The 72,089-nt window shown below is 41.2% G+C and overlaps 1 protein-coding gene across 1 annotated transcript; it reads right to left on the bottom strand.

Moving 5' to 3' along the window:
- Nucleotides 1-30,277: 30,277 nt before the first annotated feature.
- Nucleotides 30,278-32,464, bottom strand: pou4f4 (POU class 4 homeobox 4; the record flags this gene model as incomplete). Its single annotated transcript, XM_080041429.1, has 2 exons — nt 30,278-31,207; nt 32,345-32,464. The coding sequence occupies 2 exons, from the start codon at nt 32,462-32,464 to the stop codon at nt 30,278-30,280; spliced, it is 1,050 nt and encodes a 349-aa protein (XP_079897555.1).
- Between the last annotated feature and the right edge of the window lie 39,625 nt (nt 32,465-72,089).

Here is a 72,089-nt window from a genome sequence, read left to right as displayed (position 1 = left end):
CTTTACTTTTTTCACTCTAACACTTCCCCATTCCCTCTCTCCTCTTCACCCTCACCTCATCTTTCATCCCTCACCTACTTCCTCTCCTCCCATCCATCGCATGAACTCTCTCTCTTTCCTGTCACCACCCCATTTTTCACTCTCCTCTTTCCCCATCTTGTGTAGCCTCCCTACATCCTCCTCCTTTCCTCTCCTCCTTTCACCCATCCATCCTTTTTCGTTCCATCCCCTCCCTCCCTCTGTTGCTCTTTCACCCTCTCCACACTTGTCGTTCCGATTATGCAGATGAGTGTTTGTGGCGGGGCCCTAAAAAGCAGATTAGGGCCAGGGAGCCTCTTGATTGTGACATGGCTATTCCACAGAGGCCAGCAGGAGGGCGGCATTAGCTCATGCATGTGCGTGCGTGACTGTGTGTATGACTGTGTGTGTGTGTGTGTGTGTGTGTGTGTGTGTGTGTGTGTGAGTGTGTGTGTGTGTGTGTGTGTGTGTGTGTGTGTGTGTGTGTGTGTGTGTGTGTGAGTGTGTGTGTGTGTGTGTGTGTGTGTGTGTGTGTGTGTGTGTGTGTGTGTGTGTGTGTGTGTGTGTGTGTGTGTGTGTGTTTCAGTGTAGTTGCCCATTTTCCTCATCCCTTGTGTTTTGCCTCATTCCTGACATGTTGCCGGTGGTGTCTACATGGGAGAGTGTGTGTTGCATTCATGTGTTGCGTGTGTGTGTGTGTAAAATCAAATGTGCGTGTGTGTGTGTGTGTGTGTGTGTCGATGTGGGAGTGTGTCTAAGCATGTGAAAGGGCAGCAGGAGTCGGAGAGTGCAAGATGGCAGGCCACTTACTGAAGGCCCATGTGTGTGTGTGTGTGTGTGTGTGTGTGTGTGTGTGTGTGTGTGTGTGTGTCCAGTGTCCCGGGACAGGTCTTAATGGGGAGACGTATAGCAGTTGGACACTGCACGGGATGAAAGTGGCACTACCGCAAGGTATGGGATGCACACACACACACACACACACACACACACACACTGTATAATCCATAGAGTACAGTCTCCTGCCAGCCACTTTTAATGTTATACACTTCAGCCATTCATAATATTGAGCATAAAATGTGACACTGCTGTGGGGTCTTGTGGATTAAAAAGGAATAATGAATTCATTGTTTGTTTTTACAACCTTTATGGTCCGTCTTTATGGACTGTTAAGACAATATTCAACAGATATTATGAGCGTTATGTGCTGGACTATTTTCAGTAGTGCTTAGTCTTCACTGGTTGCATGACGAGCATTAGCAAATTATTAAAAAAATATTTTTTTAGATATGTATCTCTTTGTAATTTTAATTACCATATATGGGCGTCCCAGACAGACACCACTGGTCCGTCTGTCTGAGTCTGTGCATCTTTCTGTTTGTTTTGCCAGCCTCTCTCTCTCTCTCTGTGTTTCACCCCGTGATATTTTTCAACCCCTCTCTCTCTCTCTCTTTCTCTCCGCCAGCTGTAGTGCTGCCCTACTTTCAGACGTCTGCCGTCTTTGCATTTGACAGCATGTTTAAAGAAAATTAATATTTCAGCTGGCGAAGAAACGCAGGCTTCCATCTGATGTGTTTATCTCTGCATCGTCAGACGGGTCAGAGTGGGGAAGTGAGCACTGTAGAAATACATAAACGCACCTTTATTCTGAAAATCCAAGTTGTTTTTTTATTTTTTTTTATTTGAACAAATCTCTGCAAAGGAGCAAAAAAAAGAAAAATCCGAATTTGTCTGTTGAAAGATTAGAGGGGCATTCACACTGGCAATGATACAGCCGAACAAAGCTTTATTTATTTTTTAAAAGGACTCGACCCATTAAATTTGCAAGTGCCCGTCTCATTTTGCAGACAATGTTTAAATATTGTAGCCGTTTGAATTCAGAAGCCCTGACCAATTCTGTGCCATCCACGATCGTGTTCTTTAAGAAAGGACAAGTGGAGGAGATAGGCAGTTTAGTCTTTAGTCTTTCCTCTGTGAATACGACTCGAATGAATGTCTGTCCTACTGATGGCTGCTGGTTCTGTAGACAAGATGAAGACCATTATATCGTATGCCATCTGCTGTGACTTAAGAGTCTACCAGGACAGTTTAAATGTTTATGAAACATTCTCAACAGACTACAATTTTTCCTCTGGTGATTATAAATAACCTATACCAGCACATGAGACAGTGACAGTGAAAACAAGGCTATTTTTATATTATTATAAATGTCTTTCCCCGGGTCCGATTTCCCTGTAACTTAGACAAAAACTATTTAAGGCAGGCAGACGGGAATATCCTGTTTTCCGAACAGTACTAAATGCAAGTTCACTTTGCTTCACCATCGTCATATAACCACTTTTAATCTTCATATATAAATACTTTACCTCATCGCAATGCATCCTGCTGTCTCTCTTTCACTGGCTTTCAAAAACAAATGCATGCGCCGCCCAGAACGCGCTAGCAAAGATCTATAGGACAGCAGACGCTGGTTGTCGTAAAAACACTACCGCTTTTGTTTAAAGGCGGTTGATCAGCATGTCACAAAAATAAGTAAAATATGTTTTTATTTCATATCATTAAGGAAACAACATTTTTGAGGCAGGATGACAATGCGGCTTATTGTTCGTCAAAGATGTGTGAGCTTGCTATACTCATACATTGTATATTGTAGCCCAGATGCACATATGAGAAGAGAAATGAGCCCAGTAGATGTGGGTGTGAGGTACTGCCTGTGGTTTTGGCTGCAGTATGACTTTTTAATACGATTACTCTCAGTGCACACTTGCGGCAAGGACGTGCAAAGTCTTTAAAGATGTTCTCCAACCATTTAGTGTTATACTCCCATAACGTTTGGGGACTTTCAAGAGACCGCAGCAGTGACTAAGATATCACAAATCTTTGTCCCTGGAGCTCCATGTATCCAACTTTAAAATCACTCGATACTACATTTCCCACAATGCAACATGGTATGTGCCCATGTTTGTCAAGGCCTTCCAATTTTGGTTTTATAGTTTTACAAATACACAAACCTACACATACCCACACACACAGGTTGTCTCATTTAGGCATCATGCATCACACGAGAGTTGACATTTATTGTGCCCACAAATATACCACACATAAAAACATACTCCTGTGTACACTCTGAACTTCAAAGGTCTCTGGCTTTCCACAATAGAAAATAAAGTATTCCACACACAATACAACACTGTCTTTCTTCTCCTCAGACCTCCCACTACACACCTGAGCTGCCTCCCTAAACATGTTCAATGTGTGTGTATGTGTGTGTGTGTGTGTGTGTGTGTGTGTGTGTGTGTGTGTGTGTGTGTGTGTGTGTGTGTGTGTGTGTGTTCTCCCATCACTCCGCATTGCAGGTTTTCCCTCAGATTAAAGATTAATCCTGACCCTTCCAGTCAGACTCCTCAAAGAAACCAACATCTGATTTACTTGAACCTGGATTAGCAGCAGTTAGCAGTTAGCATCATCAGAGGTCAAATAATTCAATCTGACTGGATGAGAGACTCTTACCTAGAATAAACAAAGCAAAACTATTTTTCTCAGCTCTTATTACCTGTGGGCTATAAACCTTTGCCCATAATACCATGTTCTTGGAAAGGCCAGACCAGCACCGCTGCTGTACATGTATTTAAGTTTATATTGTAGAATGCAGATTTTTTGTTTTTACCTGTTGGCTGGTGGGAATGTTCATCAGATTGGAACACTCGTAGTCAATGTGCTACAACCAAATATTCACCAACACCAGACGTCAACCGATTGTTCCAGCATCCTATTGTACACGGCATCTCAATTACCCTGGTCATTACAGAAGGTCAGAGCAAGTATGGGGTGTGGGTCTTTGGGTAAGACAGGGGCAAGTATATAGGGCTGATATAAAGTAGTATGATAATGAATGGTAACAACAGTAAAGCAGATAGGATGGCCCCGCAGACCGCAGCCTCAGACCCGCGCACTGACCCTAATTAAACCCTATTAACCCCTCGGTCGTTCTCTCTCACCTTCCTCTTCTGTCCATTAGCTCAATGCCTTTGCTGAAACGAAACGTGCGGTGGCACCCGGTGTGTGCTAGGAATAGCGATTAGCGGCTACGTCGAGCTATACCGTCTACCTTCTACCTTCTTGTCCCGTTTTAATTAACCGGTGTCCGATGTCGAGGTGAGGACAGGGGGAGGAGGAAGAGGAGAATCTTAAATTCTGACTGAAATGAATAAAAAAAGGTAGAATATGAGGAAGTAAGAGGGAGAGAGAGAGAGAGAGAGAGGGGCTAGCGAGGTCGTCCTCCCTGCTAATTTGCTGACATGGGGGCATCGGGGAGGGCTGGCCTCTTAATAAGATTGTTTCTTGAAGGAGCAGGGCGAGCTGTGAAGGGAACAAAAGTAACTGTGCCCCGCGATTCCTGTAGTCAATTAGTCCGTATCAATAATTAAAAGGCATTGTCTGTGCAAGGGGCAAGATTGAGTTTCCCTCCACCAGGCTAGATTGTTATGACAAGCGCTGCCTACATAATGATATTAGACATTAATAATTCACCGTCTCTGCAGGTGACAGGAGAGGCCCGCGATGCCATCAAGTCAGCTGGCTCGCCCAATTATCAGAGGTCAGGAATCAGAAATGGAAATTGAAAAATTGTTCGGGATGTGCTGTGCTGTGTGTGTGTGTGTGTGTGTGTGTGTGTTTGGGGGTGTGTTTTGAATGTTAAGTGGTGAATGGGATAGAGTGGTGGACGGGCAGGTAGATATTATGATATTCATCATTTGTTTAAGATAAGATTGTACCCACCAAAGTAATTTCTAATAGCTGGGACCCAATTACATTATAATCCACTTACAATCTTTGGTGTTCAAATTCTTTCACAGGAGCCCCTTTAACAAAACTGTGTTTGAAAAACCCACATCTACACGCTTGTTCTGGTCATTTGACAATGTATGTCCTAACCAGTCTATCACCTGAGCAAAGCTGCCTCAATGTGGCAGCAACCAAAAAAAATAAAGAAAACAAAGGTTAGAGGCACTACACTATTTTGGCCAGATTATCCGAAGTATGAATGATAAAAGTAGTAGAAGAAGTAAAACTGTGATCAACATTTAACAGCAGATGGAAATGATCGGTAATCATTTGCCTCACTCCAACACTCTATTCCGCTCCCTTCTCTATCACTAAATCTCTAGTGTGTGTGTGTGTGTGTGTGTGTGTGTGTGTGTGTGTGTGTGTGTGTGGCCTCTCAAGATGTGGGTTGAGATGATTGACAGGGAAGTTGCAGCCTCTCTGGCCTCTTCACAACTGCAGCATCTGTGCTGGTGAGGAGGGCAGAACAAAGAAGATGCTGAGTGGTACACAGTGTTTGTGTGTGTGTGTGTGTGTGTGTGTGTTTTGTGTGTGTGTGTGTGTGTGTGTGTGTGTGTGCGTGTGTGTGTGTGTGTGTGCGTGTGTGTGTGTGTGTGTGTGTGTGTGCGCCTATGTGTGTGTGTTTGAGAGTAGGGTATTTGGTGGAGTAGAGAAGAAGACAGATGCGCTGTCCATGTGTTCCAAACCACCACACACACAGACTCACACACACACACACACACACACACACACACACACACACACACACACACACACACACACACACACACACACACACACACACACACACACACACACATGCCTGTCTTGGTCTAGTGTCCCAGCAGACCTTGCTGAAGGCTGACAGACTGGACAGTACCTGCTGATCAGTTCCCTCTAGTGGGTCCTGTGGGCGAGCTGCGCGTCCAGGCCCCCTGTCACTGTATGACGGGGTCTCTGAGGTCCCTCTGGAGGAGCTGCACATCTGGGCTGGATGGTGGATGTTTTTCTCACTGTCCGTCATATTTCTTTTTTCTTTTTAAGATAATTTTTCACTATAGACAAAAACATAAATGTGCAAGTAAATAAAGGTATACGTAAATGAAAGAAGACATTGTTTTGCCTGTCCTGCTTGTCTGTCACACTCGTTTTTGCCACCTGTCTCCATTCAATTATTTGACTTAATGTCCTCCACCACCTTAGAAATATAACAAGTAGAGATGAAACATGGACATCATAGAACAGACTGATCCAACTGCGCAGCTTCAACCAATCAAAGGGGACAACAGGCGGCCAGGCCATCGTCCCATTGAGATTTTCGTGGTAGACTTCTGGTGACGAAACAAGTAGCCTCTGCTGCCAAAATCAAATACCCAACACTCGCCTATTCACTTTAAAGTCCCCTCCAAGGCCCTGGCTAATCGGGATTGACCTCGGCATCTCCCGAAAAGCAGTCCAACACAACTTAGCATAACAGTTAATAATACATAGAGCCATTACGGGGGGGAAATTGTATTCTTTCTGCCGGCGTGAAGGAATGAATAACTCCCACTGAAGTGTGACTCAGATCATGTGATTGACATTTAACCCTGTCGTCTCTGAGCGCTGAGGAGGTGATCAATAAATCAGTGACACACCATCAGATCTGTGTGTGTGTTTAACTGGCTGAACTGTGCATTATTTATCCATCTGAAAGCAGACGGACTCCAGCCGTTTATTACCGAGCTAAAGGGCTGATCAGAGTGAATGGGAGATCGGACTCTCTGGAGCGCCGTAGCTAGATTAGAGCAGCTGCATGCAGACAGTGAGGATACAGGAATGAAGTTAACATGTTTTGCTGTTATCCTTTTTGACTTTGTGACAGCTTCCTTGAAAATGTCCCAGAGAAACCAAAATTCATGCAGATCTTTGAAGGCATTTTGACACCTTGATTATTTCAAAAATTATTTGCAAACTCTTTGCATAATAATGCGAGTAGTCGGTCATTCAGCACAAGTACTCCAACCTGGATGAGTTGTTGACAGTTGTGTGTTGTGAAAATTTTACTTATGGTGCTGCACCCATTTAAAAGCAACATCGGCCTCTGCAACTGTTGGCCTGTTTAACAGATGATGAATCAGCCAAGTGGGCCGAGCAGTGGAGTGTTTTTCAATGTAAGCGTATTCATGGCAGAGCAGTCAGCAAGGCTAAACACCACTTTATCTATCTCTTGTTACCACTCCAGCCCAGTTGGTGGCAGTAATGCACCTATGTTGATTTGCCAACAGCCAATAAACCCTGAAGAAGAAGGAGAAAACAAACAAATGTTAGCACCTTTAGCATCAAAACTCAGGATAATACATGATTGATTATAGATTATATATGGACATAAAGAGCACCAGAATTGGACCTGCGACTGGATTTATTGCACACAAGTTAAAGAAGCACAAGTTCCGGGCTGCACTGGAGACATCATGGCACAGGTGTTGGCTTTCCGAAGACGAACAAAGGTAAGATGCTCCTATTTACAGATCAAAAGTTATTATATCATTAATCAAGCGACGCAGTTTGTTGTCATACGCGATGAGCTCGGGCTCAGAGGGCTTTGTATTGAAAGGAAACTGACAGAAAATTGCTTTTAGTTAGTGAGTGGCTCAAACAACATAAAAGGAACATAAGACTCGCATCAAATCACACACACTTTCAGAGGCATGCTGTTCTTGTGGTCCTACTGTACGTGCAAACCTTTTTTAGGTGGGAAACCTGCAGGGTCTAAGATTTAAACTTCTGGAACTAGTGTCTGTGTGCTACACAAAAAGAGAGAAACATTTTCATAATTTTGTCATAATCTTTGAACAAGTTTTGGTGTGCGTGGAGACACACTGTTCACTCCAGGTCTGCAGTGCTGTCTCCCAAGGTGCCGCCCTGCAAAGTGATGCAAACAGAGGCTGTGACTTGCTTAAAGAGCCTTCCGAGTATAAAGTATAAATAATGGAACTTGGAAGGAGAAAGACAGGGTATTTTACACCGACCATCTTCACTCAGTATACTCACTCTTACAACCTCATCTCCTTAGGTACAGGTGTGTCCTGCATTCACCACCATACCAGCCCCCTATAGAAATTCTCCATAAGCCCCTCCCCTTGTCGCCGTCTGTAATGTTTGCACAAGTTTAGATATCTTTGCTTTTGGCCGTGATTTGCCTTTCCCATTAAATAAGAATAAGGGCTTATGACATATTCAAAGAGGGCATGTCTGGAGTATAAAGTCTAGGGAGGCTATGATTCATTAATGGAGCCATGAATAGATAACTCACTGTTGTATGATATCCTAACTCACTTCTGAATTCACGGTGACATTCACATATTTCCCTATTCAAAGAATCAGGATACCATTACAAACACTATATGAAAGAATTATATGAGATTTTTTAAACAATTTATAAGCACACAGCGGCGGCGCTATTACGGTTGTGTGTGGTTTTTTCGTATGTTATGATTCTGTTTCAAGGTTTTACTTTAAATAATTGAGACACTGATTACAAAGATTTTACTGTTAAATGGTTGGAACAAGCTTTGTCCTTTATTCATTGCCTTAAATGTATCTATTGATTCATTATAGTCTACATATTAGCTATTTATAGGCAGTTTAGATAACATCAGGCCTTCCCTCGTCTAACATACTTTATTGTATGTTATTTTTCCATCCATTGGAATGGACGAAGAAACTAAAAAGGAGACAAATCGCAATAGATATTCTTAAGAGACCCTTTTTTTAAACAAATACATGTTTTTTTTTTTTCAAGGATGATCCGATATCAATTAACAAAGTGGTGGTCTCAAGCAGATGACATTCTTTTTGTGTGTTAAGCCCAGTTCAGACCAAAGATTCGCCTTGCAACTGCTTGCGACTAGACGGTTTTAGAACGTCGCGGGGGATAAATCGCAGCAGTGTGAACTGCTCGTTGCAGTGCGTTGCAAGCTGTTGCAAGGCGTCGCAGAAGATTCAACGTGTCAAATCGCAAGGTCCAGTTTTAGAACGTTTTGGCGGTCTCGTCGCAAGGAGTTGCAGTTGCAAGCAGTTGCAAGGCGAATCTTTGGTCTGAACTGGGCTTTATTCTAACAAAAGAAAACACAATTATAGATAAAAAAATGTATTTAAAAAAAAACATGTGGTCGGCCAGTAAAACTTGTTGAAGTTGTTAAAGGTCCACACATTTTCACTTTTGTGTGTAATGCTGGGACCTAATTGCAACCTCTCCTCTGTCTTGCTACTCTTTAGTCTAAGTATCCTAGAAAAGTTATTTCCATTGGAACGGTGTGAACGGTGGGATCAGAACGGATTAAAATGTTGAAATGTTTGTGTGTGTGTTTCTGTTGTTCGGTAAGTTTTATGAAATCAACCAAGCGTTTTCTTACACGCTTTCGGCTGAGAAAAAAAAAAAAAATGAAAAAGCCGCACACACTGTTCTCTTCTTGGAAGTTGCATAAGCCTTGTTATGAAATGAGCAGAGGGAGCTGACTATGACTTCAAGCTCATCTCACCAACACAAAGAACTCTTTCATGTGGGACGTTTTCAAAGCAGCGGAAACAAACACTATAAGATGTCAGTCGACCAGCGCGTGGCCTTTATCTTCAGCTAATAACGCAGATAAAACTATTTCCTGTTGTTGTTATTGCTTTGGTGTGATTCCCTCTGTGTCGCTCGGCTCAGTTCTACTTTAATAAGTTCACTTTGGTTCAGTATTTTGGCTTTGCTGTGCTATTTTTATTTTATTTTGCTACTCTTTTCTTTTCTATTCTATTCTGTTTCTCTTTCTGTCTCTGTGCAGTCAACAACTGGACTGTTCTCAGCGGATCCCGACCGGCACAACAGCCCTCACCTAATTGCTGTGGACTCTCTCCTCACCAGCCTGCTTCTTGTGTTGTAAAAAAAAAGAAAAAAAAAAAAAAAGCCTATGTTTGTAGCTGGCTGTTCAGCTTTTATCTATATTTTAAGCCACACACAAGGTGTAGAGTCGGCCTGGAGCTTGTTACAGGGGCCCGCGGCTGCATAATTCATGAGAGAAGGAGCCGCTCGCTGCAACGGCTAAATAAAAGATCTGCCAGCGCTGGATGGCAGGACACAGGAGCTGTACACTGACTGTACCTGCCCCACTGCCACCTGTGTGTGTAAGTTTGTATGTGTTGTGTGTGTGTGGGCATCCCAACCCCTGAGTTGAGATCAATGCAGGTGTGTATGACATACACAGAAGCATAGCCTACTACACAACTCATGCGCACTCACTGACAGCCCTCTGTGCACTGTGGGGGAGTGATGTTGGGTGATCCGTCCATTAAAGCTCATGTTGTGTTTTAACAGAGAGGAGACACTCAGGTCCAGGATGAGATGTGGTCCCATAATGCCTTGTCTTCTCTTTCTTCTACTTCTTCTTCTCCTTCAGATAAATAGTAGTTCTATGATGTAATTGTGATATACCAAAGTAAAATGAGGTATTCTTCCAAGAAAAGAAAAGGGTCAAACATGTAAGTCAACATTTTCAGCGTGAAAAATACAGCAATTAACTACTGGGAGTGGCTTGGCTCCCTCATGCAACAAGGCATCGCGTAGCAGTTGGGTCGAATCGAGTCCGATCACGTTCTCAACACAAACAGACCGCACCAGACACTGTTTGAATGTATACGGAGACCTCCTCTTCAACAAGGTCTCAGTACGCCTGTTTGCTCCGCTTTTAGTTCGATTGCTGTGTCCTCACCTGCCCAAACGGACCTCTGCAAACCAGAGTTCAATTCAATCAAACCAAACAAGGCGGGTGTGAAATTGCCTTAGAGACATCTAAACTATCATGAGCGCTGTCCAGGGTGCTGATCTCAGAGCTGCCCCAGGCTAACCAAACATTCCCAGGGAGAGAGGGCCAGTGAATTGCCTTGACTGATCAGACTCATTGCCTCTCTTTCCTGCCATGTTAAACTCACTTCATATAACTATATATGTTTGTGTCTGTTGTGCTTCTGACACTATTCCATGTTACTTTTCATTGTTTAGGGAATGATTCAGTTTAGTTGCTCACTATACTTCAGTGGCAATTTTCAATCAATTACTTCTGTCCACTCTGGTAGTATAGCTCTGTTTGTGTGTCACCACTGAAGTCAGAAATGATGTGTGTCTTGTGTTCAGTGCACTATGGCTCTATTCAGCCATTTTATAATAAGCCTTAAATATATTTTGTCCAAAATCCATAGTCAGCTGGATTCAATATCTCGCTCAATTAAAAAGAAAAAGAAAACATCTTCTAACAAGCTCCAACTAACTTCACAAAAGCATAAGCGGAAAGGAATATTGATTTTTTGAAGCTCAGGTCTTATGTGTTGTGCCTTATGTTCAGTTGTTTGATGAAAAAGCTTCATCCCTATCTAAGTCAATCAACCATTGTCTATGAGTAAAATAATCTGACTTTTACTTTTGGAAACAGGTTAGCCTTATTCTATATTAATATGTTTTATTTGTTCACTTCAATAACACAATACATAATTGATAAAGTTTGTATTTTTTGCATTATTCAAGCAGAGTGCGCTCGGGATCTCAATTAATAAGGGTACGTTTTTGACATTTAGCTGAAATTGTAAACAAATCAAAAATGTGTATATTTACAACCTCAAATGAGCATAGAGGTCAAATCTGAACCTTTTTTAAATGCTTGATTTAGTACAGTTTTTGAGCAAAATAAGTAGTTTAATTCCAACTGAGTGCTTACTGTTCACATAGTGGTAGCAGATCAGTGCTTATTGTAAGAGATTAAATAGTAAAAATGTCAGGAGACGAGGCTTCCAGTGAGCGGCGAGGGGGCTTGAAACCGCATATGGAAGATGGCAACTGTGTAAATTGTACGGTGGAGACAGTGGAGTGTAGCAGCCGTACAAAATGCATGAACCCACCACAGCAGAAGGGCTTTGTGTTGTTGTTTAGTTTTTTCAGACTTCCTTCACGTTTTTAGTCCTCTTCTTCTCAGAACAGCACAAAATTCACTAAATATGTTTGTCTTCATCTCTTATGATTACCCTCTACTCTAAACTGGGGAATGGAGCACCTCAGGAGGCTATACAGTAGATTGCTCAGGCCCTGATTGGCCCGGTAACTTTTTCACTGGCTCCTCCCCACGGACATTTGAGAAAATCCAGACTAATCTGCGGGAGAGAAAAAAAAATGTAAAGCTTGCACACGATAAGGCTGGTCTCACCTAGGTCCCATAACCAGGAAGTATCCGCTTCAAACTGCACCATATGCCACTGAGCAGCATTCCATAGAAATGTATATACGACGCCATTTTTCAATTTGTCCGTTTTATAACACATCCATGGGAGGGCCCGGAAGGCGGTTTGGAAGCCTACCCATACTAGGGCTGCTGATGTAGGGCCAGGAGGGAGATGAGAAGGCACGTGGAGGCGCGTGGAGCAGTGGGCGGCCTGATGTCTGGGATGCAGATGGGGAGAGAGGAGGAGGAGGAGGTGGTGGTGGTGGTGTGTGGGGCTTGATCCCTCTAAAAGCTTCTTTGCTTCTTTGCACCAGGCTCAAATTATTACCAGCGTGCGAGGAACAAGGGCTGCGCTCGGGGGTGAGCCACCCAGGAGAGTGCCTAGCCCGGGGGCGATTTTTCAGAAGAAAGTTACACGAGAGAAAAATAATATGAGGATGAGGAGGGAGGGGCGGAGCGAGGGAGGGAGCGGTGGGGTCGAGGGTTTTTCGGAGCTGTTGTTGAGAAAGTTAAGGGGGGATTTTTATTCTTTCTGTTATCCCATCTCGCTGAACGCCTGCCTCCCTGCCTAACTCCCCGGCTCTGCACTCGTTCTCCGAGGCCTTTCACACTTTCTGCTATGCTCTGTTCCCCAATTGCACCTCTCTCTCTCCCTCTCTCCCTCTCCCTCTCTTCTTTCCATCAATTCTCATATGCTCGGCCCTGTGTTGTTTTTCTATCAGCCAAGGCCATCTGGAGACGTCAGTTAATATTGTTACAAAGCTCTTTAGGCAGACAGATCATTCCTTGGACTGTTGAAGGGCCTCCCTCCATCCTCAAGGCACCTTATTTCATTTCACCTATACCCCTCCTTCGCTCTCTCTCTCTGCCTCCGTACATACTGTATATTCATGATTGATCAAGCTCCACAGGCCAGCCAAGTTTACTAGTGTTGAGATCTCTCTATCTGCCTCATTCTTTCTCTATCTATTCTGTAAACTGTCACTTTTTTTTCTCCAGAATTGTACGTTTCTCCCTGTGGGTACCTTGACATTACACACCCATATCTGGTTCACTACCATCTTGTTCCAAAACCATGGCCATTAATATGCTGATATAACAGCCAGGGGTGTAGTACAAGATTCTGGGCCTCATACATATACAGTAGTCTCTGTGGGGCTCCATTTCTCCCTTGATCCATGTCACAAATGTTTTTAACTTTACTATTACAAGCAATTGAGCATACAACATGAACCTGCTCCAGGTCTCCAAGCCAAGACCAAATTTACCAAAAAAAAAAGATGTGGACCGTGTCACCATTTCACATGGTAACATTTTTAATTGTTTACATTTGTGATTGTATGCAGATGACATTTTCCTGAGTCCTGTAAGCCGTCCTTGCTCCTCTTTCATCCCCCCCCCCCCCCTTATCTATGTCCCACCTTTTTCCTCGCAAACACCACACATGGTCCTCTAACCCCTAACCTCAACCCTCTTACAACCTTTTTATATTTTCCTAAGACAGACCTCCTTCTTGCAACCATAACCTGTACACCCATCAGCCCTAACACTAAACTCACCCTGCTGGGAGAAGTGACAACCTGCTGAACCCCTCCACGCTCCACAGAAACGTACTCATTCTAAAGAGATACAACTCAACCCAGGACACACACTCACTGACGCACTTACCACTCAGTCTTACCCACACACACCCTCTCTCTCCCCCTTTCTCTCAATCTCTCTCTCTCTCTCTCTCTCTCTCTCTCTCTCTCTCTCTCTCTCTCTCTCTCTCTCTCCCCCACCACGGGCCACGGCGCTCGGTGACTGATATGCGCTCTGACAAGTCAAACGGGGTAGCGGTGCGGCGCTGCCCGTGGCAACCAGGAGAAACATGCTAATAGCGAGGTGCATTAGTGCACTCATAGACGGCAGCGCTAATCAGAGAGGACACGCCGCGCACTCTTGACTCTACAGCAGTGAGAGTGGCTCCTCCGTCAACTCTCACCACCATACCACCCATCCACTATCAGCAGCTTTACAGTTCTCCCACACACACACACACACACACACACACACACACACACACATACTTACCTCAAACGTCTGCACCTTTAAGCCTCGCCCAAACCCACAAGGAGCTTCCATGATTTATGCCAGAGGAAGCAGTAATTACAAAGTAGCTTCCTCCAAGGAAGGAATTTGGTATAGATACTTATGCCACTTCTTTAATGCAGCTAGGGCCTACTTTTATTCAATGTTGTTTTGGTATTTTTCTTTGTTTTTTATATGATATAGCCTACCATTGACCTATTACGTTGATATGGCTAACGTCCTAAACATTTGCCTATTCAAACATCCATGAGAAGAAAAAGCAACATTAGCATCAGTTTTGGACAGATGAATGTAAGCCCAAAAATATCTCTCCTTTCACTGCTGTATGAGAAAGCTGTGGCCAACAGTTTAAAAATAGATAGTTTTGCTGGGGAGTTGCAGTAGAGTAGGCTATGTGAATGTGAGGCATAATATTTCTGCAAATTCAATAATGCACCATCAGCAAATGTTCCCTGGATAAAACAAAAATATTAGAAGAAGATCCAATCTACTGTTTTTGCTACACTGCAAAAAATAAATCATGTGAGGTTATCATCAGCATAATCTTTAAGAAAATATAAAATAAATTCCTCCTTTGTTCTTTTTGGGGATCTCTTAATGTTTCATAAACTGGGGTTAGATCAGCTGGTAAAATGAGAAACTCCACTCATGCTGTAATTACTCCTTTAAGTGGACTTGGCCCGCTTCATTCCATTAGGTGACCAGCATCATGAATATGCTAGCATGTATTACGCTAATAAATGCTATCAATATTAAATATGTCCTAATATACACGCCCTCCGTACTTAATGTGAACTCTCTGCCAGCCTGTCATAGAGTTGCTGTATTATAGAGAATTTTAAAATGGCCGATACGACTGATTGCAGTTGTAAATATAAAAAATATATATATATATCACAGATTATTGTTAAATAATTAAGTATACTTGTGTGAAATTCATTGACATACCTTTAAAATACTGGAAACCCACATACTTCCACATCATCATTGTTGGGGTTAAAGGTTAAATACCACCATATCCATTATCACCAATACCAATCAAAATATATGTATAAATATACAGTATATAGATCAATTGTAGGATATCAAAAGGCATCATTAGTGTTCAAGATCATAAATCAACAGAAAGGATGGCAATGAAGACAAGCAAAAGCCAAGAGTTATATTTCTTTTAGTTGTTATACCGACATTACCCTTTCAAATCATCTTCCAAAAGCCGTGAATTCATTTGAAACCTTTTCCGTTCATATTGTGTGATCTAAATCAGTAATGCCTTGAACTCTTCTCCATCTCCCAGCCCTCAACACTGTTCACACACAGCTGCACCACATGTGGAGCTGGATGAGATCTTTGTGATCACACTAATTCAAAAGCTCCTGGATTAGGAGGAAGAAGATATATTATTTTTTTTTACCAAAGGAACGAGTCAAATGGAGGCCTTTTGCTCTGTTACACACACACACACACACACACACACACACACACACACACACACACGGGTTTGAAGTGCAGGACATAAATCAAAGACTCATCATTCTATTTGATTTCCTCCGTCAACCATGGGGATATTATTATGAGCTATCAAAGAGCTCCAATTGAAACCTTTTTGCTCCATGAGAAATGCGTAACCTTCTTCCCCGCCATCCGTTCAGTCCTACTTAGGGGAATTATATATATATAAAAAAAATAAAGAATTTCATTAGAAAATGAAGGAGGGGGGATGAATATTATCAACACCAAAAAGGGTCTTATTAAACTTTAATCGCAAGCCAACCATCTTCAGGCTCTCACGAAACAGTGTCCTCAACAGGCCTTAATCTCCAGTGGCGGACCAAAGCAAATACCTTGATTAAAAAGAAATCTCATAGGTAGTATCCATGAGAAAAAAATTATTGACTTTTTTCCATACCCCGCCCCTTTTCTTCTTCTTCGCGGAATCAAAAGCCCACTGACTTTTATTTGGAATCAATAGGTCTCCACATCTTTTTGTTGTTTTGGGATGGTGTGTTGACTCAATTGGGTGATTATTACAGTGCGAGTGCCCGTCAGCTGCTTTACAGTCAGTGTGTGCTCATTAGGGCTCGTCCCAGTGTTAATGTTCTCATCAGAACTCATCAATCCATTATTTATGCCTCAAAAGGAATACAAAGTAGCGAGGCACTTCTTGATTCTCAGGCTTCCAGATCAATGGAGACTGCTGCTGTGCCTCCATGTCGACTTCCACTTCTGCACCCCCCTTTTCCTTCTTTTTCTTAGTTTTTTTTCCCCTTTTTTTCCAGAATTTCCTGTCCTCCCATTCACCCCTCCATTTCATCCAACATCTTCCTTTTCCCTCCTGTCCTCCCTTTCTTCCTTTTACCTTCACCCTTTCATTCCATCCACTTTTCCATTACATTGTACCAGTTTCTACTCTACTCTACTCTACTCTACTCTACTCTACTCTACTCTACTCTACTCTACTCTACTCTACTCTACTCTACTCTACTCTACTCTACTCTACTCTACTCTACTCTACTCTACTCTACTCTACTCTACTCTACTCTACTCTACTCGCCTTTGTTATCAGGTACTTTTCTGGAGGGAATTTTTCATTACAAAATAGTACCGATGATAGCACCGCCTACGACGTGTGGCTGGTTAATGGTTAATACTTAATGCCATTGATGACGTGACAATCTCTGACCAATCCTAGGGTAGTACCTGGTACCTACTTTTTTGGAACCTGGAAGGAGTAGGTACCAAAAAAGTGGGTTCCAGGTACTTTAGTGAGAAACCAAAATAAGGTGACTAGAGTAGAGCCAGTAGCATATAGTGTAGTGAAAAAGCCCCCTTTTCCTTCCTTTCCAGCTTCATCATCACTTCCTCTCCTATTTCTTATTTATCTCAAGGACCTATTTGTTAATAAACTTTTCAAGATCTTCCTCCATCTTAATCACCATCTGTATCCTCCATCCCTCCACCGTTCACTTCCCTTTTCTCTTCACCATCAAAACACATGTTTTTCCCTCCTCTGCTCCACCTCCTCCATCTTCTCTTCACTTCATCCCTTCTTTCTCTAGCTCCTCTTCTTCGTATATGTTGTTGGACCCTTTCTTCGTCTTCCTAGTTTTCCGAAACACACACCTTCACCAGCAGCAGCAGGACTGAAACCAGCACACGAATTGGAGGATGAACAGAATTTGAATTCATTGAGGGCTTTATGGGCTGCGAGGCCTGTACGGTAATTCTGTTAACAAAAGGTATCCTTAGATGGAATTAAATATTTATCCGCTCTATGAATAACAATTGGCGAGGGAGCGGAGAAGCAGTGTTTACTTTTTCGGAGGCTGGTGGGGAGGAGGACTGATTCCGTTCTGCATCCCGCCTCGGTGAGCTGATTACAGGGAAGGGGATAGGGGGATGGGGGGGTAAGGGAGGGAGAGGGGTTTGACAGGACAACCCAGGACCACAGGCGGTCATAATGCACGGTACGGAGCCTTGTTCCTGCTCTAATCCTCGACCAGAAAGGAAAAGCCAAGCTGCCCGGGACTCGGCGTGACGTCCGACCCGCCGTTCAGGCTCCTGCTGCTTGTTTGTGAAGCAGGATCTGTGGGGGAGCTGACCTCACCCTGCTCCCTGTAATGGCATCTGCTTGATCCACATGTAGGGAAGGGGGCTGTCCCATACGGTTGAATCAGATCTGTAAGCTTAATACAGAGATTTGGCTTTTCACAAAATACTATTTGGTATTCGGAGAAGTGCATTGGAGTAAGATATTTGGCCTTCTGCCAACACAAAACAGTGGAAAACAGTTTTGGATCACTGAAAACTAAGCTTTTGGAGAAAGCCCTTCAGGGTGGAGCTCTTTGAAATCTCAGTTTTGTCTGTATTCCTGTTTGCAAGTGAAAAGGAAAACAGTGCGAGTGGCAATTGTTATTTACATACTGAGCACACACCATGAACCCATGGAAAACACACCCTGAAGGCTTCAAGGACCACATTTACACAGTTTTGGGGTGGATTTGATCGCTATTGGATATAAAAAAAAGCAAAGTGTAGATGCATTGGGGGATGGACTAGAATCTGATAAATCCCCTCAGGGGGTGGAAGGTAGCAGTCGTTCTCTGCCTCGTTTAACAACTGGATGAAGAGGCCCTAGCTCAACATACAGTCACACAGAAGCCAGGCCAAGCTGTTAGAGCTTCTCTGATCAGTTCAAACACTGAATGATCTCTGCTGGTGAGAGTACCAACCTGTGAGGGTGAGCAGCAGCCTGTGAAGAACATGAGACTATTCCTGTTTCAATCATATGTTTGATCCATGTGGTTGTGGTGTGGATTTATGGATAGTTGATAGCCCAGCAAAACATTTATCTTCGCAACTTAACCACTAAACAGCTGCTCCTGTTTGAAGTGCTTCAGTGCCCTTTTTTAAGTCATCGTTTTAAACCAGTGTATTTCACCTGTCGGCTAATGGGACTCCCACACTTGCCCTTAGGTCATACATGGGGCACTTCAGAAGCTTAAGTGGCCCTTTGGTGCGACATTAGGGCTAACATGTTGGTTTGTTTTCTACCATAGGGGCACCTGTAGCAAATGCGCCTCTCAAATTTCACCTTGAATAGACACCCTGATGGGTCCCTTCCACACTCTGATTTAGCCCTAGGGTCCTTCGTTCAAATGGATACGTTGCCTTTTTAATTGTTTTGACCCTGTCCCATAGAGAATCTGTGCACATCACTGGTTCTTCTGGTGTTTTTGGCATATATACGTGGCTGATTGTAAATACGTTTGTATAACTTCTGGATATCATCAGGATATAAGACACTTGTGACAAGAGTACATTTGAGGCAAAGTTCAGCACCTCATAGTGGCTTCAGGTACAATGAGGCGTAGTGTCTTTTACATGAGGAACGTTGACTGACCACATGTATTGGTGTTGGTGTGAGGACTTTCCCTACTCCTCCAGATATAGATATTTTCTCTAATTACCAGAGGCCACTGCAGCTGCCTCCTATACTGAGTGGAGCTGGCAGGGGCTGGAAACACTGGTTAAGCAAATTGGTATTTAACTGGAAACTTGCTGGCCTCCGAGCGCTGCATTATTCATCACCTAGACAAGAAAGTAGCGCTTCATACATCCCTTCAGCAGCAGCAGCAGCAGCAGCAGCAGCCTCCTGAGCAGAGAGAGAGAGAGAGAGAGAGAGAGAGAGAGATATGGAGAGAGAAGGCGAACAGATATATAGGGCAGAGAAATAAAGCAACTCAGTCCACAAGGAGCGAATCCCCATACACAAGCCCCAACCAACCCATACGTACACACACACACCCTTATATCCACACATCCATCCATCTATCCATCCATCCATCCATCAAGCCTCCTAACACCAGTTATTGGTTTCTCTGTCAGTTTGTTTCTGCCAATGTGTTGCATTTGAAAGGGACTTCTGGGAAGATGAGTTTTGTGTTTCAATCACAGTGGCCCAGCATTTTTCTCCAGTGTATTGGTGTGCGGTGTTTATGCTCAAAGTGCACAAGTCCAGTGGTCTTCAGGAGTGGTGAAGATGTATTAAAACAACCACCAATAAGCATGAATAAACAACTTTACATGTTTGGTTCCTGCATGTGTATACCATTAATTCTTGCATCAATGTAAGCAACATGCTACTGCATACATGTACCTGTGGTATGTTAAGTCCATCTGTCAATGGTGCTGTGAAATGAATAGAGGCCTCATTTGAATTTCTGGACACACGTTTGAATGTTGTCAAGATGGAGATCATCAAAATCATTGATTTGATTTGTTTAGTTGCTCAATTAATTATAGTAAATTGATTTGAACTCCCTATGAGCTGTCAACTTTATCTGATGCCCTTCTCCCCATGAGAATGATAAAATCCTGAAGCTAATGTATTATGAACGTCAGGTTAGATTAGAAAATAAACAAGGCAATTGAGGGTTAGAGTGATTTAATTTAGGCCCGAATCCATTTACAGCACGCGGGCTTTTAATCCATCTGAAACCAGAACCCTCCTCTGCCGTCAATACATTTAATTTCATTAAAATTGTACCGCAACTAAACGCTGGAGTTTAGCCGGTGTCCGTCCGAGAAACGGGGCTTCATGTTGCAGCCGCGCTACGTTTCGGGCATCCTGTCAGTTTTTAAAATGCATTATTGATGAGACATGATTAGAGGAGCCCATATACCACTGCGTCTCTTTGAACATATTTCTCTGAATTATGGAAGTTCGTATTTATATATCTTTTTTTCTTCCAGTTGCTTTTCCAAATAGCGTTCTACTGCTGGATGATTTTGGAAACTCACGCAGGCGGTTGGAGAAGGAAAATATATATATATATATTGTATCTTATTTACACCACGTTTAGACTCGTTGCCTCAAGGTGAGCAGCCACTGAATGGATGCAACTGAAATGTTGTTTGGTTTAGTTCAAGAAGAATCAATACTTCTCTGAAAAACTGATTTCACCAATGATGAGATGAAATCACACTGCCTTCAGAAAGCCATGGGCCAGGCATCATCACCTGCATAATATGTTTCCCGGTAAACGTAACAGCCCAATCTGAAGCTGTTTACTGTTTACTCGCATGACGTATGATGCTTCCGCAGCCTGCAGGCCCGCGCGCTCTGTGATTAACTTCCACTGTATATTCCTGTTTAGTTTATTGATGCGGTGAAGTTAAGTAGCCTATCCAGCATTGACTGGTGAAAGGGCTGATCTATGAATAATTCCGGCGTTTGCACGTGCGCACACGTAGGCAATACGGCTGTGCGTGCACCTGCGAATGAGAGGGAGAAGTATACGGAAATATATCGTTGTCCAAGGTGCTGAATTGTTTTGCAGAATTGCATTATGTTGGAGATGAAAAAATAATTATCATGTCATTTCCAAGGAAACCACAAATATGTAGCCTATTAAGAATTATAATAGATGATATTTATATTTCTCATATTATCTTTTTTTAACTTAAACATGACAATTTGCATTTCCTTTTATTTTAGGCCTAAAGTAGCTTAATTTACAGCTGGTTTCATCACTTGTATCAAATTAACTGGGACTTCAATGTTCTACTTTTTTATTTTAAGTAATTATCCAATCCTTACAAAAGTATTCTTCGTAATGATATGTCATGATTTTTTTTTTAAATATCCACAAAGTAGAAACATAGAAAAATAAATTAGGAAAAACGCAGCAGGCCTCAATCACTCAATACACAAATCACACACAGACTTAATAGCACAATCCACGCTCCAATGCTGCAATATGTAGCAACATTTGTTTTGAAACCCCCTCTTCATGCTTTCGAATTTATCCTTTTTGCGCTTGCGTGTGGTTTAGCCTAGCCTATAAATGATATGCAACACAGCACATGCATTGGCTTGCACACGCATAGCGAAGGCCCTCGTCTCTCGCGCACATTAAATAAATATGCCGTTACAGGTTGGGAGAGGAACAGATGTAACGTCTGTAGAGGGGCAGATATTTTTCGTCTTTGTATTTATTTTTTATTATAACGGAGATTATGACTCATGTTAACTTTACGCAGCAAATACAGAAGGCCTACTACTGTCTGTATGAACCGAGTGTAAACGGGAAATGAATATTTAAATGGCGGGCGCGTGCTACATTATTGATACGAATTGAAATCGCATATTTAACGTGAAGCTTGACACAAACGAGACAGAGGGGCTGACGGGGGAGTGGGGCCGAAAAAGCCCATAATAACAGGAGTTAAAGTTGAATTTCTTATTGAATGATCAGTCTCATGGTTCAGTGACAGACATACCTCTGGCAAACGATTCTCATAGTCAATAAATAACATAAACGTGACTGGGGCTTACACCGTTTTGATTTATTTATTCGTATGATGATGATCATTAGCCTATTATTTATTAATTTGATCTGGACCTTGCAAACAGAACGGGCCTGTTTCCACGACTTATAAACCTATCAAACTATTCTTTTTCTTCCTCCTCCGCGGACCGGGGAAGGGTTTCCCAAGATCTGGGATTCCTGTTTGTGTAAATATTGATATCGCTGCTACGATATTGTTGTGGTTTTCATAATTCATGTGCCATTGCATTTTTCATTGCGTCTGGAATAAATTCAGTAGATCCTTTAACGGTTTCGTTTAGGCTAAATATATGATCACAATATAGACTTCATTTTAATCAAAATTATTATTTGTATTAATATTATTAACAATATTAATAATAATTAAAACAATGTATCTCTGGCTTCTCCAATTAATATTTCACCACAAAAATGTCCCCCATATTTCTTTCCAGTAATAACCTGGATTGGATAACTCCCCCTTCCCAGATTTGTCTTTCTCATTATTGTCTTAACAATAAAACCTAATGATGGTGGTTGGTTGCGTGAGTGAACCGAGGGACTGTCATTCTGCTATCCGCCCATTAAGCCTCATAACTCGGCCGTTTGATCAGCGCCTTGCCCGCCCCCGATGCTCGTTAGGCCTGATTAGTTATACAATGTTCCTAATTACGACCGCCATGTTTTAATTAGCGCCTCATATGCATAATGTCGTCGACTATTCACCCTCTCCCTTTCCCTCACCTCAACCACACACACACACACACACACACACCAACCCACATCCATCATCATTCACTCAGCCAAACGAAATATCTAATGCATTTTTATATTTTTATAGCCTGTTTTTCTTGTGGTTAAACACCTTTTCTGTCCACCTGCTTTGTGTAAGTCCGACCTTTGACCTCCCTGAGGTACATATTTAGTTTTGTGTTTTATTTATACCTTGTATCATCGATTCAGCTTTAATCTAATAAGCAAAGACCTGTACCACGGGGAATTAATAGTAGCTTCCAAACATGTTATTAAAGTGTGTGTGTGTGTGTGTGTGTGTGTGTGTGTGTGTGTGTGTGTGTGTGTGTGTGTGTGTGTGTGTGTGTGTGTGTGTGTGTGTGTGTGTGTGTGTGTGTGAACACTCCTTCAGACGGCTGAAATGCAGGATTTAACGTCATTGATAAATATTGCATTGAAAGAATTGAACACTTCCACTGTGTGTCAGCAGCTTGTGTGTGTGCGTATGTGTGTGTGTGTGTGTGTGTGTGTGTGTGTGTGTGTGTGTGTGTGTGTGTGCATTATGTTTGAATGTGGCTGCCAGCATAAACTTGATTTTTATCTCCATAACGGAACACTAACGGGGGTCAATACCCCTCAAGATACAAAAAATAACTGGCCAAAAAAAAAACTAATTAGTGTTCCACTGCCTCTCTCGACACGCACACACACAGACACACACACACACACACACACACACACACACACACACACACAGACACACACACACACCACACCCTCCCTTCAGTCTGGTCCCGTTCCAGCCATGCTGTCAATATGCACCAATGCAACAGAGCTGTGCATGTGTGTGTGTTTGTGTGTGTGTGTGGTGGTGGGGGGGGGGGGTTATGTTTGCATTAGTGTTTGTTTGAGAGAGGGAGATAGAGAGAGATGGAGAGAGAGCGAGAGAGAGAGAGGGAGAGACAGAAAGCTATAGTAATGTAACAGAGGGGCTGATTCTCCAAGGCCCCGGCGCTGCACTCAAGACTTGGAGCTTCATTAAAATTTCATCGCCGCAGCGCTCGGCCAAGGTCTATTTATGAAAATGCGCTTCCTCGCTTCATGGAAAAAACACACAAGCCGGAGAGAGGAGTGGATGGAGTTATCTGAAAGAGGGTGGAATTAACTGCATCTACTGCCTATTCCTATAGGTTTTGGTCCCCGCTGGGTGGCGTGCTATTGGTCTACCGTGCTCTGGTGAGGGGACCAAATACTGGAGAGATCACTTCCTAAGTTGACTTGATGTTTATTATATCTTCCCTTGGTGCTGAATTAGACTGAGTTGCATGTTGTCTAAACAGAATGGTTTTGTGCACATGGGGATGGAAAAGGATCTGGAGTGTTGCATTGAGGCACATTTTATAGCCTGAGCTCTACATTTCTGTATTCGTCCCTGGTAAGATTTTTTTTTACCACAAATACACCCTTTGAGCATCATACAGTGAAGTTCTCCAGTCCGCCCTTATACAGATACCAAATACAGGAATATGTGAACAACAAAAGACAGATTCAAACAGGAAAGCATGACAAACTATATATTGAACAGCAGTCAGCGAATGCTTCATGCAGACACAACTTCTACATTTTCAGGTTTGGAGAGTCGTGGGTATACTAATATTACAGCATTTCAAGGAAGTTCCTTTGTTTATATTAGGGGTTTTGGGGGTCTCTTGCACCTACAATACATTAACATTTGCTGCCACTTGGGGTCATCACATTGCAATGTCACCAACTGCACATAACATATCAGCATTTTTTTTGACATGATTGCATATCAGTAAGTTAGTAAAACCCTGGATCATTAGTAAAACACAGTAGCAGATTCAAACATTCAGCAATCTATGTGTAGGTTATCCATGAGAAGTGGTCTCTTGTGGTTATGTGAATGATGACTGTTGTCTCAGCTGTGCTCAGAGTGGATGTATGGAGACAGGGTTGGAGTACTAATACTGTGATGAAAAACTTGATGACTCAGCTAGGACTCGACACAGACTTTGACTCGGACTAAAACACTGGGGTCTGGAGAATTGGTGACTGGTGTGTGTGTGAATAAGTGTCTGACTTGGAGAACTGATAACACAGGTAGTATTTCATCTCCTGCCAACAGTTAACCATGCTTTAATAAACCCTTAAAAAAAAGTGCTAAAGGTCATTTTGGATACATCAGTCACATACTTGGTTAAGTCTATAGGAATACCTCTCTACTTAACAAAAAACAATGTATTAAATGTAGCTGATGCCAGACCGGATAATGGCTCTCTACTTGTTTGAGCTGAAGTAAAGCTGCGGTCTGATTCACTCTCATTTGGATCAGGAAAACACAGCGGAGGAAAATGAGGCCTTTCCGTTTCTTAATTATTTAAATCAAACAATTAACTACGGCCGTCCTGGGAAAAGCTCTTTTAATCTGCTCATCAACAACAACAACAACTATGCCACTGCCATGGGTGGAGTGTTGAGGAGGAAGGATCACATGGTAAACAGCAACCAATAGAGGAATACACAGTCACTTGTTTGGTTGTAGCTTTTAATTATTAAATCGACTATTTCAGGCTATACAGGTGTTGAGCAGCATACAGGCTAAGACAAGGCTAAGTGCAATTATATATCAAATACATGTTGAATAAGCTTAAGTGCACTATTTATAAAAATATGTATAGTTAGTTTGAGGTAAAATACCATGAAGGCGGACTGAAATAAAAGGCTACGAAAGCTGATATATATTTTGATGTGTGTATAATTTGCATCCCGTCACTTTGTTCCGGGGAAGCCTGATACACTGTTCACATTGATTACACACAGTCAATTATATATAATTTATAGGGATTCAACTGGAGAACCGCTCGACGATTAAACTTTGATGAAGCCATGTACTACATTCTTTGTTATAGACCAACATGGCAGCCACTGTCTGCTGGGCAAAAAAAAAACACATAGCTGTAAATATTGACAAATACGCAATACAGAAGTGGGATTTTATTCCTCCTCTGAACGTAAAATATGAGAATCATACGTCAATAAACTGGTAAAGAAAGGATTCAGGAACATCAACTTTTTTCGATTAAATGTATCAATCTTGATATTTTACATTGGAAATTAAGAAATACTGATCACTTGATAGTACATACTAAGTTTATATTTTCGTTCTTTTTAGAGCATTATATTTTTGAGAATTGTATTATATTATTCTTTATTATCATTACTTTTTCTTTTAATGTGGAAGAATGAAAGCCCTTTGTCATAGTTTCATCTTTCAAGTTAGTTCATTAGTGGAGGCTGTTCTTTATTTTCTGTCATATGACTGTACTCTCTACGCTTAAAAGTTACTCCTTATCCACCTATTGACATAACATACTGTATGTCATGCACCAATCATGACAATTAAGTGATGAACTGTTACATTTAGCCATTGCTCAGTTTGCTGGTGACCAGTTGGACCCTCCATCGGCCCCTCATTGGGACCGGATGCTTTAACAGGCTATGTATTGAGTTGCTTCCGAGGGGAACAGGGCCCGAGCCAGTGTTGTACGACAGTGAAAAGCAGCTTTTTAACAAACACACACAAAAATCAATAGTATCATACCAGGCCATATTTATTATTCATTAATAACGAGTTTATGGGCCCAAACCACCTGCTGAGCTGAGAGGAAAGGGAAGGAAAAACACTCATTTGAATAAAATACACTGATTCTGAACAAGTACACTGTATATATTAATCTATCCAAACACGAACAGATAGAGGGTTTTTGGGCACTCTGATGTTTAAATTGAAACTCTCATGTTGAGTCTTGTGGTCCAAGGTATTGTCTATGTATACATGAATATGTTGCCATTTTGTGATTGCGTTGAAAACACTACAATTAAGATGGGCACATATATGTAAAACATTGTATACTGCAGCTAAATCATACATCTTATCTTTACATTTGAGGCTTATTTGTGAATGATATGTCCACTATACACAACGCTACCAGATTGATTTCACTATATACAGTATCTGATGCAGCATGTGCAATGCAATTCCAACTAGTTCTGCTTTGTATAAGGTTTTAGTTTAGTTTATTTTAACATCATTTGTCATATGCGGTGTCTTAAGAAGGTGCTTTATTAGCAACATTTTTATAATGATTATTTTTATGAACAGATGTGTTGAAATATACGTTGGTGTCCTTTGTATTATAGGGATAGAGGAATACAATGATATACACTTGAGGGTTTCATTGCTATTTACCCCTAAACTCTGGTTTACAATGGAACAAGAGATTATGTGTTGTACTTCTCCTGACCTCCTTATTGTAGAAGGGTTCATTCATGGTTTGTATCATCTGAAAAAAAATGTCACTTAGTTGAATTGTACACACAGAAGAAACCCTGTCTTATAGACTCAGGACCATAACATTGAGGATTGTGATGTCACATCTTCTATATATTTATTTCATGAATTTGGGGATTCCAGCAGCCTGAGGAGAGTCTATCGTCCCACAATAACACATGCTGGTTGTTTGGTTGAACAAGTATATCCTTTTACCTAAAAGTGTGAATATTACAAAAGCCTGTAATGACCATATTTATGCCTGGATGAATCTTTTAATATGATGTCAGACACCCCAAACGTGGACCATATCATTTTAACCTTGACTTAAGTTGGGCGTCTTGTCTGCCTCCATCACAACCTCTAAATACCCTGTGTCTCTAAACACTTGTGTTTTAATATTTGGGGTGAAATAAGAACAATATGTTTATTTTTGTTTAGTTTTAAACTAGTTTAGCTTTCCTCTCAAACATGCTTGAACAATCGGGGATTGCAACAGAGCTGGTGAAACGGTGTGGTCTGTTTTACGTTGGTCTAGTGTTAGTTTACACATATCTTGTATGGCTTCAGGGGGAAAACGTATTTTTTATTATCAGAGATTCTGTAGCTATTGCTTTTCAAGCTTGACGTCTTTACCGGCTCCGCCCATTGATGTCTAAAGATTTATTTTCTACCCCAAAAAAAAGAAGAAAAAGTCTTCCATATAACAGGCTTTCCTGATGTGATAGAGCCGTGCTGTAGTTCTTCATACCGGGGCAAAGTTGATCAATATGAGAGTCACTCAAGTATCAAATCCTATTCATCAGCGCTGGGAAGCAGCTTTCAGACGGACCTCCTTCACCTCCAGGCTTCTCCTGTTTCAGAGCAGCAGCTGCCCTATGCTCTCCGCACAAACACTGGCGCACACTGTATCCAAGACACACACACACACACACACACACACACACACACACACACACACACACACACACACACACACACACACACACACACACACACACACACTCAGAGGCTGCTGCTGCTGCTGCTGCTCAAAGCTCATGTTGCATCGGTCCATTAAAACTAGCTTTAAAAAATTGACTGTAGCATATTAACACCTGCACCTCTAATTGGTTTTAGCACCAAAAGCTGCTTTCATCTACCGTAATGATGGATTAAAATAGCAAAAACAGTATGTCTATGATACACCTGCATTGTTCATTCATATGTTTTGCAAAGAGAGGCTGTCAGAGGATGAATTAAAACGTGCACGGTTTATTTCAGCTTCTGTCGCTTACACAGACACATTTAAAGCACACTTTCACAAATGAAATATGATTATTTTTACCTCCAAAAAAAATAAATTAAGTTTAAATAAATAAATAAGGGCATAATATCAATAATATAAAGAAACATGGAACAAAAACTTAACGTCGTCAAGTGTCAAGTGTTGGAAACATATAAATAAGGCCGACTATTTCCCTTCATCAGAATATCTACAAAGTGCGCTCCACAAAGGTGTCAGTGACCATAATAATAATGATAATAATGATAATAATTAATAATAATAATAATAATAATAATAATAATAATAATAATAATAATAATAATAATAATAATAATAATAATAATAATAATAATAATAATAATAATAATAATAATAATAATAATAATAATAATAATAAAAACAAAATCATTCATTTTCATGAGGACACAAAAAGGGGGGAAATAAACAACTGAATAATAATAATAATTTGATTGTCAAAGCATCATTGCAGTGAACATACAACAGGTTTACACATCAGTGAGTCTTCTAGGCCTAATACGCCATTAAAACCGGTGGAAGAGGAACACAAAGAAGATGAAAAAAAAACACATTAAAAAACAAACCAAAAATTATCCTATTTTTCTTTTCTTTTTTAAATTTTTAGCGTGGGTGTGAGTGTGTTTTTAAAATCACCATGAACGTGCCAACACTTCGCGTAATGAGGTAGCCACACAGCTATACCGTGTGAATGTGTGTATTCGTGCGCGTGTTTGTGTGGGCCTATGTGTGTGTGTGTGTGTTGCTTCTTATTGCAATGCATTCACTTTGGAGGAAGGGGAATAATTTTCATATTTTTTTTGGAGACGCACAGAAAACACCCCACTACCTCCTTTACGAGTAAACCATGCAATGGATTACAGTAGTTATTGTGCCTCGCCAATTAGCAACAGACCGATTTTTTTTTTCGTCCGATCGGTCCAAATTCCCTACAGAAACAAACACCCATGGGAGAAAAGACATCGAACAATTCAATACGTTTCAATGAGCCTTATTCCCACACACAGAGGTGCAACATATTCACAAATATGTACAATGATAAATATAAAAAAGCTAAGGAGGATAATTTCAATTATTCCTCGATTCTCCTCATTATTATACTTCATTTATTTGTACAATAATTGCCATAAGAATGAATCGTCCTTCTTCTCTTTTCCTTCCACGGTGGGTGATCGCCACATATCTCAGAGAGCATCGGCCTCTTCTGTGGAGACGCGTAAAAGGATTTGAGAGTCTTTTAAGTTTTTGGACAGTCTTAAGTCTTTCTCCCAGTCCCGGTGCTCCGTATCCACTGTCAGAATAATTAATAAAAAGGTACACCGTTGGATCCAGTTGTTTTGAAGCTGCTCAAAAAAAAAAAATAAAAAAAAAAAGGTCCTGGCCATTATTGAGTGGAAAATAGTCACCAAGTGTCCATCATCCAAAACCTCCCAGCACCTCTGACACACTCCAGTGACAGCAGGTGTAGGTTTTCTCTTTGCAACAGAGAGAAACAAAAATGAAAAAAAGTGTTCTGCCTGTGTCGAATACTTTGTGGATTTAGGCAATGGTGCAAAACAACACGGATGTGGTGGATGTTGCTGAAATTGATCTCAACAAGACATTTAGTCCAGTATTTTGTTGGAAAAAAAAAGTCCACCAATGAGTTGTACAGTTTTGTTTCAGAAATGAAAAAAAATTTAAAATTACTCAATGAAAACTTTCATCTTTAAAAAAGAAAAGAAAAACGCACCTGATAAAAGATGAAATTACTTGTTAAAATTATATTTAACTGTTTAAGCCTCAAACAGCTCCATCCATAACAAAGGGCGCAACGGTGTACCTTGTATTTCTTTTGACAGTGCAGCAGCAGCAGCGTGTCTCTCATTTGTCTTTATTGTAAACGTCTCTTTAGTCTTTAATGCGTCGCAGAAAACTTCATTCGTTTCTGCTTTTGCCTCTGATTGCAAAACCAAACGCGCACCACGTTCTTTTTCAGGTCCAGTTTCTCGGCAATGGCTGCGATCTTCTCCGACGAGGGCCGAGGCTGAACGGCGAAATACGCCTCGAGGGAGCGTTTCTCCGGGGCGGCGATGGACGTTCGTTTCCTCTTCTTATCCCCACCGTTGAAGATCTCTGGCTTGGCCATCTTCTCCCTCTGCGCGCGCTCTGCCTCTTCCAACCAGGCCTCTAGAATAGGCTTAAGGGCCACCATGTTATTATGCGACAGCGTTAGGGACTCGAACCTACAAATGGTACTCTGACTCAGACATCCCACCCCGGGGATTTTAAGGTTGGCCAGTGCAGACCCCACGTCCGCCTGGGTCACCCCTAACTTGATCCGCCTCTGTTTGAATCTCTCGGCGAAGGACTCCAGCTCCCTCGGATCGGGTTCTGAATCTCCAATGTTGTTCCCCAAAGAACCATGTGAGCCCAGGCCGTGCGCGTGCATGTTCATAGACTGCGGGTGGTGGTGGTGGTGCTGCATGTGGTTGATGACGTTCATGTGGGCGTTGTGCGAGGCCGACGAGCAGACGTCGGAGCCGGCCATGCCTGCCAGGGAGATGCCTGGTGTGAGGTGGTCCAGCAGGTCTCCGTCCAGGCCCTGTGAAGACTGGTGGTGGTGCCCCGGGTGGTGGTGGTGGTGCGAGGAGAGAACCGACGGATGGTGCAGGTGCCCGGAGGAGGAGGTGGGCGTGCAGCTCATGCTGGTCATGGTGGTCATGGTGTGGTAGGTCGCGTCTGGTTTGAACGGGTGGCTCTTCTGCGCCACGATGTCCACGGCGGCCAGAGCCTCGGCCCGCTGCAGCAGCTGCTCATCGAAGCCCGCGAAGATGTTGCCCTGGAGCTGCGAGGAGAGAGGAGAGAGAGGGGCAGGATGGTTAGACAAATATCTGCATTTTTGACTTCAGTTGATCATAACAAGTTTAAACATTTCAATTGTCCACTGCGCATACATCGTCCACCACCTTTTACATGGATCATGAAGTATGAATTATTTAAATGCTCCTTGTAAAAACATTTGTAAAAACTATTAACACACACATTTATCAACAATTTCACTAAAGAAGAGGCTGATTTAAATTGGAAAATGAAGTGGCACGCACAAGCACACTCTCCAATATCAAGAAGTGTTTCTACAGCTTCGTCGAATAGAAAGCAATTAAAACAATCACGTTAACTTTTTTTTCTTTAACTTATTATCTCACTACAAATAATGTAATCAATCCAGTGCTACTTTGGTCATCACTGGATCTGTCCCACGCCTACACACAGTGTCAGCGTGGGTGGATATTCATACAAAATTAATATTTACGATCTAGGTAATGAATAATTGCTGCGGACAATGAAACGAAAGTGTGAGTTTGAATAGGAATGCGGTGTTATGAGGCAACACACTATAGTCCACTGTGTCTTTGGTATTCTCCTTCGTCTTTGATTTCACTTTTAGCAGAATCGCTCACACCTGCCTCGATGCGGGATTCGTCTTTACGCACCGACGTTCAGCTCTGGTTATCTTGTATTTTGTTGCTGCCCTTATTTCGCTGCTGATCCATTCTGTCAAGTCCATATCTCATGGTCTGATTTCGATGGTAGTGTACTTTAATTATTTACATTCACACCGGTCCAAATAATATTGAACTTCTGTCACCGAAATAAGATTTTTCTGAATGAAATAATAAAGGAACGCTTTAGTTGTTATTTTTTAAAATTGACGTGGGAACCATATGTCAACTGAATGCATTAAGGCAGAACACAGGGCCAACGATTTCAGTGTGCGTCTACCTGCTTGAGTTTTAATCCCATATCTAATCATTTACAATCTTTCTTCTAAAAATTACCACATTTACAAGACAGAAAAAAGCTACATGTTTCGCAGCATTGTGTAATTTCTTCTCTTTATTCCTGCGCATGTTTTGAAAGTGTTTTTCTTCAAATGACAGAAACGGCTGTGAGTCAGTAACACAATGTATTTTGGACTCACCGATGGAGTGGGCAGACAGGCCCTGCGGATGGCCTCTGAGCTGGAGTGCAGAGGCGCGTACTTGGGCTCGTGGAGCATCGGGTGCATACTGAAAGGCTGTTTGCTGTTCATTGACATCATGATTGCGGAGATGAGGGAGGGTCGTTGTTCGTTGTCCTGGTTTCGCTCCGTGTTGGTGGATTTTCTAAATAAGAAACGCCTCGAGGAGAAATGGAAAAATCTGCCAGTCGCAGACGCTCTGAACGGAAAGTAGTTCGCTTCAAAACTGTATGAAAGAAGGAGAGGTAACTCCTAGTGCTCCTGCCTGCGGGGCTCCTGTCTCCTGCTCGCCTGTAAATGACTTCTATAATAGAGATGCTGCTCCTTCTCCAGCGCCTATATTGGACCACAGGCGTGAATCCTTCTCCTCATTGGTTGTTCGTCACCCCCATCCTTTGCAGGTTTCCACCAATCACGTGGAGTTCCACATAGTGTGGCCACGCCCCCAAGCGTGCCCAGATCACTGGAAAGGAGAAGCGAGGAAGGACGCGCAGTGTGGTTACACTGTTAAAACTAATTCGATGGAATAACAAAAAGAAGGAATTGACACCACTTTTTAAACAGTTACACCAGCAGGTGGGAGAGAAAAAAACGGGACGGCCGAGAATCCTGAAATTGGAGTTGATAGACATTAAAATGTGCACAGAATTACTTAATTTTAAAATGCTGGATTAAGGTGTCTCGTAATGATCCAAATGCAATTCCTCAACATTGTTTACATTTAAAATAAAAATAGTACTTTGAGCTGTTAGAGCTGAAAATGGTCAAATATCAACGTCAACTGGAACAGAGCATTGTCGATTTTGGCCTTCAAACACTGTACAAATAATTATTTATTTGCATATTTAAAATGCATCTTTTAGGCTACATTTTCCCCCTGGAGCCACTGACGGGATCAGATGCTGGAATACCAACATGATCTTTTTTATAGTGTTGCAGAGATCCCTCAAAATACAACTGCAGAGCACAGACACATGTTAGTGGCTGGACTGTATTTTATTCTATTGTATTTGTCATTCTGATCTTATCTGAGACTCATTCGTTCTTTAAAACAACATTTTCGAAGGGCGTTATGGTTTTAATTTTTTTATTTGTTACAATACACAAAGCATCACGTTATGATGATTACAAAAAGGCCAATAGGCTATGGTTGGCCTACGATGACAGAGAAGCAATAAACACCATTGGGTAAAACGACTTCAATTGGCACGTTAGTTTTCTCGCTGTGATATGAAGCAGCCACTGAAATCCGTGAGTAACAATTTAACACACACATACACACACACACACACACACACACACACACACACACACACACACACAGAGATAGAGAGAGAGAGAGTTTTTAACCTCCAATTATTAATTGATGGCAGAAATTCCTCCGCCTGAACCCCATTCACTTTCATGGCAATTAATATATTAATTAATCATGCTTGATTTACTTTGTGGCTGTAAGGAGCCCCCATACAAACACACACTCTCACACACACACACACACACACACACACACACACACACACACACACACACACACACACACACACACACACAAACGCTTCTCTCAATTAAAGAATAAACAGGCGTGAACGGCAACTAAAGAGCACAAACAGCAGACGATGAAATATTTACAGATAACCGGGCAGGGTCACCAGGGCGACTGTAGCTTGTCAATCAAAAAGGGGGGATTTCCGGCGGGGAGACACGCGCACGATAAAACGGAATAATTTGGTGTATCCCAATAATCAGCTACCCCGAGGGAGAGGGGTCAGAGGGCCGGGGGTCTCCAGGTAATCCCGCTTTTTATGTGATTATGAGGCTGTTGCTACATGTGCAATAATAATAACAATCAAAATTATAATGATAAAGCAATATAGAAGCAGACCTTATACAAAAGTAAAAAGTTCTCCATTTATACATGAAATTAAATACGATTTTTGACACATACAAATATAATAATATTCTATTAGTATAATATTCTGGAACATTAAAAAAATAAATATATTGAGAGTGATTGTTAACTTAGACATAAGTTAACAATCACTTGTTTATAGGCCTGTTTCCTGCAGGCCTATAAACAAACCTGTAAAGGCTTTGCTTACATAAATATGTATCTTGTTTTAGTTTTTGTGTGTACACCTGTTCACTGAAGGAACACAGTTTTTCCCCCCATAGCTGTACAGTGAGTAGGCTATTGTGACACTGACTATGAATTTTAATGACATCCGGTTCAACCTTTAAGTGAAACTGCAATATTTATGTCCACCCAGAAATTGGTCTTAGTTAGCTGAAGGAGGGCATCCATTTCATCCAATGTCAAGTTTGTTTTTAAGTTTTATAAATATATTACTCCCTTCTCAATAGATATCTCCAAAGCTGGCCAAACAAAGCATCCACATCTTATTTAAACACTTAGGCCTATAAACACATTACACATAACTTATTTGATAAATAAAATATGGTTTGTTTTAATGAGCTAAAATGTTGTTTTTATTAACTGTTTCCTAGACTTTGCTCACAATTTCATGTTTATTTCCGGCCATCAGACACTGAAGATGTCCCTCAGACTGCAGTGTGTTGGGTGACGTCTGGCCCGTGTTGTAACTCTGTCTCTTTGGTGTGCCGTCCTGCCTGTAACTCCAGCCCCTGACTCACTGACTCACCCACAGACAGAGCCTCAGTGTGTGTGTGTGTGTGTGTGACGGTCAGCAGGAAACCTGAGCGAGGGCCTATTGTCCTGCTGGAGCTGCGGCCCTCCAGAGGGTCCCAGGCACCCACTCATCAAATATACATCACCCAGTCAGTCTCCACGGGGACCAGCCAGGCAGCACACACACCCCTCTGGGAAGACGCCACCTCACAGACTGAATGCAGGGAGTCCAGCTGGGTCGGTATAGGGAAGTTTAAGGTCACCACTTATTTGAAGAGAAAGATGTCTGATTAACATTTTACTGAAATATATACATATATAGAGCTGCAACGATTAATCGATGAATCGATTATTAATCGATTATTAAAATAACCACCAACTATTTTGATAATCGATTAATCGTTTCAAGTAATTTTTTAATAAAAAAAGTCCAAATTCTCTGATTTCAGCTTCTCAAATGTGAATATTTTCTGGTTTCTTTAATCCTATTATGACAGTAAACTGAAATATCTTTGTGTTTTGAACATAAAAATACATTTGAGGAAGTCAACATGGGCTTTGGAAAATGTATCAACATTTTTCAGCATTTTCTGACATTTTACGGGCCAAAACACTAATCGATAAATAATCGATTCATCGAGAAAATAATCAACAGATTAATCGATTATCAAAATAATCGTTAGTTGCAGCCCTATACATATATAAAAAATAAAAATAAAAAAGATGGTAAGATGGTAAGAGGAACTCTGAAACACACTCTCCTGTATGAAAAAACAAAAACACTTAAAATAACAACTTCTTTGCCGGGCGCATATATTTGTTTTTTATGCACACATTTTAGAAATGCGACCCAAAAAAAAGGGTGTCAACGCACTCAAGAATCTCCAAGTCTCTGAAGCTCTACCGCAGGGTTAAACCACCACTCTTCCAAAAGATCTTCCCTCATTTGGTGGTGGAGAGCGCTCTCTAACACCTTGCTCAAAAATCTCCCATAGGTCTTCAACTGGGTTGAGATCTGGTGACTGTGAAAGCCACAGCGTACGATTGACATCACTTTCATACTCCTCAAACCATTCAGTGATCTCTAATGTTGTTTCCCTCTTAAAGCCCCTTCATGCTCCCCTTATGTAAGGAAATAGATGTGTAAGTTTCAATCGGTATAATCATTCATTGCCCTCATACTTCCACTTTAATTGACGATGAAAAACTCAAAACTTAACTGGCAGTAAAATGACATCCACCAGTTGTAGTTGAATTTAGCCATCAGGGCAGCTTTTCTGTTGGTACTAAATTTCTACTACATTGTTTTCCTTGTTTTTTTAACCGCTCCACCATGGGGGCTGGTTGTAGTTGTGATGCTAGTGTGTGTTTGTTGATGAGTGGGATGTGGGTGAGTGCACTAAAGACTTATATTGGTGTGTGTAAGCACCTTATATGTGCATGTGTGTGTACGGTATGTGCAGCTATGCATGGGTGACTGTGTGTGTTTATAGAGTGCAGGACGGACTCTGAGGGATGGAAACGTCCGGCGAAGCTTTCAGAGAGCAGAACATGGCCGCCACACACACACACACACACACACACACACACACACACACACACACACACACTGCGTACATTTCTGCCACATTTAGCAAATGGACACCGAAGTGCAGCCTTCCGCCGACATCCACCGCAGTCTGAAAACACACACCTCCTCGTGTCGCTCCCTTCTTTCCTTGCCTTCTTGTCCTCCTTTTTCTCTCTCCCTCTCGGCTTCTTCCAGATCTGAATTATTGATAGTGAGTAAAAATCTGACGTTGTAAACTTTGCGACCATTCACCAAATCGGCCTCCGCTTTCTCACCGAGGGGGCTCGCCGAAGGGTAAGGCAGTGTCTAACCACACACTTTTAATGTAATTGCCTGTAGAGTTCCTTGTAAATATTTCATTGTCTGCCAGTACAAATTAAAGACACGAGGCTGGAAGTAAAGGTTAGTTGGTCTCGCTGAGGGAGAGATCCTCAGCACTTTACCTGCTGCGTCTGAAGGGTTTGGAAGAGGGTTTTGTCTGGTTCTTCAGGGGGAACATGCTGTGGTAGACTGTCCTTCTGCTTGGCTTAGCTTTGAGAGATTAGAACACGGACATTAAAGTCATCCATGTGTCCTGTACATCAGCGTGCTGTTTTGAATGATGGTTGATGACCTAAAAAAGTGGAAAAAATATAAGAACTCTAAAGCAACATTACGATCTTGAAGATACTATGAGGAACTCTTACATTTTTATGAAAGAATAGTCTATTTTTTCTTCTGATGATTATAAATGACATGCAATTTTTATATTCTTATAATTAATGCCTTTGCTTGGGTACGATTGATTCCCCGCAAACTCAGACACATGGACTTATGGAAGGTAGACCGGAACATCCTGTGTTTCTCGAACGGTACTAAATCAAAGTTTACTTTGCTTCACCATCATCATATTACCATCATTAATCTTAGTCACATATACACATTACCTCATCGCATTGCATCTTGTGGTCTCCCTCTCACTTGCTTCCTAAACAAATGCATGCGTCGCTGGCACGCACTTGGGCGCTGGTTTTGTAAAAACACTCCTGCTTTTGTCCAAAGGGGCCACTTGAATCAACAAAAACGGAAAGTTCCGTATAGTCACTTTGATTAACTTAGCATAATAGGATCTGTGTGACCTCCATGTTTGGGCACTTTGCTTCCAGACAGTGAGCTCACTAATCAGTCAGGGTAAGACTATTAGGTGTCAGTCTATTGGGCAAAAGCGCAATCAGACAGCTAGCTGTAACCAACCCTGAAAGGCTTCGTTGCTTTTGAATTCTACTCACAAACTATATATAGTCTTCACGTTGAAAGAGGATGACTTCAAACTAGATATTCAAGGCCTGATGCCAAAAGGCAGCTACTTAGCCGACAAACTTTGGAAACCCGTATCAAATCATAACTCAAGGATCTTTCTACCTACTCACTGACTGGCCCAATTTTTTTGTAAACATTAGACTGTGAACTTTTGAATAACAATAAGATGTGCATGGCTATCGGTCAATTCTGATTTATTTATTTGCAAGTTTTCTATACTTGTTTTCTGCCTTTGTTGTTTTCTGACAGCATCCTCGGGGTCTGAACATATGCGTGTTAAAGTGACTGACTTCAGCAGAGCTTTAGTGTGGTCTAACGGGCCTGTGTTAAAGTCTCCAGGAGGAGTTAGTACCACAATTTCGATGTTTGTCGGTCTAAAATAGGACTTGGAGCATTAACAAGCATCTTCACAGAATGTCATTGCGCTTTAGGTTCGGTGGAGAGATGGGTGGATGAGAAAGAAAGAAAGAAAGGCAGATGCAGTGAGAGAGAGAGAGAGAGAGGTAAAATATGCATGAAGGTGGTACTGTACTGTACCAACCAGGACATAGTGTTACAGTACCTGTGTTGCTTTAGCAGAGCAGCCATGTTGTAAAACGGTTGGGGAGCACTGGAGGGTTTTTGGAGACCAAGTCCCAGTGGAATAGGAGTCTGTTCCTCCCGTTACCTCACAACTCTTTCTCTCTCAGGTGGGAGAGGAGAAAAGTCTGTTGTATTTAGAATTCCATCTTTTAAGTAAAATTCATTTTGTGAGAATTGTTAGAAGCAAGAGATTGATAAAACTGAATTGGCGTTTGGATGCTATCATGGCTTTGAATACATATGTAATATTACATGGCAATAGGGCTTTTAAGCAATGGCTGAAACCTTCCTAAACCATGATCCTCTCTCTAACACCTCAGCTTGGGTGTGGCAGCAGTTTTTGCTGGATTACTCAGGCATTATTAACTCTTGTGTATGATTTTGATCTTTCATCCAGTTCTGTATCAACCAGTGTGGACTGTTTTCCTTCAGTTATTTTGTAAGGACGAAGGTTCATGAGGGTTACTGTGACTTGTCTGTAAACATTTCGTCACATCTTCATCCTGCTCCTTATTTTCCCAGATCTATCTATAATAGTCGGTCCAGAATCTGGGCTCCAACCTGAATCTTATCAATTTATTTTCTGCCGTCTCTAACTGCTTATGATTTGTGGCATTTGGGCTGTAAAGTATTCCGCATATTTACTTGTGATCGCTTTCACCTCACATACCACTGGGTTTTGCCCCCATGCGCTTGTGCATTTGTCAGTCATTACAACAGATGACTGCTTATTTCATTCTAACCACTGTTCTCTCATCGGGTTATTTCTTATTCACGGTTTACTGCATTTTTCATGATTACACCTTTGGTTGTCTCCACCTCTCCATGTGTGTCTCCCTCCATCTCTTCTACTACTAATCCATTGTTCTATCAGTTTGAATGGTGGACTTGGCCTGCTGATTTGAACCAGTGCAGAGGAACAGAATAACAGTGAGCAAGAAGAACTAAATATATAGTATGACAGAATGAAAGAAAGACAGACAGTAAATGAGACAGAGGAAGAGAGAAGACATATTTTGGATCAATAGATTAACTGAGTGCTCATGTATTATGCATCTGAGCCCTGCAGCACTTGCACATAAAGGGAATGTTGGGCAGGATCGGCGTGTAAAAGCTTTATAACCGCAGGCCTGTTTACTCTGAGTGTACAAGGGGGCCGCTGTCATGCCGAACCAAAGTGGACCGAACCGAACCCGAGATGAGACTGGGTCTGCCTGGAAACAATGCCAAACCACCACCATACCCATCCATATGCCTATACCAGCATACATTTCCCTTCTTACGTTTGCAGAAAAATTCCTGTACATCCGTCTGTTTTAGAATATCTCTCTGTACACAAAAAAATGTTTGAAAACGCTGCTGTATCATGCCAGGCCAGTAGGTTTCGATAATGTGTCAAGTCAAACACCATAGAAGAACATTGTAAGCATACACATTGAGCATTTTCTTGAATGAAAACAAAACAACTGGAAATGGCAAAAGCAAAAACCAAAGCAGATTCTGTTGTTACTGATAGGTTTGGATACAGATCACTAGTTCTAAACAATGGTGTTCCACAGGGTTCAATCCTGGAGCCGTTATTATTCATTCTGTATAATAATGATTTGATCACTTCGAGACCGCACTGTGATGTACAATTGTATGCGGATGATACTATTTTGTCACAAACTTTTCTTAAACGATAAGGGAATCAAAATTAACTTCTGCTCCATGCATTGAGCCAAAGTGAACTTTAACCTTTTTTAATTTAACATATAGTGTCTACAACCTCCCCTGCTGGGTTCCTCTGTCTGCCTGCCCCTTTCTCCTGAGCTCAGCGCTACTCGATAGCAACGTCCCGACACATCCGTGGAGGGCCAGGCTTCAAACAGCTCAACCCCTCTTGAGTGTTTCCCCCAGGGAGATGCTCAGAGCTCATTTCCATACAAACAAAATCCTCAGCTCTGCTCTCCTCTGTACTACAAGAATAGAGAGCACTCGAACAAAGGGAAAAACAAGTAAACAAACAAAATGATGTATGAACATGTCACCGGGATGAGTAGGGACTGGAAGAGTGTATGTATGTATGTAAATGAAAATTAATCTTTTTTTTCTCTTTTTTTTTTTACCTCTGTCTCTGGTGTTTGGGTCTGGAGGGAGCAGCAAGGAAAGAGACAGTTCTGATCAGAAGAATCAGATTGAAATGTGTCAAATCTATTTGGAGAAACTGCTTGAAAGCTTTGTTTCCACCGTGCTCCCAAATGTAGCTTTGACATGATGATGTAATGATTATGAAGTAAATAACCTTCAAATTAATTAACAGCAAGGGTGCAGAGGGTGAAGCAGTGACCATGAGATAGACATAGCTATGGGTCAAGCCTCAATAATACTGTATCCTACATTTCCCATAATGCCACTCAACGGCATCTTTTCATTGGATAATTTATTTATGGTTTTATCAACATGAGGAACATATTCAATGATCATGTACAGTATCCTCCCTGCATTATTCACTCATAGCAATTGTGTTACTCTAAAAACTAGAATACCTAAAGGTTAAGATCGTTTAGACATAGATTGGGCTTTATAAAGCTGATAATGAGCCATTAAAATATGCCTGAATCAGCTTTGATCCCAATCCTGCAGCATGAGACTCTCTTTGTTTTATTGATTCTAGTTCAGTATTTTTTTGCTTTTCATCTCACGTTTTTTAAAGCCTTTCCCAGATTGTGTTTGATTCGTCTCACAGTCATAAGAGAAGCATGTTGGCAAGCATTTTCAATCCTACCAAGAATACGTACATATGTGGTGTATGTGACGTAACTCTAACCAAAGTAAAAGTTGAGATGCTGTGTGGGTCATTTTCTGAATATGTTGGCAATAATAGTTCAATACATTTTCAAAACTGGATTTACTATGTCCTTTTGCCTGCTGAAATATCCGACTCTCTGGGGATTGATGAATAGAGAGAAAGAGAGTGAGGAAGAGATGGTGATAGCATTGATGGCAACATGAACATGAGAATACGGAGAGAAACCATTTTCAGAAGGAGACACAAACTGAGACAGAAAACCGATGTGATGGATCTCAGAGCAGGACTTTCCTCTCTCTTCTTTATTTAGTTAAATATTAATAGTCGTTGCCAGGGGCCATTTATGTTTATACCATGTGATATAGATTGGTTGCTCATTGGCTGTTCGGGTTGGTTGTATTCTGACTTCACTATTGGCTCTGATCTCCTCTTTTAGCTTATGGAAATAGAGAGAGAATACAAGCATGTAGTATGGCCCTGAACATTTAATCATAGTACATTTTACATTTTGTTTGAAGCATTTTATATATCTTACATGTATGTATATTTGTCTTGGGTCCAACTTAATTTAATTCAAGAGTTCAGTCATGTTTTCACACGCATGTTGCAGGTTCAAGTCTGGTTTGGTCTTGGTACAGTGTTGCACTGAAACTGATTAAGATCCATACTGATGTAGCCTACTCAGGGCTCCAGAGTGCGCCTAATTTGGGCGCACATGCGCCCAAAAATCTGTGGAGTGCGACCAGATATTTCCACTGGTCGCACCAGTGCACCTGAAATTGATCACGTCATATTAAATGTAATATTGGGTGTTGTGCTGCACGATTCATCTAATTGCGATGTGAGCAGCTAGTGCAATTACATAACCGCACAATTGGCTGCTGCGATTGCGATTCAATGTAGGATAAATGTGCGCGCGTGTCTATACGTTCCAACTGCTCCTCTCGTCTTTTTGGTAGCGCCCCTCTGACAGTGTGTGTGTGTGTGTGTGTGTGTGTGTGTGTGTGTGTGTGTGTGTGTGTGTATCTGCGCGCGCACCTACACGGCGTGCAAGACGGTTGCCGAGTCGACAGCAGAGTAAACAAACAAACATGGACGCCGACGCGCAGCAGCATCCACGCTGAACTGTGACGGAAAACAAAGGCATATAAAAGAGTTGCCTACCATGAACTGTCTTTGGGTTGAAAAAAAACTCCTTCAACTCAGTATACGTCTACCTGTAGTCCAAAAAAATAAAAAAAATGCGCACAGCTGCTGCTGCAGACGGGCTCGGAGAGTCGGCACCGTGCGCATCAACAGTCATTCAAAGCAGCGGTAGTTATCATACAACCGGACGGTGTAGAAAGTCCTGTCAGTTAAAAATAGTTATCCAGTTTTCAAATCCATGTTAAAATCGGCAGGATATAGCATGTGATATAGAGCTAGTTAGCTTAAAAAAAAGTTGCTAACGGTGTCAAATGTGTTGTGTTCAGGTCACCTCGGTAATATACATTTTAGGCAAAGGTAAATAAAAGGTCATCATGGTGTGTTCAAATGTAACAAAAAAATAATAATTTTTGGTTTTTGGAGAGAAGTTTTAATAATACAGTTTTGGTGAAAAACTTGTTTTTTCAGCAATATAAAATAGATAGTAGCCTAACTATGGAATTATGACCTGTTTAACATCCTATCTTGAGCTCTGATCATCTTATGGGCAATTAAAGCAATAATACCAGTTATCTTTCAACAAAATAATAGAAAAGTATGGATAGTGGTATCGATAAAGACCCGGATCGATAAGGAGACTCGATAATGCTTATAGAGACTATTGTCTTTGGAGGAATGCATTTATTTTAATGGGGAAGTATTTTTTTTTTTTATTACATTTTTTAACTATAATTTTTATTATTTTGAAAACAGTATAGGCCTAGTAGAAGCTTTATTTTTTATATGTTCACTGATTCTTAATATGTGCTTGTTTTAAATTGAGATCAGGTATCGAAGCTGTCAATATTCTCAAATCTTCCTTGAAAACCAAGAAAGTAGAATCATAATAGCCTACCATTTATTATATTGCGTCGCAAATCGCAATATTGGCCACTATAATCACATTTCTCCAATTCATGCAGCATTAATTTGGTGCACCCAAAATATATGCTGGTGCACCTAGATGAAAAAGTTAGGCGCACCGGTGCACCCAATGAAAAAAGTTAGTCTGGAGCCCTGCTACTTGTTTCACTTCAATCAACTTATAAAAGTCACACACAACAGACTCGTAATGCTAACTTGTTAACACATAGCCGCTAGCATAAACATACAGTTGTGGGTGTGTGTTAGCTAGATCTTCATCTGACTGTCCTCTTGTTATATGTTTAACTCTAGTTTAAAGAGTTAAACATATAACAAGAGGACAGTCACTGATTGGTCTGGGAACTCAGCTGGTTGGCAAAGGCTCAATGAAATGTAATGTTCGTTGACACTTCCAAAAGTCCAAAACAATTGTTTACCACAACAAGAGATTTGATTTTTGATTGTGTTTATTTTGGGGAGGGGCTGGAAATGTTTGAGTCATACTGTACATATTTAAGAAAGATAAATGTATATGAAATCACTATTCATCTTAAGAGTATTATTCATTCAACACACACAGCATGCTTAGACACATGGTGACATAGACAGACTCACAGTCCCAGTTGGCCTTCTCGTCCCCTGGGGCCACCCTCTCTAAGCTTTTTGGGGTCCATCAGAGCTACATACATGAGAGAGGACATATTCCCACAAAGCCCCACTCAAACACATACACACACACACACACACAGACCACCTCTATTGCATTCTGTCTTTCGCATACATATACGTCCTGAGGTCTGCCGAGCGAGCACCTACCGTCCACTAATCCTGTTAGTGGGAGACGGGGGAGTCAAGGGGAAGGGGGAGGTAGTGTTGACTGGTGTGTGTGTGTGCGTGCGGGGATTTCGGTGAAGACAAGGGTGGGGAGGGAGGGGGGGGGGGGGCGGTGATGGGACACAAAGACACCCCGGTCCGCACCAGCTGGAGCCCTATGGTACAACGTGAGACCTAAATACCCCCTTTTACAAAACAGTATACAGTATTCATTCATTCAGTCATATGGTTCTGGGCCGGACACTGACAATGTCAGGGTTTTGGGTTCAATTCCCATTGGGGCCTTCCTTACCCAAAATGTAGAATAAGGTCAAAAAACTTAAGTTACTTTATTTGTCAATGGAGTGGCTACAATGAAATTTGCCTTTTTGCTTATCCCCTATCAAGATACCACACTCCAGAGGGGGGGTTTGCACAGGGACAGCCAGCGCCCATTGAGCAGTGCTGGAGTTAAGTGCCTTGCTCGGGGACACAATGGTAGAGATGGTGCGGCACCGCATATATAATACCAGCCACCGCTAGTTTTACAACTAACACCCTCCTTTCTGGTGCCAGGGATTGAACCAGCGACCTAATGCGGTTGCTGGTATGCCCCTCTATTCTATAGGCCATCCCACCACCCATTTCAACCTCAAAACTGCCAACACAGAGAATCTAGTACTCAGATATAACAAACCAAAGATCACAATTGACCATAATCTATATTTTTAGCCCATTTGAAAGCTATTTTAATCATGATGAGGGTTTGCTTCATGCATTGGAGAACAGATGCAAAGGACAGGATTATCACATCATGTGTCACACTCCTCCACTGTGTCATAAAGCAACAGATGTTTCCAGAGTAACAAATGTCTGACCTGTGTCTTGTGCCTAGCTTTAGCCCTGGCCCAGGTCTTGCCTCTGGGCCCTGCGTGGTTTTAAGGAGAGGCCTATAGTTACCTGCCAGCCAGAGCGGGGCGCATTGGGAGGGCCGGCGCTCTCATTACAGCTACAATGAAATAATTATGAATGGTGCGCTGAGACCTCATCACAGGAATATCTATTGTATTATTTATTCAGCCGGTCCCCTTGGTTCAGGGGGAGAGAAGAGAACACATATAAACTTGCAGCCTCTCCTCCTCTCCTGCTCACTCAAGCTCCTGTTTGCCGCTCAAAGCAGAGGTGCCCTCTCTCGCTGTAGCTCACTTTCTCTCTTTCATTCTTTCTCTTTTTCTCTCATTTTCTTTGTTGTTTTTTTCTTGGGAGATGCAGCGCGGGGAGCATCCATTCGGGGGCCCCGAGGCCTGAACACGGTCTGCCCTCCCAGCTGTGGACGCTCCACACTTGCTCATCTTTATTTTTTTATTTGGTGTCTTGTTTTTCCAGTGTTTTTTTTGTTTTTTTTTCGTACAACTGGAGCAACTCAATTTTTACCAAAGGACTATATGGACAAGCAGCTGGGATTTGTTGGATGCTATCTCACTTTTTTCATAGACATACTTTGGTCTACTTTTATCAGTACATGGCTTATTTGGCATTATTTTCTAATGGCTTCTAATTATCAGCATCCCTTCATCAATGTTGCACTGAGGAAAATAAATAGAACTGCTTTTTTTGGGTGAAAGGAATCAGGATTTCACATTTTGGCCCAGACAGAGTCATGAAGAGAAACGTTGTTATGGAGAGAGCACACAGGGTCACGGAGGACGATGCTACTGCAGCAGCAACAGCATGTAGCTGCACAATAGGCCTCATTCACAGGCAGCCCCACTGGATGTGTAGGTGGTGCAAGAGATGATGGACAACAAAGAAGAATAAAGAGAGAGAGAGAGTTTGTGTTGTGTGTGTGTGTGTGTGTGTGTGTGTGTGTGTGTGTGTGTGTGTGTGTGTGTGTGTGTGTGTGTGTGTGTGTGTGTGTGTGTGTGTGTGCGTGAGCAATGGAGTGGCTGAGATGACAGCTGCATCATAGGGATGAATGGGGGAGGCGTCGCCCGGGGCTACAACAGGTGAGTGATGCTGCAGCCCGGCTGACTGTCCGGCTGGCTGACTGGAAGCACTGAGCGAGGGCTAATTATTACTGATTGGCTGGTTAAGCTAGAGTGCTGTTTGAAGGAAGCCCCGGCTTAACAAATAGATTAACTGACACACAATGATAACCAGTGAAAGTATACACAAGTCAGTGTTATGGCCATATTAAACATTACAAGCAACTTTGAATTCTTGAAAAGCACTATATAAGTTTCATCTATTGTTACCAAACACACAAGCATTTCAGAACACACATAAAACTTCTGAAAGTGAAGGAGTAAATCAAAAGCGCATGGTAATCACATGAGAATGTTTCCATTTAAGCAATACAAATGTGCGCTTTATTCTATCGTGATACCTGTTCATCAGTTATGTTAGGAATATCCCACAATGCTAAAATTCCCATGCTCAGACTGACTGTTTTTTTTTCCGCTTTTGGGAGAATTTGTATCTATACGATATGAGAGTTGAATTATTTTGAACCTTAGCATTAAAAGTACTTTAATGGCATAGATCAATTAGATGGAAATAGAAATACGGATATAATTGTGCACTTTTATTGTTATTTGGTTGGTTTTAGTTTTGCGTTTTGCAAAGCACTGAGTAATTCCCCTTTTTAAGTGCTTCATAGGTCAAGTTATTTAGTCATTCAGGCAGTCATTCAATGAGTTTAAACTTTGGTTACAAGAACTGTTCATGAAAAACCTTTTTCGTCAGAGAACTCTTTGACAAATATGGATTTGTGGTCTTGGCCAGCTGATTTTTCGAGCTAAAATTAACAACACCTCCCTGATAATATTTGTATATTATTTATTTCAGTCTTGTTGCCTGATGCTTTCTGTGCCAGTGTAGAGAGCAGGGCTTGGTTGCTCTGTTGGGACAGTTTGGGTGCTTGCTTGGGACACAGTGAGCGCACTCCATCAATAATGCAGAATGTTTCCGTGGTGACTGCCTGGCAACCACAGGCGCAGCATCCTATATACGGGAGAAAGAGAGGGATGAATGAGAGAGGAACATGAGAAAGAGGGAGAGAAAGATGAGACGGACAACAGGGAGAGAGAAAGAGGCTTTGGACTGAAAAGGAAATAGATTGAGACATTAAGAGTGAGTAATATATGAAATAACGGAGGGAGGATATGTGAGGAAGAGAGAGAGTGAAGGAAGTAAGGAAAGATAAGGGACAAAAAAACATAAGACAGCTACACTCCCATGGGCACCCTCCTTTTTGTTGTGTGTGTGTGTGTGTGTGTGTGTGTGTGTGTGTGTGTGTGTGTGTGTGTGTGTGTATGTGTGTGTGTGTGTGTGTGTGTGTCCTATAAGCCACCTGTATATCGACTCCTCATTATCTGAACAACATAAACACACACACACACACATGCATGCACACGCACACCGACACTTACAGAGTACACACAGCAGTAGCAGCAGTAAATGAGCAGGGATTGATAGTTTGTGTTTGTGTTGTGGTTGGGTACTCCTCTGAAATACACAGTCACTTCTGAAGTTTAGTTATAAACAAATTCAGTCTAGTTTGTTTAAACTATACACAAAAAATATGAATAGGAAAATTTATGGTTTTACTGGAAGTTACATGTAACAATTTTTTGGCAAACAGTGGTCTTCGTAATCATTTTAAGATTGCCACACAACCTGTAGAAATGTAAAGCAAATGTGTGAGTGTGTGTGTGTCTGTGTGTCTGTGTGTCTGTATATCCGTCCCTCCATCCATCCATCCATCCATCCATCCATCCATCCATCCATCCATCCATCCATCCATCCATCCATCCATCCATCCATCCATCCATCCATCCCCATCCATCCAGCAGGCCAGAAGCTAAAGTTAGAGATTTGTGTGTGTGTTTAAAACATTCATCACTCCTCTCCGCCCCTCATTTGTACCAGTGAATTATTAAACGCTCACCTATTTTTCAATTATTCAAATGGTAGATTTTCTGACTTGTTTTTATTTGTTTTGTTAATCTATCATTTACACTATTATAAGTACACACATTATAAGTCCACATTTTGAATCATCAGCTTCATTCTTCTCCGGCATCCGTCACTTCCATCTTTGAGTGATTTGAAATGTCCCTTCCAGAAAAATTTCAAGAAGTGAGTCGAAAGCCGAAATGACAAAAAAGGGCCTGATTGATAAGTCTGTCAGTAAATTCCTGGTGAAACTTTTCTTTTCTTTAAGTGTACTTAAATTGAACTAGGAACCCTTAATTAAAACGACCTGATCAACTATGAAGATAACATAGTTACTCTATAGCTCTGACATGATTTTGACTGCATCTCTAGAACTTTTTCTTATGTGACAGGAGACTGGCTCCCTTACTAGCCAAACAAAACCTCTTTATATCTCTGTCAGACAGTTGACTGGGACTCCTCAGTCTCTCTCTCTCTCGCTGTGTCTCTGTTGGGATTCCTTCCTCCCATTTCTCCCCCTGTAAAACATGATTAATACTTGATGCTGCGATGATAGCTATCCCGTGTACGGTAGCATTTGGTGGATGCTCGAGACTATGGGGAGATGTCACTCCTCCTGTGCGTGTGTGTGTGTGTGTGTGTGTGTGTGTGTGTGTGTGTGTGTGTGTGTGTGTGTTTTTATAGAACTTTGTCAGGGTGATTAGGGCCACATGTTATTGATTGGCCAGACCCCTTGAAGTGCAACATCATCATAAATAATTCTTCTGCCTTGTAGAATAAACTATCACCTTTGTCGGCCGCCGTGGCAACCTTCCCATTGAAGGAGCGAATGCATCTTTTATGTTCTTTACTTGACCTTAATTTAAGTTGTACATGAGGCGATTTCTTATTTACGAGCTCTGGCGGAAATCAACAGATGTGTAAGCCATTTAGTGCAACCAGTATGTGTGTATTTATAATGGTATGTATAAGCGTGTGAGTGAGTGAGTGTGTATATATCCTTTGTAATCCGTATTTTATTTTATTTTGCTGTGAACATATACTGTATAGTTGCCAATTTGCGTTTTGCTTGAACGGCTTAGACACTGAAGGGACACTGAGCACATATTTGACTGATAATTGCTCATGTTTTACAAAATGAAATCTTAACATACACTTGACCCCAAATGCACAAATAACAAAGTAATGTCCAAGAAGCCTTATCTGGAAATCAACAGTGCTGAAAGTGTTTTAAAGTTGGATGCCATGAATAAACCTCCAGTGAAATTCTAAATATAATGGTTTCTGTTTAAAGTTTGTGTATCTGTTGTGTAGTATAGGCTGCTACAGTGTGACAAGTCATGATAGATGTGTCTCTATTAAGCCCATGATTCCCCAACGCAGCCGCCACAAGACAGTGACTTCCCACGAGAGAGAATTTATAAATATTTAAAGTTGATGTTGTTTACACTCATGTTTCGCCATCTGGGAAGTCAGATGTTCAGGAATGATGGGTATTTTTAGGAAAGGAATTTGCCTACAGGATATTCAATAAAAAAAATGCTGTGCTTTTTGTTTTTCTTCCATAACTTTCCATACAGGCAAAAAGGTTTATGTTTATATATTTAGCATCAGATTATTCAAATGAACTCATCTGTAGCTGTGCTCATTCAAAGTTGCATTGGGAACTATACATCACTGTACAAACCCCCCCAAAATATGTGGTCACGATTCATAATTTGCAGTCAGGACTTTTCCAATATGGCTGCCGGAACTTGCATCACAGCACTTTAAAGCTCTATCTAAAAAAAGACACACACACACACACACACACACACACACACACACACACACACACACACACACATACATATTTTCCAACTCAAACAAACCCATATAGTGCACAAGGAGGACCAAATCTAAAGAAAGAGAGCTTGAGGGTTGGTGGGGGCAAACGAGGGATAAAAGCAGCGGGCGGAAAGCGTCTCTAAGCGTTTTCCTGCATGTGAAGTCAGTCACTCGGCCTTCTGGGACGCGCTGCTGCCTGTTTGAAGCCTGTGAGACCAACTCATCCATATTACATCGTCTTTACCATGAGCTTTGATAGCTCCTCATAGAGATTTAAAGGAGGGTGTGCGTGCGTGTGTGTGTGTGTGTGTGTGTGTGTGTGTGTGTGTGTGTGTGTGTGTGTACATGCATGTATACTGTATATTGTACTTATATAACAGAATTCTCTTGAACCTCAACGTTGCTTATGGGAGTTGAAGAGGAGTGATGAAGGGATAATGCAAGGGAAGAGAAAGTTGGGAGACGAGTGAAGGAGGGAAAAGTAAGGAGAATCAAAAATAACACTGTAAAACAAAGATTAAAAAACAAGAAAAGAAGATACTTTATGTTAAATGACACACCCAATTCTTGAGTCATCTCTCTCGTTCTCTCACTCTCTTTCTCTCTCTCTCACTCACTCACTCACTCACTCACACACACACACACACACACACACACACACTCACACACTCCCATCAACCTCCTGTCCCTCTGCATTAGGAGCAGCCTGGGGGCATGCGAGGCAGATACTAAAAGAGAGAGAGAGTAGAGTAGAGTGGTGCATGGGTCTGTGTGTGTGTGTGGGGGGGGGGGGGTCGTCCTGTTAAGAGCTGTCATTTAAATAAAGGTTAGTCGAGGCAGCAAGTGGGAGCAGCATGGGTAGAGTGTGTGTGTGTGTGTGTGTGTGTGTGTGTGTGTGTGTGTGTGTGTGTGTGTGTGTGTGTGTGTGCGTGCGTGCATGCGTGCGTTTGTTGTACATGACGTAGTATGTACATTCAAAGAGTTCTTTGTGATCATCACCTCTGTTCAGATTGGCCTTAAAGTGAACCTGTTCTCATGTAACTCATCACACATCTTACACTAAAGTTTGTCTTCAACCGTCTGATTTAACCATATCAAGCGCTTGCCCATTGCAAGATTATAATATTTTTAGCAAGTCCATTCTAGGTTTCAAGACAAGGTGACAGAAACCATTCCTATAACTGTGCGTGCATTTTTGAATGAGACATGGGTAAACGTCGCTCATCGCTAATTAGCTTAGCACAAATACTGATAGTCAATGGGAAGTATTACCCTGCCTACACTGACAGTCAGAAGATACACTTTACAACATCACTAAAGTGCCCTGTGTAGTTTGCAGAGATCATATCTGAGCAAAAATGAGACTGTTTCATAAACAATTAAAAGTTCCTTGCAGTCTCTTCAAGATAAACTTGAAAAATGTGAAGCCACACAGCAAATTCGTGAGTGTTAATTTAACACCCAGGGTGTCAAATTTAACACCAGCAAAGTGTCTATATGTGTCCACACTCAACAGTGTTAAAGTAACACTTTTAAAAATGTTAAACAGGTAACACTAATTTTTTGTTAATCTAACACTTCTCATTGTTAAAATTGAAAAATCTACTTACTTTCTCAAAGTTATCTTCCAATGTCAGCTCCAGATATGAAAGAAAATGGCGGTTGGTATGGTAAATGGTAAAAATGGTAAATGGACTTGTATAGCGCTATATCTCCGTTTATCACAGACTCAAAGCGCTTTACATTGTTTTTTGTACACATTCACCCAGTCACACACACATTCATACACCGATAGCAGCAGCTACCACGCAGGGTAGGTTTAGCACTAGGGTGCTAAGCTAACTAAGCTAACTATCGGGAGCAATTTGGGGTTCAGTGTCTTGCCCAGGGACACTTCGACATGTGGCGGGGAGACGGGGGATCGAACCTCCGACCCTGCACACCAGAGGCGAACGCCCTACCCACTTCGCCACTGCCGCCCCAAAGAGAAGGAGAATGATTTGTAGGCGTGGCTAGTATCTACGTCATGACCAAATTTAACGACGATGTAAACAACACCCAGATTTGACAACTTAATCTTCTCAAAAAAATTACAAGCAGTGTCATTTTGTCCCCCAGCGGTGTTAATACAACACCAACACTCTATATTTAACACCAACACCCACCATTTAACACCGACGTATTTGCTGTGCACCCTTAAAAAAACTCTCTTATATTAATTATTGTTTGTTGTTCTTTTTCCCTATTAGCATTCATGGAAATACCATACACTGAAGTGAACTCACATGAGAGAGAGAGAGAGAGAGAGAGAGAGAGAATAAGAGAGTCATAGAGAGAGGGAGGGAGGGAGGGATGATGGGTTCTTTAGTGGTTGTGTGATCTCAGCCACCAGTTCCACAGCTGGTGCACCAGCAGGCAGCCCGGCCTGGCCATATGCTGCCTGGGCTGCTCCCATTGCTCCCATTATCCTCGCTGGAGGAGCCCCCCACACCTCCTCACCCCCCACACCCCAAACCACCTCACCCTCAAGACTACTATTGTGGTGCAGTGATGTACATACTCTAAAGTGTTCATAATCTATGTAGCTCCATATAGCCACTTCCAAGGCCTGTGCTGTAGCAGAAATATTGAATTTGTCAGTATTGTATTATTGTTAGAAACAACGTATTTCATTGTTTAGTTTGAAGGGCTTGTAAGTTGCATTCTGCTGCAAAAACTCATGCAGTACATTCAATTGTAAACTGCCTTTTATTCTTCTGACTGCTTCAACTTATTGGAGGTGGTGGGATTCCTGCACAGTCCTCGTGCATCTTTTCATACCAACATACATAGTAATCTGCTGTTTCTTTTGGTCAATCAATTATACATTTGCCATTTGGGATGAGGATATCCAGGCAGAACGTGAGGTTTTACCGTTCTCGTACTCAATTTAATTCCCTTTTTTTTAAATGTATGTATATCCAACTCATAATGTCGAGCCATTCTATAACAAGCTGACAAGTGTGGTGTTTTCATTTAGGATATTAAGCTGTTTGACCCGCCTAAATATTTGATGCTGTTTTTCCTTTTAGCTTTAGCTTAAACTGTCCATCTTTCACAGTGTGTTTTGCAGAGTCCCCATTGTAAAGCTAATCATCATAATCTGGAACAATTGAGATATCTTTATTTTATCTAAAAAAAAAAGTAAAGTCATAATGCGTAATCTATCATTGATGCAGCGTATCCCTGGTGTGTCACTGACTCCTGATTGGACAATATGTTGGGCACTGGAAAGTCCTGTCTACTACCAACAATACTTTTCAAATGATAACCATGATATGATTGTAATAATAATATTCATGTTCCTCAAACAATCTTGAGAAAAGGGTTGAGTATTTGGAGGGCATCATGTGGGGACATTTTTTTAACGATTGTTCTCTTTTTCACCCCGAGCCATTTCCAGCCACCCTGCAGTGTCCCTCGGCCCCCTCCCTCTGAGCATTTACCCCCAGGCTGCTTTCCTCAAGTCTCATAGCCCTCTTACCCTCTTGACTCGCCCTCCCTCTGATACAGTACAAAGACCCCATCCCAAGTATCCTCCCTCTCTTGCTCTCTCTCTCTCTCTCTCTCTCTCTCTCCCTCTCTCCGTGTGTGTGTGTGTGTGTGTGTGTGTGTGTGTGTGTGTGTGTGTGTGTGTGTGTGTGTGTGTGTGTGTGTGTGCGTCTCGTCCTGTGTGGGCCCCTGTCAGCAGGCCCGGGGTCAGCTACAGTTTCACAAATCCTGCTCTCACTGCTGTCACCTATCTACTTAGCTGTAACCCCCCCATCAAACACACACACACACACACACACACACACACACACACACACACACACACACACACACACACACACACACACACACACATAACCATACCACCGATGGATGCTGCCTTTTCATTTTCTCCCCCTGCCCTCATAATTGTCTTTCTGCAGTCTGTGTTGTCTCTGTTACATTTTAATACAAACTAAAGGAAGTCATGTCATGGTGAAGATCTGTTACATAAATAATGTTACAAATTACGTGTTAATTTTTGAAAACCTATATTCAAACGTTAACTCTGTCATGCATGAACATCTCTTATTATCTACAGTATTATGTAACATTTAATCATTTTAATTTCAACTGCAGCTAAGAAGTCTCACACATAATTAAGACATTCATTTCTCAATGAGGCATTTACGTTACAAATAAAATATATATTTTTTAAATGTCATGTCAGCACACAAGCAAGAAGGCAAGAATGCCAAACACCTCCCCCCCCCCCCCCCCCCCGCCCTTCTCTCCCTCGACTAAAAAAAAAACTTAACAAAACCTTCAGGTTATTTTTCTATCACCTGCACTAACAGAAAACATCACATTTTCATGCCAGTTTTAGGAATATGCTCTCAAATGCAATGTCATGTTGAATTCTCTGTAGCAGCCTCTCCATCTGTCACAACTTCCTTTAAAAAACAGAACTTTTCCACTGCTTTTGTTTGAATCCGAAGCCTAACTTTATTGTATTGAAGTGTAATGAGTTGCTTCTATGTTTGTTCAACTGAATTCCATGGTTGATGAGACAGATTTGAATAATGTGAGATTTTTTATTTTTTTAAATAGTCAGGACAAATACGTTTGTCACGCTTCAAATCTTCTCTATACAGGAGCGATAAGATGGATTATTGGACCGCCAGTTAGTCCTCATTACATATTGATACGGCGGAACATACTGTAAAGTGTGTATTAAGTATTAAGCACTTTCAATCTTTCCCACTCTCCAAATTTGTGAGCCAAATTTGTGAGTCTTTCATGTTTTATTTACTTGGAGCTGGTGAGCTGGTGGTATAATAATGTTGTGCCTCTGCTGTGGGGGAGTTGGGGGATTTACTGTGTCGCACACTATTCTGGGTGGCAGTGTGGGTTTTGCAGAGTAACACACAGGCACACACACACACACACACACACACACACACACACACACACACACACACACACACACACACAGAGAAACACACACACACGGTTTAGATTCTAAACCTTCATTGGAATATTTTTTTGTCTGCAGTTATATCATCATCTTCTGTTTCACTGCAAACAAGCAATGACTATACAATAACTTAAAAAAATTACAAAAACATAAAATGTCTGTTATCCCATATATAGCATTGTTGAACGAGTGAAATTCAAAGAATAACCGTGCGAAACAGAACTCCTTTCATGCTAAGTGATTATTTTACATGAGGATGACCTTCCCTTCTGAAAATGCAAAGCACACACACACACACTTTACACTAATACGTTCACAGGGAAACACGCACTTGCAACATATCTGTGCGTGTATCTACTGCAGTTTGTGGAGCAGGACGACGCAGAAGCGGTAAGTGTTTGTTTGGCTAAAGCAGCGACTACAGCGAGGTCAAATTTCAGAGAGGAGAGGAGGAAGAGAGGGAGGAGAAGAGAATGAGAAGGCAAATATGACACCTCTTCTCAGCATCCCTCACAGACTCCAATACAACACACACACACACACACACACACACACACACACAAACCTTTGTTTACTAAACATTCCGCCTTTGAAATATTTATTAGCGATGGGACGCTCTCTCTCTGTGTGTGTGTGTGTGTGTGTGTGTGTGTGTGTGTGTGCGTGTGTGTGTGTGTGTAAAGAGGTGGGAGGTTGCCCAAGAGACTGCCAACTATCCGGGGAACAGGTGATAAGTGTGTGTGTAAAAGAAAGAGAGACTTGTGTGAGTTAGTGTGTAAATGAGCATCAGTTCAGTTTACAAGCAGATCTATTTCTGTGTGCGTGTGTGTGTGTGTGTGTGTGTGTGTGTGCGTGCGTGCGTGTGTGTGTGTGCGCCTGCATACACGAGTATTCATATGTGAATTATAAGACTTTTTAAACATGTACATGCACAAACCAAACCCTGTGTATAGCCAGTTTGAGCAAATAATTTGTATATATATTATATTATAAGTATTATATAGAATTTGGCTTTGTTAAGCAAAAAAAAAACAGGAGACCATGAATAAAGACGAACACATGATAAATTATGGAGAAAGGACATGGCTGTGTTGTCTTGACTAAACAGTATTTGTCACAGAATACCTCACTGATGGCAAACAAGAATCTACAAGATTTGACTTTAACTTTGAATTTCAAAAACTAAAGATGTGAAGGATGGGTCATAAAAAATACTTTTACTTTTGATATTGTAATAAATATAGCTTTTGTATTTTTAACTAAATCAAAAATATACTTAAGGCCTATCTTGTTCCTGGCTCCAGTTTAAATGAACAAGAAATTATGAAAAATATAAAAAATAAAATCAGTTCATATTCTGGAGAGCCCAAGGTCGCAGTGAGGTCACAGTGAGGTCACAGTGAGGTCACAGGTCTCCACATGGGGTGAGTAACTCTAGACGGGAGATGAGAAAAGGTCAAAGGGTCAAACATGGACGCTACAAATTGAACCACATCCTATTTCCTTGTTTTATCACTCTCATCGTCTTTCTTTCTACTTTTATCCTCTATACACATAATGTCTTTTTTCAAATGTTTGTCTACATTTTTAGGCATTTCCTCAGCCTGACTGTAGTTATCCCAGGCACACACACACACACACACACACACACACACACACACACACACACACACACAAACACAGTCACAATCACTCCCTGCGTCTCTATTTGGTTTCATTGTTTTAATTTGCCAGCCCGTTCCATTTCCCTCCTCTCTCCTGAATCTCATTGGACAATGGAATAGTGGTAAAGTGGGACTGATCCTCATAAATCATTAAGCAAGGTTTGTTTTGCCTTTTGCGAATGTAATTAATACATAATTAATATTTAAAGATCGACTCGTTTATCAAATTTAATTTCTCCACCGCGACAGATGCAGTGCAACGAGGAAAACAAACAAACGGGAGGAGGTGTTTTTGGGTTTGTTTTTTTAATGTTTTTTTTTTTTCGGGGGGGAAGCAGAGATGGAGAGAATAGAAGGGTAGAATAAACAAAGGAGGGAGGGGAAGAGAAATTACCACTAATGAGGCACAAATGAGGCGGCGTGTTAATTAGCTGACAGGTTGCATCTCGGTCCCAGAGGAAGATTAAGTTCACACACAGTCTTTTCCATGTCATGGAGGGTTTTTTTTTAATCTTTGATATTTGTTTTTATGTAAATAAATGTTGAAGTGCCTGACCTTGTCACCTTGTCCTGAAGTTATTCTTCTAGACACGTTCAGACATTATTATTATTGTTATGAGATTTTTAACTCATAATGAAACTAAATTTACTGTATAACTGAGTATAACAAATGTATGTCTGTATGAACACAGTGTTTTCACTGTCATAGATGGATTTTTAAAAAATGTTGAAATTTGTTTTTAAGTAAATAAAGGTTGACTTGTCTAACCTTGTCTTCTAGTTGTTCTTCTAGTTTGAGTAGTGAGTGAGTGAGTGAGTGAGTGAGTGAGTGAGTGAGTGAGTGAGTGAGTGAGTGAGTGAGTGAGTGAGTGAGTGAGTGAGTGAGTGAGTGAGTGAGTGAGTGAGTGAGTGAGTATGTGAGTGAGTTCAAATGAGATTCTGCATTGTCATTGTACAAAACATACAACGACATTTCGGTGCACTCAAGGACCGGACTCAATAAAATAGATAATAAATAAGTAATGCATTCATTCATTCAACTCACACTCACGTTTGCACCATACACCATACACAAAATATTGTTCCTGTAATTCATAACAGAATTTGTATCTTTATCTGTATGAATTTAAGATCATAGCTCAGTTGTCTTTGGCTCATTTTTCCTTCTCTCTCTCTCTCTCTCTCTCTCTCTCCTAGTTCCCTGTCCTCACTCGTCCTCACTCGTCCTCTGCCTCTGGAGAGCTTCATGAGAGTGAGGCGCTCTGCTCTGTTAAGTGGCTCCACTTTACTCTGTCAATACATTCAATACAACACTATTGACCTGAGCTACTGCTCACTGAGAGAGAGAGGGAAGATGGAAGGAATAATGAAGATGGAAGCATACAAATATGTAAAAAAAACAAAACAGGAAGCAATAATGGAAAAATAAATATTCATTCCAATTAACAACTGATTACATCTCCATTAAAGAATACAAGCATCGAAGAGCAGAGCTTTTTTGGGTATTTTATTTTTTCCGCTGCAAGACGGGCAGAACCAAAGTCAAAATTTGTGAATCTGCTAATGATTGGAATCCTCAAATCTGGAGAGCCGATTCACATATGGACAGACACCATAGCTATGCCACCGTGTTCCATGTGAAAATAAAATGAATAGGTTATTAGATCTATGGTTGTATGAAAGTTAAAACAGAAGAGACAATGAATTATTTTCTTCTTTCTTATACCTTCAGAAAATGAGTAGAGAAAATGGGTATGATAGGAATTGTAGAACGAAAGAAGAGAAGAAACAAGCTTTTAACACGAGAACAAAGGCACAATGCAAAAACAAAATCCAAATGGTGTAAAACCATGGAGCAAAATGACAAAGAAATACAGACAAAAAAGAACAAAGATCTGCTTTCACATACTGTGTGTCTCAAAGTCCCTGAACGATGACATCCATAGTGAGGAGTGTGTTCAGCATGCTGCATGTGTGTGCATGTTTGCATGTATATGTCTGCAAGAGTGAGTGACAGAACACACACACACACACACACACACACACACACACACACACACACACACACACACACACACACACACACACACACACTTCCTGGGCCCACTGCTCTGATGAAAGCGGTTCCTGGCTAATGGGTTAATTTCATTCCAGTGCTCTCTGCCATGTTGAGGACAATTAGCCCAGAATGGAGCTGTGAATATTTAATGACTTGAACTGCAAGGTAGAGAGAGGGAGAGAGACATAGAGAGACAGAGAGAGAGAGAGAAAGAGAGAGAGACAAGGGAAACCTGGGGTGGGGGAGTGAAGAGAAAAAATAGGATAGAAATTAATGCTTGTCAGTCAGATCAAGAGCTGAGCTGAAGGATGACTAGCCTTCTTTGTTGCTTTAACTTAAGATTTAAGTAAAAACCTTTTTGCTGTATGCAAATGGTTTGGAATAGTATTAGGGCAGCGGTGAGAAAAAAAAGGGCTTGGATTTTTTTTTATTTATTTTTTTTATTGTGCACTTCAAGAAAAAAATGTACATTTCAAGATTAAGTCAACCAATTGAGATTTCATATAAAAAAAACAGCAAATATATGACTCAACCATAGGCCTACGTTACTGTAATGGCTCCAATGATTTAGTAACATCAGAAATATTAGGCGTGGGCAGCTCACATAGCTGTCAGTCGATCCACTAACTTGATCTGATTGACCAGAATAGTTGACTTTATTATCTACATTTGGACTTTATTCATGCATTTGTGTTTCAAGTTTATCCTCTATACATTTGGACATTTTCTCAACATTTCAACTCTTCCTGAAGTGCATTCCTAACTCATCTAACTGCTCTCTCATACTTACTGTAAATTGAATCCTCTCTCTGTTACTCCCTCTTTTAGTTGCTCACTCAATCAATTATTTGGTCGCTAACTTGTTCATTTATTAATTCACTCTCTCACTCTTTTACTTACTTTTCCTTCAGTCTCTCCCTTTCTCTTTCATTACAAGCATTGTTCTTGTTCTCTGCCACTCTGGCTTAAGCTTGAGCTAAACCATATGATAGATAGATAGATAGATAGATAGATAGATAGATAGATAGATAGATAGATAGATAGATAGATAGATAGATAGATAGATAGATAGATAGATAGATAGATAGATAGATAGATAGATAGATAGATAGATAGATAGATAGATAGATAGATAGATAGATAGATAGATAGATAGATAGATAGATACTTTATTGATAATATAGTATATACCTCCTATCATGAATCTACCCAGGCATCTCCATAATGTGTCTAAACTGACCTTTTTCCCAGCGGTCACTATGTCTATTGAAGACCATCTGTTGTTTAAGCTTTGGTTTAGTTTCATGAACCTTAGTTGCTTTAGTAAATATTGAAATTCATCTGTTCGCTTAATGACAAACTTAACAATACTTTTACCATGAAGTTTGAGCAGAGGTACTTAAAGCACCTGGGTATTTTGAGTTGTACTTTCAAGTATGTGTTGACTTGGACCACCAGAGTTAACTTTCCAACACTTTCAACTCGAGTGCCAACTTGGAATGGAGAGAATAAAGAAGTGTTGTTTACCTTTAACTCCACAAGGGAATCGTTGCTGTTGTTTACCAAATATAACTTCTGTCACCTGGCGGTCCCTCCACAGACACAACATTCACAATTACAGTGAATGCGAGATGTCAGATTGGCAGACGGACTTCTCATCAGTTGGACCATTCGGTTTTTTGCCCTGAGGTGACAAGCAAGATGCCTACACTGTGGTCTGTCAGTCAAAAGATGGGCTCCAGAATCTACTCTAGGCTATATGTCTTGCAAGAGAAATATACAGAAAAACCCTCTATACAGCCCTAATTGGTTAATTGATCCTGCTCTGCCAATCAAATGTCTGAATTATTAATTGAATAGATGACAGTATTGAGCAGGGGATCAGTGGAAACAGAGGGATTGATTGGATGGGGAGTCTTGGATGCTGATGGGTTGTTATGGTGATGAGGGTAGTTATGGCGATAATGGAAGGCTCATCATTGAACAGAGGAAAGGTATTGATTGGTTGTTTGATGGCTTCACTGCCTCTCAGTGTCTCTGTGTGAAGAAATACAGTGCATTACATGTTACATTTATTATTTTCTGAATTGTCTTTTTACAAACAACTTTTATATATGTATTTGATTGATTCTTGCGGTCCTTGATTGGTATTTGTCTTTTGTGTTTTTATTTTTTATAGCAAATCAAATCTCTCAATGTGGTTAAGTAATAGTTATCTTATTAGTTTTATTTTATTGTTATTGATTTACAATATTGTATTGTTTGATATCAGCAAGATTTTTCGGGGTAATAAAGTCTTGCATATATTAAACATGATCAACCATTGTCTCTTGCAACATCTATTCTTGACTTCCATCACTAGTACTTTGGCTTTTTTAAAACATTGTTTGAAAGTAGGAAACCTAAGAATCCTTCATTTAATATGGGAAGTGGCAGTGACTATTTCAAATGCTGCAACAAAGCATTTCTCCAAATTTCAAGAATTTAAAAAGCAGAGAAAAAGAAGGGAACAAACAGTTACCACCCTCTTTCACTGTTGTTCTAAGTTTCTGGGGTAAACACATTTTTCTTTGTGCACCATCCAGCAGCCTTTCTGGTTAAGCTTTACCTGGAGCCATGGGAGAACATATGGCACATGGGCCTTAGGATCCACTATGCAAAGCCTTCTGAATGCTACTCCTGTTACTCTATGGTGACACTAAACTAGTTGTTGCCACTGACAGCTGCTGCTCATGGATGCCAGACTTGTGCCAGACTTGATGTTGAAGCCAGAACAACATGTATAACCATTAGATTAAAGATCTCAACATGTGCTTAACATGACTGAGCAAGTATGAAAGTGCAATGACATCCACCAACATACATACAGGAAAAAGGGAAACACGCAAAAACTTATTCAATTCTCCAAATTTTGTTTTGTGATTCTATGGATTATTTTTCATTTATAAATGTTTTTTAAGTATGAGTTAAAGATGTAGACTGAGTAATGATGTCACTTTTTTCTGATATACACAACTCCCTATAGTCAGTCGTTTCAATAAGAACCTGAAAAGTCCTGAGAAGAAGTGACTTTTCCTTTTCATCACACAATCAATATGTATGTGCAAATGCCCTCTGAGAACTTCCTCTTTAAGCAGACCATTTTTCATCTTAAGCAAAGAAAAACAAAGATTCCAATGATTTACTCTCAGCTCACTGGCCAGTTTCTTAAAACCTTCAGGTCACCGGTCCGTCAGTTTCCTATATCACGCACTCTAAGCAGTTTTTTTTCTTTGCTCTTATTCCCTTGTGTATGTGGATGAAATGAAGTGCAGCAGCATAATGCACCATATTGATATCTCCCACGTCAAAACACAGCAGATTACCATCCCATCTTAGAGCCTCTGACCCCACCTCAAGTACATAACATCCGCACCCATCAAGTCCCTTCATTCACCGCTCGGAAAATGCGTTTAGCTGTCCTGCTTCTCCGTTCCTTATCACAACCTGTGCTGTTACCAGGTTCGCCAAGTTCATTTGAAATGGAAGTCTTCAAAATGTGACAATGATTAAAGGTTCTGTGTGTAAAGGGAATTGGCAGAACAGACTTGGTAGAAATGCAATATAATATTCATAAGTATGTTTTCATCACTGTATAATATACGCTTGGAAATATGAGTTGGTGTTTACCTTAGATAACCTTAGAATGAGCCGTTTATATCGACATATAAGTAGATGGAGGCCGCCATGTTGCACCACCATGTTTCTACGGTAGCACAGAACGGACAAACTTAACGGCCTTACATGTTTTTAAATATAGTGGGTTCTCCCGGAAATGCAACTGTTGGTGGAAGAAGTACTATAGAATAAATAACTTTGTACATCTTTACCACAGCACTTGATAATGTGGAAAGAATGGAGGCAGTGGTGGCTGTTGCCATCTTGAGTAACTAGCTTCTTTTCCTTGAAGGCCACTGTAGCTTCTGTATATTCTCCAAACAGAAAGGGTAGACTGATCAGAGACACTCATATTGATCAGGTTCGAACGCAATGACACTTTACAGTACCAATGTACTTTGCTGGTTAATTTGTATTTAAATTGTTTTGTTATTTTATCTTTGGATAAAACAAAGTATGTGTAATCTCACATTGAGTTGATATCTGGCTATCTTGAAAATAAGGACGACCTCTGCATAGATGGACCAGCCAACAACTCTGAAGAAAAAAAGTATTTTCATATCTTAGCCTTAGCCTTAGTCTTCCATAAGAAACAAAAAAAACTTATGTAAGCAACAGCCTTCAGTTCACAATCCCCCTTCTCGTATCTCTCTCCTTGTCTTCGAATTAGGTTTTTTTTACTCATATTCCCCAGCGTGTTGGGCTGAAATGAAGTGCAGAGGCATAATGCACCATATTGATATCTGGACATGTCAAAGCACAACAAATTAGCATCCTGCCGTCTGGAGAGAGAGAGAGAGAGAGAGAGAGAGAGAGAGAGAGAGAGGGCGGGCGGGAGGGAGAGAGAGACAGAGAGAGAGAGAGAGGGAGGGAGGGAGGGAGGGAGAGAGAGACAGAGAGAGACTCCATAAGATTTGATCCATAGATCACAGGCACCCGGCGCTCATCAAGCTGTCTCACTCACAGGAGCATTAATGCGTTTTGTTGATCAGCATTTCAGAGGCCATTAAGACCAGAGAGAGAGAGCTTTGATAGAAAAACTGAAGGAACGGAAAAGCTCAGAAAGTTACAGACCTATATCTGACCTATACTGTAAATGCTGACTTGATGGACTGTGGTTTGTTAGCATTAAGGGCTGGATTCAATTCTGTTTTAAAAAAAATCATTAATATATCAGACACGCTTTTCGGGGAAGTGGCAGTTTGGGTAATGGCCCTATCAGATTAGAAATATTAAACGCTCAATCCCTGCATGTACCTGCAGCAGAGTATGTAATGTTGTGTGGTGATTTAGTATAAACTAGAGTGTGTTCATTGACAGTTGCAGACCTCACCTGTAATAAGGTAAAAATGACCATAAATGAATAAATTCAATGCTCAAGTAGCTAGATACAAGATTGTACATAGATTTTGACAAACACAGACGTGTAAATACATTCCGAAGAATATTTACTGTACTATCAAAGCAACCAAACAGTCAAATATCAACACACACACACACACACACACACACACACACACACACAATGTGGATCACAGGCGAGTTTACAGACGGACAGACAGAGCAGACGGATGAATAAATGATGTGTGTGATCCATAATGAATGCCGCTTGTTCATTAGACATTCTCACATTCAACAGGCCGTTCCACAGGCCACAGCTCTGTCCTCAGCGCCCGGGTCTTTATGTGGAAGATCACAGTGAGTTAGACAAATGTGTCTGGCTGGGAGAGACTATCTGATTGGTTGATGAGCCAGGACCACAATATACTGTATTATTTACTCATTTGAATGCTATTTAGTTAGCATTTGGCTATGTCGGAACTGACTGACCCAGGTGTGTGTGAGTGTTGGTGGGGACAATAACAAGTCATGTCATTTATTAGAACTATTTTTTTTTACAAGTTTGTAGTCCTAGTTTGCTAGCTCTATTTGTTATCTAGCTGTGTACATATTATTGGAGTTTATGACAACAGCTGACAAGTTCAAAAGAGAAATTCATATACAGTATGTTGCTTCCAAAATTACAATGGTCACACTGAAATAAAATGGTAAGCAGCATTGTTGCTTCAATTCAGTTAGCTGGCTCAACATCAAGAAGGTTTTACTGAAAAATGTTTAGTCATCTCACTTTCTGCAGGTTCAGTAAGGTTCACAGACTGACTCCAGTGCCTGTCTATGACACAGAAGGAAGAGACACACACACACAGGTTAAAAGAGCAGAGGATTAAACAGTAGCTAGGTGAAGCTGAGAGATCAGAGGGGAGATTTAAGGGAGTGAAAGAGGGTGGGAGTTCCAGAGCACCCTGAGGGGCTAAGATAGAGAGGTTAATGATGACATGATGACTTTGTGTTGTTTTATAGAGCCTGTCATATAAATCCTCTCTCCTCCTCTGGACCCCCTCAGTTCTACCTCCAGGCACGACATAAGGAGGCATGTCAGATGAGTGTGTGTGTGTGTGTGTGTGTGTGTGTGTGTGTGTGTGTGTGTGTGTGTGTGTGTGTGTGTGTGTGTGTGTGTGTGTGTGTGTGTGTGTGTGTGTGTGTGTGATTATAATTCATCCATTGTCTTATAATTCTGACAGTAAAGAAGCTACATTTCTGCTTTCAGGTCATCTAAGGCAGCAATTAACAAGGAGGGTGTGTCTGTGTGGGTGTGGGGGGGTTTTATAATTTGGGGTCATCTGGAAAACAAGGTCCCCTTTCTTTAATAAAAAGAGTGAATCAACCTTTGACCCCCGTCCCGCTAGGCCTGATGGGAGCAGAACAATAGGACCTGCAGGCCAGCGCGCCCCGCTACAAGTGCTACAGCGCCGGGGCTCGGCCATGTTGCCATACGCTCATGTCTGGGCCTCTTAGAGCTGGCTTCACCGCACACACACACACACACACACACACACACACACACACACACACACACACACACACTAACACACTCACAATGAAAAGTTACCATCAGAAGCTTGTAATTAGTTCTTGTATAATTGGAGGAATAATTGGATTTTCTTGTGGTTATTGATTCGGCTTTCACTCATCGTCTGTTCAGATGAATCCAAGCAGAAAGATGGGAAAGGCTTTCAGATGACAATGGACATGACTGTGACGTGACATTCAACATCCATTGTCATATTAAAAGAGGAAATACATAGTAGAATAAATTATACAACAACAGTGTTTACTTTAAAAATATATATGAATAACCTTTATGTATACTGGAGCGATCATTGAAAGTTGACCCCTCATTTGAACATACATTGAGTCAAACAAAACAATTCAAAGTAACAACAAAAACAAGGAGAAGTACACACAGAGTTACGGCAGTCCCACGACAAACTGATAAAAAATAAAAAACATCAAAACATTGAATAATTTAACAAAATTTTAATTCAGTTAAATAACATTCAGAATAATGTAAGCCTTATGCAGGGACAAACATTCCTTCATTATTTTCTCACCAGCTAAGGTTAGGGAAAGATTGCGATATCGGTTAAATAATGTAAAAAGTCACCTTAATCACAAAGCTGTATATTAAAACAAAACCATTATGTTTATGTTCAGACAAAGCTTTTGCTGCTTAAACTTAAATGCATGAAACTCAGGTTGTGAACTTACAGTTTTCTAATGTTCTAAAACGAAAATCATCTACTTGTACAGCACTTTCCAAATAATTTCCTACATTATAAAGTAATAGCTATTTGTCACTGTTTAAGGTTTCTGGCAACACCAAGCTTTTCCGTTAAACCCTTTCTGTCAAATCACTTCATCCCTTTGAATTTGAACAACAGATTTACCTTCTCTTTAAGGCGTGGGTGGATTGTTAAATATAATCCTTTCTTCTTCTTGTCTGTCATTGTTTGTTAAGACAACAGACACTGCTGAGGTTCAAACTGACACACTCCTCTGGTATCCCCGCGGCTTTGTGCGGCGCGTGGCGCTACTCATTGTTAGCAAGGCAGGCTTTTGCTTGCTGGGCGTGTGTGTTGTTGTGTCATCTCAGGTGTGTGTAACTGATAACCTGGCAGCTTTGGGCTGGCGGGAAATTCAAAAAAGTTCAAGACTAAAGTGTGCAGTAAGAAATAGTCACTGGACACCATTTTGGCTATATTGTGTATGTATGTAAGGACGCTATTGTATCAAGCACTGTATATTTTTGGTCCAGTTTTTCTAATTTAGCAACATATTTCTAAAGGTAGGTGTTAAGTCGAGCCGAGGTGTAGAATATAGTTTAATACACAGTACAGTATATTGATATAGATTACTGTATATACTGAAGTAAAGTGTATATTTTTTGACCTTTTTTAGCCCTGTGAAATAAGGTATTTATTTGGATACAAAATAATCACTAACTTATTACCGTGCCGTTAATGTCCGAATGGGATGTATTAGCTCAAGAGAGAATCAATGATCACTTACAACAAAGTATCTGTTTGTCTTTGTGTGTGTGTGTGTGTGTGTGTGTGTGTGTGTGTGTGTGTGTGTGTGTGTGTGTGTGTGTGTGTGTGTGTGTGTGCTTGCGTGCCTGCATGTGTGTGTGTGTGTACCTGTACTTCCTATTGTGTCCTGAGTGGCTGTCGTTAGGCCCGAGGCTTGCAGTCAGATAATGCAGTGTGGATCTATGGCAGCAGTCACATCTGTCTCTGTCCTGTCATTGCCTTGCTGCTATTATCACTATTGACGGCCCTGTCTGTCGCAGTCTGTAAAACAGTTGAGGAACTGCAGCGCTCACGGCCGTTTAGCCCAGAGGAATGATTCAAATTGGTGTGTAACGCTCAATGATTAACTCTTATTTTTGCTCTTGTAAAAACGAGAAGGTCAGTTTAAGCTTGTTAAATGCTTTAACAGCAACATCTAACCACACTGTGGACAAAACAAAGATGTACTAAAGATGGAGTACAAGTGAATCCTTCCATTCCAAACCGTACCACAGTTAACTTAAGGTTACTACAGTTTTTGAATAAACCACAGTGTTCTAAAACTTTTGATCAGTTTCACAACATCTGAAAAATGTCCAATATTGGCTTTTTTGATTTGCTACATTCATTTATTTATATATTTTTTATTTTCATAATGAATTTGGGCAAGAAGCTATACGTGAAGCCCTGATCCATGTGAACCTGTAATAGTCTGTCCTTCTGCAACACAGCCTGTTAGACCCAAACAGTATTCTAAATACCTCTTAACCATATTAAAATGTACACTTGTGTTCTTTCACTTTTCATTGAATTTCTCCCTATACGCTGATATCCAACCTCATTGTAGACCCTCCACCAGCAGTGTCCTGTCTCATTTAGTGTCCCCTCAGCCCCATGTTAAGAAACCACGCATCAGCCATTCCACACGATGATAAATCACTGGCTTCATCTGCAACGCTTTGCCATGATGGATCATGTGACTCAGTGCAGTGTTACTAATTATCAGTGCAATGGTTTGACCCCTCTGAACGTCAACACCCATAATCACAGGCTGCTTTTGATGGGGAATGCCAATAGGCCAGTCTCATGCTAAGATGTTTAGCGCAGATTGCATGCGACCGCTATCGACTGACCGACGTGGAAATGTCCGCAGTGATTGTGAGCTAAGGCCTCTGAGAGGTCGTCTAGATGGGATGAATAATGGCTGTGTGGTTTGATTACAATCAGACAAAAATATTAATAAAAAATAAAATATATACTACAAAGAATTGCAGTGCCAATTAAAAACATGGATTATTGTCTGGTTTCCATGGACTCCCTTAACCGTGCTTTTTCTTATCCTGTTAAATTGGCCCAAGTGCAAGCAGTCATGTTCAATAAAAAACATAATCCTCATTAACAATCATCAAAAAATCCTGTCTGAATCTTTTCAAAGACACAGCTTTAATGAGCGTCAGGTTCCATGACAACAAATTTGCTAACAGTTACAGAACTACTCCTTACAGGTTGTGCTATAGTTGTTGTTCTTTGCAGCTAGTTTTAAATGTGGCAACATGGATAGAATACAATTTGTTTCAGCATAGCACTGATTCTCTCTGTAACTTCAAAGGTTAGCACTGCATGGTCAATGGTGCATAGAGTTTCGCTTTTGCCATTTTCAGTTTCTTCTACATTTTGCCACCCGCTAAAGAACACGCTTAATGTGCACGCTCATAATGTTCTTCTATGGTGTTTGACTTGACACATTATCGCCACCTATTGGCATGGCATGAATACATCAGCCTTTTCAATGTTTTTTGAATTGTCGCTTTCTGAATTGTCGCGTGTGTTCGAACATTTCTGCAAACGGAGGGGGGGAATTTTATTTTTATTTTTTTATATCAGTGTACAGTACTGTGAACATGGCCTTACTCCTGCAGAACCAGCACTCTCTCTCTCTCTCTCTCTCTCTCTCTCTCTCTCTCTCTCTCTCTCTCTCTGTCTCTCTCTCTCCCTGTACATGCTGTAGGACTCCCCCCCCTCTCCCTGTGTCCCCTCTGGAGTCTTGTCACCAGGTTGTCACTACGTCCCGCGAACACAACACAGTGCCGTCCCATCGATCAATAAACCAGGACGGGATGAACGAGGTCAGTGAGAGAGACAGAGTGAGAGAGAGAAGATGGATGGAGAGCGGTCGCGTCTTGTTTGTTCTCCTGTTCACTCCCTGCTCTGCATTACCTGGATCACAGAGCACACACTCCCTATGGGGCACGGGAATACACACACACACACACAGAATGACATATCCTTAGACAGGAAGACACACATACACATCCTTGCACCAAGACAGGACACAGATTTACATTCACAGTGGTACAGCAGGGCACACAATCAATTTACACCACTTAGTTGGTCATTGGGAGTTCATCATTTGGTTTTTTATCTCTGCTCCGTATTGATTCCAGACAGACAGCGAGACGGAGAGTGATTATAAAGAAGAAGAATAAAACTCAAAAAAGACTTGTGTTTGTATCATAAGTAATTGGGATCCATGATGTATTTTGTCTCAGCTGTGTGAACACAAATCAGATTCAGGTCCCCTATTGGTGCAGGAATCTGACTTTATTTTCTTCATGTTCTGTGACAGAAATTGTAAATTGTTCAATTGATTTTTGAACAGTCTCACACACTTAATATCCTCAGTACTTGATTCTGTGGCCATATTTGATTATTGCTTTGTCTTGTGTTAGCAAGTTATTTCTGCAACATGAAAGCTTGGAGAAGCAACTCTCAGTTTCCATGAACCACATATTTGGAACAAACCTCCTAGAACATTTCTTTTTAACGTGTATCTGCCTGTAACCGCCACTTGTTTTTATTATCTCTTACTGTAAATGTGATTTAAAATATGTCCTAATATCTTATTTGTATGCCCCTGTAAAGCACTTTGAATTGGCATGTGTCTGAATTGTGCTATATAAATATTCTTTCCCTGCCTTGCTTTTGGCTGAGATTAACAATCACCTCAGATCGCTCCAACTGTCTGTGTCTGGTTCATCAGCAGACAGTGATTAAAGCCTGTTGCTCACATATTTGCTCCTCGAAGTAAATTATTAATTCAGGCGTGGATGTCTAAAAAAAAACGGCCATTTCAACATTCTTGAAAAATGTGAGCTTGCGAAATTGCACTATGAATTTAAATTTTTTAAATACATCAAAAAATTAAATTATTGTTATTATTAATTGTAAACATTGCTGTTCTGCCATCTCCCGGCCCCAGCACTAATGGAAGGGCTTCTTTGACACTCCTGTCAGGAACCAGGAGTATGAGTGTCTCCGACCGTCTAGTTTATCCCTTTTCTTAAGTTTTCTCTCTGCCTGACAACTTGTCTTTCTATCTGTCTGTCTACAGTATTTATGCTAAGGGACTTTCCCAGTGAGTCAAAATCACATTGACTGTAACACTCTCCCAACTATAGCGATGGGTCAAAAACTTACAGAAACACAGATCCAACCATGTCCATACCAGGGAACCAGGGACTCAAATTCAAGTTGGATTTTGACCATTTGTTTTCATATGTGCCTCTAAGTTCCTCAGCCTTAATGGAATCGAAACACGAAATCACTGTACTCCTTAAAGGTACAGTGTGTAATAAAGGTGTGTGTTGGCGGCATCTGGTGATGAAAGTTCCAGATTTCAAAGCTCCGTCTCTACCCCTCCCGTTCTGAGAATTTACAAACGCTACGGTGGCCCTCATATTAGCCCAATCTTTGCCCTGCTGCACCCTGTGTGAGTGTGTGTGTGTGTGTGTGTGTGTGTGTGTGTGTGTGTGTGTGTGTGTGTGTGTGTGTGTGTGTGTGTGTGTGTGTGTGCATGGGAGAGTGTTATTACAGGGTATGACAGTACAATACATCATTCATACCATCATCTTTCTTTCATGCCGTAGGGGAGTGTGTGTGTGTGTGTGTGTGTGTGTGTGTGTGTGTGTGTGTGTCTGCGTCTGCTCATATGTTTGTTCACACATGTACACTGAGCGGCATAGTGTATTCATCTCATCGCCCCCGACAACCTGACACCGGAAGAATCCCAGCAGACCAGCGCTCAAGTGACCGGCCCTTAATCACCTTTGATTGACACCCTTTAGGATTACGACATCTCGACTATGCTGCACTTCATATGTCTGAAACTGTTGCAGTGAAATGGCCCTGAGGCAGCAGACAGAGAATAGAGATCAGTGGGGGGGGACTGGAGATGCCCCTGGGCACCTCTCCCTCACAAATCTGTCCCAACCTCTGACCCACTAAAGGCCTTGACCTAGCTGGGATCATTTTGCTAAGTACACTGGGTCGGTCACAGGAATATAATATATATTTTTATTTTTTTTCACTTTGTGTAATCCACCCCACATTTCAACCTGTCCTATTGTCACCCGAAAGCCATGAGTGACTGAAACATAGCGCTGTATGAACATTTCAGAATGTCTTAGTGATCCCTCCCCCCCACGCATACAAACCTATACACACACACACACACACACACACACACACACACACACACACACACAGGCTGATGTTGATTGACTGCTTGACATTGCTGGAAGCCTGATGTGGATCTGCCTCTCACACTATGAAATAATAATGCTGTGATCCCCCTTCTGTCTGTCCAGTCCCTGATTTCCCTGATCAAGCTGACACAGTGTGAGGGCAGCTGACAGACAGAGCACACCTGTGATTGGATATCGGAAGAGAAGGGAACAATCTGTACTGTAGTAAGGGTAAACAATAAGGTGTCCTTGTATAAAGTAATGGATGGGCTTAGTCCATTATATATTTATTTGACAACATCACAGTCATGCCTATACTATGATCCCTTACCACAGACAAAAACAAAAAGCTATCCCTAAATCTTAAAAAAAAAATTAAAAGGTGTGTCTGGTGAAGTAGTAGTTAATTTTTTTTTTAAATGTGCTTTATAAATTAACTTTGACTTGACTTGACTTGACTAAGAATAGATGAAGGCACTGTAAAATAAATAACATGAGAAATGATTGAAAATGAACAGAGAAACTGGCCCTTATTGCTATGGTGCTTGTACATGTTTCTTGGTACATGTTAGTGTGTTCTGCTTTGCGTATATAAGTGTGTGTGTGTGTGTGTGTGTGTGTGTGTGTGTGTGTGTGTGTGTGTGTGTGTGTGTGTGTGTGTGTGTGTGTGTGTGTGTGTGTGTGTGTGTGTGTGTGTGTGTGTGTGTGGTCTCAGAGGTGTAGTAAAGGCAGGGAGTGGTGGTCTGGGGGAAGCAAAAGACAGACTTAATGGATATTGTAATGGCCAGCAGCAGTATAGGACGATTCTTCAGGCAATTAGAAACAGGAAAGAGAAGGAGCGCTGTGGAGGATTGGTGATGATGGAGCTGAAG

Source organism: Ammodytes marinus (assembly GCF_949987685.1).
Source record: "Ammodytes marinus genome assembly, chromosome: 14".
Lineage (NCBI taxonomy): Eukaryota > Metazoa > Chordata > Actinopteri > Uranoscopiformes > Ammodytidae > Ammodytes > Ammodytes marinus.
The sequence above is the reverse complement of the archived record's forward strand: the minus strand, read 5'-3'. Positions and strand labels throughout refer to the sequence as shown.